Source organism: Lactuca sativa, chromosome 6 (assembly GCF_002870075.4).
Source record: "Lactuca sativa cultivar Salinas chromosome 6, Lsat_Salinas_v11, whole genome shotgun sequence".
In the NCBI taxonomy this organism is placed as follows: domain Eukaryota; kingdom Viridiplantae; phylum Streptophyta; class Magnoliopsida; order Asterales; family Asteraceae; genus Lactuca; species Lactuca sativa.
Window position 1 is genome coordinate 191,705,715 of NC_056628.2, and position 72,089 is coordinate 191,777,803.

The following is a 72,089-nucleotide window of genomic DNA, read 5'->3' on the forward strand; positions in this document are numbered from 1 at the left end:
TCAAGCTTCTCTGCATTGGAGCCAACGGCTCCCTGTAAAGACTGCAAAAGAGAATTAGCATCAACGAATAGTTTTTCGACTTTTTCGGTCGCAGCAGCACACGCCTTGGTAGAAGCGTCGAAAGCGGCATTGGCAGAGTTGAGGGAGGCTTCATGAGCCTTGGTGAACGTATCAACGAGCCCCTGAATGGCAGCCTCTGAGAGAGTGGACCGAGAAGAAGAGGAGGAGGAAGCAATGAGATTATCGATTTTCTCATGAAGCTCCTTGAGATGCTTCTTGGTGACTGGAGCATCATCGTCATCATCACTTTGCACTTGATACAGACTGTAGTAGACCAAGTCAAACGTCATGTCCTCTCCTCCAAGAAAAGGTTCCTCATCTTCTGATGTTTGATCGGGAGATGAAGGCGAGGGTGGAGGCTCGGTTGTGGTAGTAGGTTCGGGTGCGGATGTATGTTCGGTAGTGGGAGTAGGTTCGGGTACTGAAGTAGGATCCCCCGTATCAGATACGTTGGTTCGAACGCCAGTGGTGGTTGTTGTGGTAGCTTCGGTGAAAATAGGAGGTGGTACAGGGATAGAGGTGGGTGGTATTTGAGTAGTGGAGGTTATGGGGGAATGGAAATAGAGATGGAGATTGGTGGAGGAGATACAGGTTTATAGGAAATAGGTACCTCAGGAGAAGGCGAACGAGGATGAGTATTACCTCGAAGTGACTCTTCTGAGTCTGAACTCTCTTCCTCAGATTCACTGGAGGAGGAGGCAAGAATAAGCTTACGCCTGGGTTGAGTCTTCCTCTTCTTTGCTGGAGGTGATTGAGCTGGCTTGGAAGGTTTGCGCTTCTTTGGAGAAGGACCCTTCGCTCCTTTGACAACATTCTTGTCCTTTCCCCTGTCTTGTTTCTTTCCCCTGGGAGTAGGTCGGTTAGCGTCATGAATGGATGGAATCATCTCAGGAGTGAGCTCTCTGGGACCTGAGCGCCGAAACTCCTTGTAAGTTCTGATGATACGACTGTCCTTTGGAACACATGCATACATTGACTCTGGGATTGAGCCAACGAACTGAAATTTGGAGGAATCAGACACTATGATCTTCGTAGTGTGAAACGTGCCTATCGAGGTGAGGGGAGAATCAGCAAAAACAGGGACATGATACTTGTCCATCGCCCATTTTGTGACCAGCGTCCAAAATCTGGCATAGGAGATTTCAGAATGACGAGAAGTGGTCGCAAGGCTCTGAATCTGCTGCTGCCATAGAACCGATCCATAATCGAGATTGATGCCGTGGTACAACCCATAGAAAATTTTCATAAACAGTCGGCTCGCCCCATCTGAAGTTGCACTTCATTCCGATAGCCCTTTGAACAACAGAGTGAAGAAGCCATTCCACTGAGGAGGTAAACATGATTTCTTGAACTTTGTAACGGTTGTCAGAATCTCAGTGTAACCTATGTTGTAAAACATGGAGAACAACTGACCCACGAGAATAGATTCAGGGTTAACCCTAGACTCATCAGGTTCAAACCCTAAAAGCGAACATAATCGTTGTTTGGAGATGGAGGACTTGATTTCAAGAATGTCGAAAAAGATTCGATCGATAGACTTGTCATAGTGGGCCGTTGAGAATATCTGTGACAAACACTCCATTGAAACGATTTCGACCTTGGTAAGTGCTGGAACCAGTGGAGAGTACTTGAGGCACTCCACGATTGGGAACATGAAAGCATCGTAGACTTGAGGAGTGAGATCAATGATCAGACTTTGTTGAGGACGGATGGGCAGAATGTGGGAGGTAGCATGAACTAAAGAGGAGTCCTCCATTGACGAGAAGCCTTTTGGGAAGATGATGAACAGTAGGAGAAAGTAATCTTTTCTTGCTCTCTGAATATTTGGTGCAGTAAAGAGGGAAAGGACTGTAGAATTTACCTTTTATACCGTGGTTAGAAGAGAGAGAAGAATCTGTTCCCAAATCTTCAAAGAAAAACCGAAGCGTTTCCTTAGGTGATTGACGCGTGACAATTTAGAACCCCGATGATTACGCAGGAAAGAGAAAGACTGTCCCGTTTCACACGCCTTCCCATCAAGCGCCGTTTGAAATACCAAAAATGATTCCGCTTCACACGCCTTCCCATCAAGCGCCGTTTGAAATACCAAAAACGATTCCGCTTCACACGCCTTCCCATCAAGCGCCGTTTGAAATAATAAAGTGATTAGACTTTCGGCTGAGTCAGCAACTTATCCTTTTAGTATGAGCTGTCATCATAGATCAAAAGAAGCACGTGTAACATTGCTAACGACATCCCGTTTATAACATTAAATCCCATAGCTAAAAATAACTTATAATTAACGAAACCAGATTTATGGAAATTCAAAAAGATTTTCGTGCATAGAGTGTCAAAGAAAAAGAAATAAAGCAACACATATGTGGGAAATTGTGATGTCAATAAAGACACGAAACAGTGGATCCCGGGAACGAATCTCTTCCTTCAAAGTCAAGAGAGACCTTAAAGTGTTTGTGTGGTTTCCCGTTAAATTACGATTAGACACTAATTAAGAAGTGTTGAAAGGCATCTTTTAATAAGGCTAATTTGGGAGGCTTTCGCTTCAGTTCAGAATTTCTGATCTTGACATAAGACAAAAATCGACTGAAGTACTTGTGAGACCAATGTGGTCTGTTGAACAAGTAGGTCTGGAGAATATTTAAGTGACATGTCGAAAATACTTGTGGGTGAAATCTCAAAAAAAAAATTGGATTCTAAGGGTAGAAATGTTATGGTAGTTAACAATTTCATAAGAATCACACAAAAAGAAAAATTAGAGATTTCAAGGTACAACCACTTGGGTGAATTCGTTAATTCATGAGTGAAAACTAGAGCAAACTTAATTGTTCACCGTCAATGCATAGTAGGTATTGGATTGTGGGTATCACTTAGCACGTAGTGACACGAAGCTAAGATCATAAACACAAAAATTGTGTAACCATAAACCTCAGTGGTAATTTCTGAGAGTCTCAAGGGTTACGTGTATGAAACGAATATGATGGAGAAAAATATTGGAGATGGTGTAAAGAAACCAAAGTACCTCTGCTATAAAATTAATGACTAAGCAGAAAACACTTATCTCATATGAGAAGAGAGTAAGGTAGCTCATGGTTAGAATAAATATAATAGCCTGATTGGGAAGACAAGGTTTGTGTATACCAAGTCAGTAAGGCTTTATTCAGAATCAATTGAGGCTTTGGACAACATGCAACAACATGCTTCTAGGGACACTTAGCTATTAAAAAAAATGTGAGAACAATACCTGCCCCATCGACCATTCACAAATGATAAAAACAAACAGAAGAAAAAATATTTTTGGAGTTTATGAAGTTTTGATTCAAAGAGAAAAACAAAAATAAAACAAAAAAAATTTGGAACTGAACCCGAAATAGACCGAACGTTCGGTTCATTTCGGTTTAAAAAAATGTTTGAAAAAGAAAAATAATTGGAAATAAGTGTACAAAAAAGTTTACAACCAAAGAAACTACCTTTTAGTGATAAGCGAAGACAAGTGCAATAGGACCGAACCCGAGCGCTCGGTTCATTTCGGTACCTACGTGAACCGAACCCGAAATAGACCGAACGTTCGGTTCATTTCGCTTCCAACTTTTAGTTTTGAGAAGAAGTTTTTGGTACTGACTCCGATTCCATCATACCTAGTCCTTGTAGAATTTTATTAAAACTTGCTTCAGGAAGGGCTTTGGTGAAGATGTCAGCCAGTTGATCAGTAGTTCGAACAAAGTGAATCTCTACGTTTCCGTCTTCCACGTGATCTTTAATAAAGTGATACCTTAATGCAATGTGTTTGGTTTTGGAATGTTGCACGGGGTTATGGCAGATCCTAATTGCACTTTCTGAGTCACAATATAGTGGGATCTTTTTCATGTTGAGTCCATAATCCCGGAGTTGGCTTTGGATCCAAATCACTTGAGATGTGCAAGAAGCGGCTGCAATATACTCTGCTTCGGCTGTAAACAGAGAAACACATGTTTGTTTCTTGGATTGCCAGCTCACCAGCTTCCCATCGAGGAATTGACAGCCTCCTGTAGTGCTTTTCCTGTCTAAACCACATCCTCCAAGGTCTGCATCTGAGTAGACTTGAACAAAGAAACCTGAGTTTGAGGGATACCAGAGACCGAGAGAGGTCGTTCGCTTTAGATATCGGAGTATGTTTTTCACTGCTAGCATGTGTGGTTCACGAGGATTCGCTTGAAACCTAGCACAATAGCACACAGAAAACATTATATCAGGCCTGCTAGCTATGAGGTACATCAGAGAACCAATCATTTGGCGGTATAGCGCTATGTCGATTGCCGGTTTTTCCAAGGATGGTGTGAGCTTGGTGCCGAACGCTATAGGAACTTTGACCTTTGAATCTCCCATCATGCCGAATTTAGCAAGAAGAGTCTTGGTATATGCTTCCTGGTTGATAAAGATGCCTTCGGGTCCCTGTCTAATGTTTAAACCAAGGAAAAAGTTAATCGAACCCATTGAGCTCATTTCGAATTTTGTCTCCATCAGCTTTCTGAATTCAGCTGTTAAGCTAGGATTCGTTGAGCCAAAGATGATATCATCGACATAGATTTGAACTATCATAAGGTGGTTACCTTCCTTTTTACGAAAGAAGGTTGGGTCAACCGAACCTTGTTTGAATTTAGACATCTTTAAGAACTTAGTTAGTGTTTCATAACATGCCCTAGGTGCTTGTTTTCAGACCATAAACTGCCTTATCCAGAATGTAGCAGTGATTTGGATGTTTTTCATTCACGAAACCAGGAGGTTGCTCCACGTAAACTGTTTCTTCAAGTTCCCCATTTAGAAAAGCGCACTTCACATCCATTTGGTAGACCTCGAAGTTCTTGTGTGCAGCATAGGCAAGAAATATTCGAACAGATTCTAGCCTAGCTACCGGAGCAAATGTTTCTTTGTAATCAATTCCTTCTTCCTGGCAGTATCCTTTCACCACAATACGAGCTTTATTTCGAATCACATTACCTTCCTTATCCATTTTGTTTCTGAATACCCATTTGAGGCCAACGACTGAGGCATGTTTCGGTGTTGGAATGAGATGCCAGACCTTATTTCTTTCGAACTCATTGAGTTCATCCTGCATTACTTGAACCCAATCAGAATGATCAAGAGCAATATTGACGGTCTTTGGCTCAATTTTGGACACGAAAGAATTAAACATGCAGAACTCTACTTTGGAGAATAGGGAAGTTTGCTTTGCCTTCACTTGAGATCGAGTAAGGACATTTTCAGATATATTACCCACTATCTGAGATACAGGATAATCTCTAGTCCATTTGGTGAGTGGAGGAAAGTTTGGATCATAGGATGGATCCAATTCAGCATTGACCATTTCTTCCAACTCTGATTGAATATCATCATCATAGAACATATCATAATTCTCCCCCTCGATAAATGATGAATCATTTGGATCTTTAGATTGATTTGGACCTTCGGGTGCTACTGAACTTTCGGGTGTAGCCGGGCTTTCGGGTGCTACAGGACTTTCGGGTGTAGCCGGGCTTTCGGGTGCTGCAAAGATTGGATTCTCCCCTGAATTTGTGAGTCCTGTTGTTTCGAAGATAATTGATTCTCCCCCTCAACCGAGGTGTCATGCTGAGGTTCTTCTTCTCCCATTTGTTTGGCAGCATCTTCAACAATCTGCTTCAGATGATCGATTTTGTTATCTGCTGCTTTGGCTTCCGAGAGAGTGGCTTTCTCAGGTTCATCAAATAAGTCTACGAACTGATCAAATAAATTAGCAATCGTGGCTGTGACTTGACCTGTTTGAGAGAAAATCTCTCCAATTGCTTCTTCGGTAGTCTTTAGTTTCTTGACGTAATTGTCATCAAACGTCACATAATATGTTTCTTCAATTCTTCTAGAACGTTTATTTAAAACCCTGAATGCCTTTGAAGTAAGAGAATATCCCAGAAAGATTCCTTCATCAGCTTTAACATCAAACTTGTTGCGATGCTCTTTGGAGTTGAAAATGAAGCACCTGGAACCGAACACATGGAAGAATTTGACATTCGACTTCCTGTTTTTGATGATCTCATAAGGAGTGAGAGAGAAACGCTTGTTGAGATAAGACCTATTCTGCGTAAAACATGCTGCAGAAATAGCATCAGCCCAGAAATATAAGGGAAGAGAAGCAAAACTTAGCATGGTTCGGGCCGCCTCACACAAGGATTGGTTTCGCCTTTCGACAATTCCATTCTGTTGAGGTGTATAAGGGGCTGAGAAGTTGTGACTAGTCCCTTTTTCTGCCAAGAAGTCTTCGAATTCTTTGTTCTTGAATTCCAGTCCATTGTCGCTCCTAATGTTTTGAACGACTTTCCTCAGTTGCACTTCGACCTGCTTGATAAAGATTTTCAGTTTGGGAGTCGCTTCAGATTTATGCTTTAGAAAAAAATACCCAAGTAAAACGTGAGAAGTCATCAACAAAAAAAAGAATGTACTTGTTACCGCCAATGCTCTCGATTGATGATGGTCCACATAAGTCAATGTGAAGCAACTCAAGTGGTTCAACAACTTTTGTGTTTATAATCGATGGGTGACTTTGACGACTCTGTTTCCCCATTTCGCATACAACGCACAAGTGTTCACGATCAAACTTGAGCAATGGAAGACCTCAAACATGACCGCCGGTGACAAGCTTGTTGATGTCTTTGAAGTTGAGATGTGAAAGCCTTCGGTGCCACAACCAACTTTCGTCTGAATGAGATTTGGACAAAAGACACATGGCTGGATTCCCTTTGATTGGTCTAAGATTCAGAGGAAACATTTCGCCTTTTCGATTTGATTTGAGAATGACCTTGTTGGATTTCTTCTCTATAATTTCTGAACCCTCGTCATCGAATGAGAACTTGAGACCGGTACCTCCTACCAGTTGAGATACACTGATGAGATTATGCTGCAACCCTTCTACATACGCCACCTTCCTTATTGTGAAATCTCCATTGGTTATCATCCCATAACCCTTTATTGTTCCATAGGAGTTGTTACCGAACTTGACATTGCCACCATTTTGAAGTGATCGAAACTCCCTTAGCTCTTCCTTCCTTCCTGTCATGTGACGTGAGCAGCCACTGTCAATGTACCATTCTTCGTCAAACTGCTCGTCACTGATAACCTGCAAAAATTAAGCATATTTAGGAACCCAAAGTTTCTTGGGTCCACGTGAGCCTTTCACAGAAACAGGAATGGTAAGAGAAACATCAACGAGATATGTTCGTTTTATTAAGGTTGTTTCATCTTTTCTTTTAATAGTAAACACTTTGATTTTATTAGAATTAGTTGTAGGTGTTTTGGATTCAGATTCTGGTGTTTGGACTTTAGCCTGCTTTCGGTCTTCCTTAGCTGAGGAAATCACCCTTTTTCCTTTCAAATCCCTTGACGATCTTGAATTTTGTGTAGGAACAGAATTGGACTTAGAAGAAGATTGAGAATGAGAAGAATTAGAGGAAAAGAAATTAGAATGAGAATCTTTCCTGACTTGAGGTTCGGAATGACCCTGTCGGTTGTGGTCATTTGGGGGACCGAACCTGGACCTTCGGTAGCCGTTTGATGATGAACCGAAGTTGGATTTTTGGGTGTTGTTGGTTGGTAGTCCAAAACTGGGTCTTTTATTGTAAAATCTTGATGGACTGAAATCAGGTCTTTGCCTGTTGTTATTTGGCGGACCGAAACTAGCCTTTCGGTTGCTGTTGCTTTCGGGACCGAACCTTTCCTTTCGGTTATGTTCTTCGCGTGGACCGAAAGTCTTTCTCTGGTTCTTCTGACTTTTGTTTTCTTCTCCTTTTGACTTAGAATCTTTGTCATGGTAAGTGTAGTGAGGATTTTAAGAACGCCAAAACTGCTTTCGCTTTGAGAGATTTTTCTTGTATCTCAGATTTCTCTGTTGTTTTTGATTTCTCATCTGTTTCGGTTGTTTGTGGATATTTGCCTTTTGTTTTAGCTTCTTAGTAACCGATTCGCTCTTCATGGATGAGGTTTCGCTTGTGGAGGTGACTTCTTCCACTGGAATCTCTTTTGTGCCACTGGTACATGGTACGTCAAAGTTGTTAGGCTTATTCAGCGGTTCGAGCACATATCTACCTTTGGCCTTCCAGGATGTTCGCTCCGACAGACCAACTGTTTCGTCTGCGTTGTCTATAGGCGCTGACCAGAAAAAATCATCATAGCCATCTGCATTATCTTCGTTCACTATGGCAGTGAGTTCGACTGTTTGATGTTCGGTTACTCTTGTGACCTTATACACCTGATTGGGAGTAGTTCTAACCTTCTGAAACACAACGTCCTTTTCTTTAAGGACCGGGGACTTAGTTTTGGACAAACGAGCGAATTCCACTGAATTTTTAGAAATCAGGTTTTTGTGGTTTTCGGGTTCGCTCCTGACGAACTCGGAACAGTCGACTTCGTCCTCTACAGAAATTTCACTCATATCATCGTCCTCATTAAGTTCAGATGCGTTTTCAACATCAATTTTGTTTTCTGAACTCAAATTGGTACTCAATGAGTCAAATTTTTGTATGGTTTCGGTCCTGAGTTTCAACTTATCATTTTCATCCAAAAGATTTTTAAGCATGTCCTTATGGTCTTTGGACTTTATAAAATATTCTATTTTGTCCAGACCATACATGTAAGTAGGATTAACATCATTGGAAGATACAACACTTTCACAGTTGTATGCTTCGGCATTAATTTCATCCTCCTTAAACTCAAGGAAGGGTAGAATCATGCGATGTATCTTCTGCCCTATTTCACAATTTAGATGCAGTTGAGTAATGTTAGCATAAAGCCTTTTGGCAATCAAACAAAAAACATTCCTTTGTTTTAACAATTTAAGATTGTCTCTTTGCAAATAAATGTTTTCATCCCTAGACTTAATCAGCTCCAACTCTTTCTGCTCTATCAACATCCTTCGCTCCCCACTCTTGGATGACACCCTGCTTATTTGGTCAGTTAGATTAGAATTCGTGACCCGTGTTTGCATTAAACAACTATTTAGATTTGAAATTCTTGAATTCAAGTTATTTAATTCCTTTTCATATGATTTTTGTGGAATTTTAAATGAAACAAAAACAGATTGTACCTTCTTGATCAGTTCATCAAGTTCACTGATCTGCACACTGAGAGGTTTTGCTGTAAAGCATAAGTCCTCTCACTCCTTGGCCTCTTCATTTCCACCATCAGTGTTGTATCCCCTCATCTGAGATACATCGGTCACCATAAGACATCTTCCATCAGTTTCACCACCTTTTGCAACATAAGCCTTTCCATGAGAAGGCTTTCTCACTTCATCGTCTTCTGAGTCAGTTGACCACACCTGCACGCCACCAAACTCATCATCATCTACCGAACCCTGCACAATAAGAGCATTCATAGAGAGATTAGTAGCAGCTTTCTTCCTTTTTATCTCTTCCAGTCTTTTCATCGGACTTGCTTCTTCATCTTTCTCTTCATCTTTCTCTGCCATTTTCTTTAGCACGCAATCTTTTACATAGTCATTCTTCCCACCACAGTAAAAGCAACTGACACCAGAGTCAGCTTCACCCTTTGCTTCCTTTTTCGATTCCTCAACCTTTGGTTCATCTTTCACCTTTTCAGAACTATAGCTCCCCTGCCAATTACGATTTTTGTTGGAAGGGAACTTTTTCTTGATGAATCTTCTAGGATTTGACACCATCATGGCATAGTCTTCGGCTGTCAGATCGTGATCTCCCAGATTTAGATCCTCTTCGTCTTCTTCTACACTTTTACCCTTGGACAGAAGCGCCAGAGACCCCAGATTTGAAACCATGCTTTTCTCTTGCAGCACTGTCTTTTCTTGAGATTTCAGAATCCCTACCAGTTTCGCCAGCGAGTACGATTTGAACTGCTCGTGTGCTTTAACCGTTGACACAACAGCTCTCCATTCGGATCTTAGACCATTAAGAAAAGTAACCTTCTGTTCGATGAGCTTCCTTTCAATATCATGTTTGATCATCTTGCTGAGAAGATGATTGAAGCGATCAAATGTCTGTGTAACAGACTCATCAGGATTTTGCTTGAACTCTCCAAATTTAGATAGGAGTAATGTCTAAATTGAGTGCTCCAGATCTTCATCTGTGGAATACAGCTCTCGCAGCCGATCCCAGATTTCCTTTTCTGTACTGCAAGAACTCACCAGTCTAAACGTGTCAGATTGAAGAGCGAATCGAATTAGTCTCAATGCCTTAATGTTGCACTGAAACTTCTCCTTTTCGTCTTGAGCAACATCTTTCACATCTTTCAACAAATCATTATACTCTTTTTGAGTTTTGATGATTATGGATGTTCCTGAATGAGCAAATGGGCCAGATATAATAGCTTCCCATATCAGATACCCATTATCTTCAGATCCAATGACGTAGTCTTCAAAGTGGTGCGTCCAAACCTCGTAATCTTGAGTGTAGAGAATTGGAATCTTGGTTGTAGATCCTATACTGTTTGAGATGTTGATGGGATTAGATTGAGAATCGTCCATGCTTGATCGTATAACATGTTATAAGATCAGACTTTGTAATACGTAATATTAGGGCAAGATGAATAAATAATGAGATACGTCAATTATGGAGTGACGGCTCAATAAATATCAATAAATGCGGAATAAACCCTAATCACTTCTTTCACATAAGAGATGTGTATGAATTACACAGTCTCCTACTCTGATACCAATTGATGAGTTAAGAAACTATTTGATCGTTTAGATCTTTGAACAGGTTAATCACAGAAACGTTAAACAATAATATAAAGCACAAGAATGAATCAAAATATGTCGAATGATTCAATAGCTTCAAGCCTCAACAGAGCTCGATAAAGAACTTCCGCTGTAGAGACTATTAGGGTTACAAACGATAAAGATAATATGCTTGAAATAATCGACTTCTAAATCTTACGTACTAAGATGCATGCAAGCATCTATAAATACTAAACCCTAGAAATAACTCACGGATGGACAGGCCCAATCTGGAGACAAAACGGACTAAATAACGAGCCCAAGACGCAACACCTTTCAGACCCTACAATATTTAAAATAATTTTTTTGATAAAAATAGCTTTCTAAAAAATAAAAAAAAAAACTTTTTTTTTTCTTTTTTTGTATATTTAGGTAATGATTAATATAGTTTAAGGAAACATGTTTTGTTAGAAAAACATGTGTATCTGTTATCTATTTCCGCCGATACACCTAAGTATATATATATATATATATATATATATATATATATATATATATATATGTATGTATATATATAGATAGATAGAGAGAGAGAAAGAGAGAGAGAGGGAGCATCATTTGAGAACCTATAGTTTCTCGAGAACCCGATAACTAATTTTAGACCTTTAGATAAAAAAAATAGAGGGCTTAGATTTCTTATGGCAATTCTGTAAATAAGTGGTAAAAAAGAGATGCGGGGGTATCTAGATTTTTGGATCTAGGGGTGTTATTGGCATTAGAATATGTCGAATCTATTTCTTACTTCAAATTCAATTTCTCAATTGCATATCACCGATGATTACTTACCTTCTCCCACTATTAATTCGTTTCCCCCAAAAGCACCACTGTCCGAAATCCATGCCACCTCCGACCATCAACTCTTTGTTCTCTAGATTGTCGGCTACAAATTAAAGAGTCAACAAATCTCTAACGCCCTCACAAAACCTCACGAATCAGGTTTTTGACGACTGTTAATGGCGGTCCCTGTAGATGTCGCTATCAAGTAGTCGCTGCCATCTCTGAGTCTGCGTTTCGTTTTGAAAATTTCTTCGCCTTCTTCATTCTCATGGTAATTACTTCATCAATTTTGAGATAAACGAGTTTGTATGGTTAGATAAGAAATGTATACCTGCTCAAATCAGTTCGTGTACTCGATTCAGGTACGCCTCTGTTTTATCTTCTCTCTCTTCTCTCTGCTGATTCTAGGTTAATAGTTTTGTTTCTTTACTAGCCTGCATTTCTTTCTCTGGTTCGTTTCATTTTCAATACAATTGATTCTCCATCATTCGATTTTGGTATCAATCAATCTCGTATATGTTTAATGTATCTCTTTGTTTTGAGCTAGGTATGTTTTATAAATTTTGTTTGAAATCATTTACGCCTTCCATGTGTTCGACAAAATGCCCCAATCAATTATGCCTTTCACATATGTCAATCGATGTCAATTGTCAGGGATGAAAGACCAATATTTATGCGTTATTATGGAGGAGAATAAGAAATTTAGGGTATGTTTTTCAGAAATATGTTATGGTTGATGTTAGATTTGTGTGTTTGGCAAAAATCTTAGTTCTTATTCAACAACGTGATGTCGTGACTTTTAAGGGACTTAAAGTCATGTGATTTTCCTAAAATCCAAACACCTTAGCAACTTTTTTGCATGTAATTTTGTTTACATTTCAAACTACTTATGTTTATCCAATTTCACAAAAAAATGGCATTATCTTTTTGCAAAATGACAAAATTATGTTGTGTTCAAAAGGCTTCAAATGGGAGTACATGAGGAACCTTCAGGCTTACTTAGAAGAATAGATGAACTTTAGGTCCATCGTTTACAAGAAAAAATTTAGTTTAGCAATTATGATGATAATTATGGACTTATAATAATACCTTTAATTAAGTTATATCTCTCTCTTGAAATGTTAATTGTGCATTGAACATAAATAAACTAGGATTAGTGTGATTTTTTTTGTTCATTTGCTTTCCTGTCATGGCAGGTACCAATTAACAAGTCTTTGCTAGATTCATTTGATATCTACACACTATAATCTATTTATATGTTCAATAATTCTGTCAGATAGTAATTTTATAGATATTTTTGATGTTAAATCTATACACCATGAATAAATTAATCATGTAAGTATCAATGTGCAGGAGGATATTATGTTGTTAGTTCCTTATACTAAAGGACCAAACAAGAAGCCATATATGGCTATAATCAAGGTATTTTGGTTTGGTCTATTTTTTCTAAATCAAAACTTGCCTGGATACTTGATGTCTTGATCCATAAATTACATATTATTCACATACGAATCACATGTGATTCACATGTAAATCACATGTAACTCACATATGAATAACCTATAATTCACATGTAAATCACAAGTTGGTCACATATGATTCACATGTAAATCACAATTACACGTGATTCACATGTAATTCACATATGAATCACACGTAAATCACATTTGATTCACATATGATTCACATGTAAATCACATGTGATTTACATGTAAATCATATGTGATTCATATGTAAATCGCATGTGATTCATATGATAATCGCATGAAAATCACATATGTATTTTTGTGAGTGTTATTGTATCAATCATTTTTTCAATTTTCTTGTAGTTTTGGAAGAAAATCTGGTGAATATTGAAGATGTGAAAAATGATAAATTAAAATAAGGAAATATTGACACGAAGACATGAAAACGCTTTGAAATTTGTATCATTTATATATATATATATATATATATATATATATATATATATATATATATATATATATATTTTGTATCGAATAAAATACTTGTACTATTATGTTTATAGATTAATTAATAAAAATGAGATTTTTTGGGATTTACTTACGAATATTATAGTATAAGAAATATACATATATACATTTGAAAAAATATGCATATATGCACCTAAAATTTTACTTTTTTTTAAAAAAAATGTAGTGTTTTTTAAATGCAGTTCTTTTTTTTTTTTTTTTTGAAGAAAATGTAAATTTCTTTAAAAAAACTTGCAGTTTTTTTATTTAAAAATGCATTTTTTTAAAAAAAAATTGTAGTTTTTTTTTTGAAAAAAAATACAGTTTTCAATAGAAAAATTGCATATTTTTTTTGAAAAAAAATGCAGTTTTTTTTTTTTTTTTTTTTTTTTTTTTTTTTAATAAATTTGCAATATTTTGAAAAAATTGCAGTTTTTTTTAAAAAAATATTTTTTTTCAAAAATTCGTGTTTCTAAAAAAAAATTAAAAAATCTGCATTTAAAAAAAACGAAAAATACTATATTTATAAAAATATGAAAATTTGATTTATGATGTAAATTTTTAGACATTTACATTAATATATTAAATAACATAAAAAATTAAACATTAAATGAGATTAGTAAGATGAAGATCATGTCCTTAATAAATTACTTTTGATCTAACACTTCACTTTTAGTTTTCGGGAAAATATGAGTTCTCAACCGATCTCAACCCTATATATATATATATATATATATATATATATATATATATATATATATATATATATATATATATATATATATATATATATATATATATATATATATAAGTAACATTAATTAAAAAAATATTGTTTTGCTCGCTAATAAAATAAGTAAAGTTAACAAGTTACATAATTTTTGAGCTATACTAAAAAAATGTACTTAGAGTAAACCGTAAAAAACTCTTCAAACATAAGAGTTTATTTATTTATATATTTTAGAGTTTCACTTTAAGAAACAAAAAAACCAATGAAAAGAAAAATCTAAAGATAGTAATATTAAGAAGTTGTGTGAAAACTATAGGATAAATCTGAAAAGATAGTACAAATGATATAAAACCGTAAGAACTCGATATAAACTTATTATGGATTTTCTCAAGTTGGTAGAGCAATATGTCATTTGTTTCCCTTGCCTCTGACACCTTAGAAGAAATTTGATTAGAAGGACGATTTTCTTGCAATATCCAATAATTTAATCAATTGAAAAAAAAGTCCACAAAAGAAATGGTAAAAAAGTAATTCATAAAAATACTTTTAACTGTTATTTCGAAGATGGCCGCTGTCACTATAAAGGGCCGCCATTGATTAAAAGAAGGGTACTATCATTTTATCATTTTGACACCATTAGTGGAGTCATACCAATACTAAGGTTTCAATGCCCATGTGTGTAGGGACGAGGGGGAGTGAGGTACGACTCAAAAGTTTCTTTAACCTTCAACACGTGAAAGCGAAGCAATGACTTTTTGTATACTTAAATCCTCAAACACTATATTTTAACAATGATGTAATCACAAGTCAACAACATTTGTCTTCTAGGCATTGTCATGTAATTGGAAGTTTCTATTCAAAATACGAAAATTCAAACTATAATACATTCAATTATAAAGAAAAACGACTTACGCCATCAAAAGTTCTATGATTAAATATTGCAATATTCACTAAAATGACCTTATAAAATGGAATTGACTCACCACACGATTGTCATTTTTAGACATTAACAAAAGTAATCAATAGACAACCGTATTTGCATATTAATAACCGCGAACTAGCAAGTTCGTATTTTTTTTACACAAAGCATCAACGAGAAACATTCGTGACACACTTCATTCTTTGCGTGAAATATTTAAGATGAATATTAATGTGTCTACCTAATAAAAATTGCTAAGTGAGCATGAGCTTTCTATCTTTTCGTGAGTAGGAATAATTTACTCGTTTTCCAAGCGTAACGTTCAACCATGCATACAACAATCATAATTTCTCATTGGTGAACAATCGCTAGGTCAAGTAATTCTATCTATTTACAAGTTTGAAGATTATTCTTATTTAATCATTGCAATGTAATTCTTGCCCTTCTTTCAATTTTCGTTCATTTGTTATCATCTCGATCCTATTGTATTTCAATATAACAACACATGTAGTATGATATTCCCTATTCGACACCCTCTCCCTATTACTCTTTGTATTTAAGATGAATAATAAGGTATGCGAAATCACACATGCATCCAACCTTATAATGAACTAATATCCAAATTTTTGCAAGGATTAAAACATATCTCTTCATGTTTTGGATGTTATAATGCGTCCATGTTTTAACAAAATCAAGTCGGTTTGATCGGGTTGCATTGTAGTGTAAGAAAGATTGAAAAATAATGAACTAGCGATATGACATTTATTTAACTAATTGTACATCCTCAAACGGTTTTGCTCGATTTGCTTTGTAGTTTAAGAAAGATCGAGTAATGACGAAATAGAGGATATGACTTTCATTTAATTCTTTATATATATATATATATATATATATATATATATATATATATATATATATATATATATATATATATATATATATATATATATATATATATATATAGAGAGAGAGAGAGAGAGAGAGAGAGAGAGAGAGAGAGAGAGGTAATGAAAATAAAAAAAAGTTAAGAATGAGGAAATCATTCTCAACCAATCATTTATCTAACATGTAAATCTTAAAAAACGTACGTATCATTTTTTCATTAAAGATATTTTTGTAAATTAGCCACTTTTTTAGATTTACTTATTTGTTCTTCGTCTCCAGTTTTCGATTTCATGAGATCTTTATCTCGTTTGAATCGGATGTAGATGAATTCATTATCAAGATTCTTTTCTTTATATAATTCGTTAGCAATTACACGTATTTTTTTCTGCATTTATTGTAAAGTTTCGCATATGTATTGCAATTTTCTTCTTCGTATTCAGTTTCCGATTTGATCAGATCTTTATCTCGTTTGAATCGGATATAGAGGAATCCATTATCAAGATCATTGTTTTATATAATTCATTAGGAATTATGTGTATTCTTTCCGTTTACCGTGAAGGTTTGCATCTGTATTGCAGTTGTTAGATCGTGTTTTTGTTTTGTAGTTTGAGATCTCTATTTCAATTGCATCATCTCTTCGGAGCTGATTTAATTTTTAATCAGATCGTTTTTACGCTATGAAGTGAGAGAGATTGCAAACTGATCAAATTTTCATATGATCTTTATTGCTATTCCATCATCTAATTGGAGTTGATTTAATTTTCTTTCAGATCGTTTATACGCTCTGAGGTGAGATATATTCGAAATTATTCATTTTTTCATATTTACGACTTCTTTTTTTGTGTTTTTTGTTTTAATTTTGTTGTCGTTCAGTTTCTATTTTATTTTATCATTATTTTCACCGATATTAAGATTCTTTTTGTTGTTTATTACAGGTCAATTTGTTTATTATGTCATATTCTAGTATTATTGATGGTGATTTGTATTCTTCAATGTGTGAGAGTGAAGAAGAAGACGTTGAGAACTTATTTTTTTGAAGGTATCACTTATTGAATTATTATGATGTTATTAATTTTGTTGATGATCATGTATTTACGTATGAATCTGTAAATCTGAATACATGATTGTCTTATTCATATATGAATAAATGTGTGATAATTGTAATTTAGAATTTATTATTATTTTTTATTTTATTAATATATGAATAAGTACTGTTTTTATTTTATATTTTTTGAATCATATGAATTTCATGTATTCATATATGATTGTTTTATTCATTCATTAATAAACATTGTTTTCTGGTTTACTCATATGAATTTCATGTATTCATATTTGATTGTTTTATTTATGTATTAATAGATTGATTTAGATTTTATAATTTTTTATCAGGTGAATCTTTGAGTTCAGTAGATGATGCACAATATTGTAGTAACATAATTGGAGAACATGTCTATAAGCTAGATGTACTTGTTCAATTTATTCCATTTAAAGGTTTAATCTTCAAATCATTAGTATTGGCCATCAAAATGTATTCTGAGTATGCTGAAATTGGTGGTTTTGATGTGAGACTGAGCACACAGTCAATATTGTAGTAATATAATTGGAGAACATGTCTATAAGCTAGATGTACTTGTTCAATTTATTCCATTTAAAGGTTTAATCTTCAAATCATTAGTATTGGCCATCAAAATGTATTCTGAGTATGCTGAAATTGGTGGTTTTGATGTGAGACTGAGCACACAGTCAATGTTTGATAATAAGATTATAAAGAAGAAACATGTTATATGTAATTGTGGTGGCAAACAGAAAAAGAAATCTTGTGACACATTGGGTACAAGTAGTGTTAGGAGGAAACGAAATTCAAAGTCGAGAGTTATTGGTTGTCAAACAAAGATTATATTTGAATATGTGTATGGAACTCTAGAATATAAAGTTTTTTAGTTTGATGAACTTCACAACCATCCATTTAAGAAGAGAAGTGGTTTAAAAAAGCGAGGCAAATGTCATATTTAGAAAAAGAGTTTATAGTGCATGCTTCCATATCAAAATAGGTCCAACTATGGTTCATAAGTTGAGGGCAAGTCTGAGAGGTGGGTATGAGTTTGTAAAGCCCAAAGTAGTTGACTATAAAAATTTAAGGAGATATATCAACAGGGTTATAGGTTATAAAGATGTCTAAATGATAGTAAACACAATGAATGACCGTCGAGCTCACTATCCAAATTATTCATTTGAGTTTAATTGTCAATATGATGTTTTAGACTCTATGTTTTGGGCTGATGAAATGAAGAAGGCATATTATGATGAATTTGGTGATGTTATCTCGTTTGATGCGACTTTCCGAACAAACAAGTAAGTTATTTTGTCTACTTTTTTTATAGCTTATTCATATATGAATATCTTAACTTTATGTTTAATATTGAAATTATTTTAATAATATACTGTAACTGTATTCATACATGAATATTTTTATATTCACTTATGAATACATCAAAAATTGACTTTAATGAACACTTTTCTTTGTGTTATAGGTATCGAATGGTGTTAGGATTAAAACCCTAATTGTGATTTGATTAACAAGATGCGGAAAATAAGAACACACAAAATTAAGAAGATATGTCGAATGATCACTCGATTTATTCAAAACATGAGGAATAAATTACACTTTTAGAATAGACTAAAGAATCTAACTCTACATAAGAAACCTCACAATGTTTGGAGGCTACATTTTGCCTGTCTCTTAACCCTAATTATGAATAATACATGACCATTTATAGGGAAAAGACAAGTCTTGAGATTTTAACCTAAACTTCATCAAGGGGGCCCATTGCCATAATCCATGGAGTACTTTGAAGCCTACATTCTCCCCCTCAAAGTATGGAATGGATGACTAGGCTTTAACTTCCCAAACAAGCATCTAGCAAATAAGAAAAGATCTCGCGACGAGGAATATCAAAAGTGATCCACGAATCTTGATTCTTCAATAGTCTTCAAAAACGGGTTCTAGGATATATAAACCAAGCATTGAAGGAATGTTTTTAAACTTCATTTTCTAATCCCAAAGATCTTCAATAAAGCCAAACCCACCATAACAACCCATTTTAGAATTCAGAAACAAAATCACTTCTTGTATTTGAAGAACCCCCCTCCAAATCACAATGATATTCAAATAAGCTAATGATATAAGCCACCAAAAAATATCATGTAACAAACCAAATATAAGATTCGTAGCGCCACTTGATCGAGAAAATACTAGAAGTCAGAGAAATATCAAGGTTTTAGACGAGCTCGATGAAGAACTACTTCTGTAAAAGCTTTAGATGAGATCGATGAAGAACTTCTTCTATAAAATCTACCTTCATATTACTACCAAAAGTTTCATAAAAAATCTTCAAATTTGAAAAGTCACAATCCAATTTCGAACGGCCATACAAAATTCTCCCCCGATTTAAAGTAAAAATTGTGATTATAAAGCCTTCAAATGGTCATGAGAATGATCTTGAATGGATAAACAAATACTATGCTCCCCTGCAACAAAATGAAATAAACATTTAAATTTGAAATCTGAAAGAGTCGAAAAAATTTGACGTTATCGCGAAAAACGACTTTCCGAACCGCTAAGACTTGATGGAATCCATAATTTTATGTTCACGAAAAAATATGCACATTAAAAAATCTAAAACTGTTCACCAACCCTTACATTTGCAAACTTTTCGAAATGAGGGTTGAAATTGTCACTTTGCTGAAAGACATGGGACTAATTAATAATTCTGCATCATACTCCCCTTTATTTGTAACAATTTCTGGAAATGGACCAAAACTGCCAAGCTGTGAAAATAACAGGGATCAAAATTGAAACTTTGAGTTATCTTCCCCATTTAGCGTCTGATACAGCTCAACTAATAATATTTCTCAAAAACATAATTGTCTCAAGTGTTTAACACAGTCCATATAAAAATGTCACTATCCTAGAATCATCCACAAAATCACGTATAAGTGTGTAGAATTAAGTCGGTGCCTTCCTGTGATCCTAAGAGGTACCTGAAACACATAACATATAACACGGTAACACGAAGCTTAGTGAGTTCCCCAAAATACCACACACATCACATTAGCCACTCGAGGCTAACTTAATACGACCCTCCGGTCAATGTGTCTCAGTGGAGACCCTCCGGTCCCACAACTCGGGTTGACCCTCCGATCCTAACTCAGTAAGATCATAATAATAATACTCAACATAAATCACAAGACATAATGCAACATATCACAATACACAAGTAAGAACATTAGGCACCTCAGTTGCACAAAGATACCACTCATGGTGAGTATAGTGAGAAGACTCACCTCGTAAGGAAGCAAGTAATAACCTCGTACACAAATCTCGAACTAGCCTCCGCCTAACACATAGGATAATTATCTCTAATTAATACTCTATTCACACTCTAAATAAACCAAATGTTATTCTCTCTATCTAACTCTTGGGATGAGTAAAAGACCATTTTACCCCTCCATTGTCCCCATCATCCCTGTCCTGACCAACCCTAAAGTCAACATAAATCAATATTCAAGTCAATAGTCCATGTTGACCTGACTCGTCGAGTGCATGTATGTGACTCGCCAAGTCCCCATTGTTCCTCACAACATCGCGAAAACCCAACTCAACTCGTCGAGTTGTCTCATCAACTCGCCGAGTCACCCATGTCCAAACTCACCAGGGAAAACCCTATCCGACTCGTCGAGTCAGCTCTTTGACTCGCCGAGTCCTTCAAGTCATATTCTTATTCAGACGTTTTAAGGCAGATCTACCACTCCAAAATCTAGATCTATCCTCCCAAGGGTCGAATGTCACGTAAAACTTCGATGTTTACGCTCATGTATGTCATATTTGCTCCATAATGCCAATACAAGCTCTAACTAGGGTGCTTAAGCACAATAACTCTTTTATGGCTGAAGAATGTTGGGACCTTTGGACTATATGGACCTCACAAGGTCCAGATCTGATGTCTCAATGCTTGGCAAGCACAAGTCATACCAAATCTCAAGGAAAAATATGGAACCCCCCCTTCCCAAAAAAAAAGTTCCTCATTAACAAGATCTAATCAACATGATGAGCATGGTGATGACTTTTACCTTCCAACAGGAGCTCAAGTGAATGAATACTGGATCTCCCAGCCTTTCCTCGTTCTTTGCTTGAATCTCACTTGTTTCCTTCCAATGATACACCAAAACACTTAAATATTAGCTCAAACACTCTCTCTTAGCTCAATGGCCGATTAGGGTTTCACATAGGGGAGTTGGGTAGCTGGTGAGGCGAAAATGAGGACATAAGTTCCTTTAAATAGGTCTCCCGAGAATTTAGGGTTTCCTCACATAGCGTCAACTCGGCGATTCAGCTCTCTGAATCGCCGAGTCGATCGTTAACCCACGTGACCAAATCGAACTCTACTCGACGAGTTAGACTCATAACTCGTCGAGTCACTCATGAAATCCCAATAATAAATAAAAGAAATATCTGTGAGTCGGGATGTTACAATATAAACTCAAAATTGACCAAATTATAGTCTAAAATCATGTATAAACTCTAAATTACAGTCTGGAAAAAACCGTATGTCAATCCGACTTTAAACGAATGCGATATGCATGTTTTAATATTTTAAACCTGTACTGCCTTCAATATATATATATATATATATATATATATATATATATAGGTTCAGGTGTTTAAACTAAGTATTGTGTTATTGTATACATAACTGTGGGCCTATCAAAATTAAATAAATATTTAAATAATTAAATAAATAAACAAGGGTATTTTAGTAATTTGATTAATAGCTTCCACAAATAATCCTTGTAATCACCCTAGCATTCAGTTTTAACCTAATTTCTTTTCTTATATACACCTTCATCGATTACCGCCTCATTCAATTACCGGTGTTGGATGACTTCGAAGAGGCGGCGTCGACACCAGTAGTCAGCAGACGCAGCACAACACAACAGGGCGCATGCGGCAGTAAACCTTCAGTTTTCTCACTGTCTTCTCTTCTATTCTTATTTCGATGGGTGCCGGAGGGCTGGCTTCCATCATGTTTGGATTGATTGCCGATGCCTTCGGTGGCGCTAGCTTCAATGCGATCGGTATAATTGCGTTTAGTATCGCCGGTACTGGTGGCGACGATGATACACTCATGTCCACCGCCGTTTGCTTTCCTGCTCAGGTAATTTAACCAAAAATTAATTTTCATAGTCGTGATTTTTGACGAATTAAGTGTTTCCAATTCCCTAAATTGTTAGGTTATAGTTGAAATTACGAAAACAGATCGTTACATTCAACTATGAATAGTGCAAAATTGGATAAGTATTTGTTGATTATTGGTGTTAAACATGTAAAAAAAGTGTTTGGTTTCTGAATTGTTGACAGACGATTGGTGCAGCTGGTGGTGTGATGCCTCTTTTGGAGTTGATGCCATTAGAGTACAAACATCTGCTAGAAGGACCTACTCTAAAAGTAGATTTGCATGCTGGAGCCATTGGTGAAGGAGTTTTGACTTTCGTTATCACTTTTGTTGTTCTCTTGATCATCATCAAGGGTCCTAACAGCTTGTTCTTGAATAATTGGATGCTTTCCATGGCAACTATGGTGGTGATTCTTGTTGGTTCAAGCTACACAGGTCCTTCAATGAATCCTGTAAATGTAAGTATTACAAAACTCTTTCAGTTTATAGTTAACCGAGTTCCTTGATCCCCATATCTGATCTTTGGCAAGATTTATAATTCTTTTCACCACTTGTATTTTGGATTGCAACATGAAAAAAAGAAGAATTCATACATAACTATGATTTGAAGCTGCCCGCAAAATATATTTATAGGTATGTAATCCTTTGGTATGCAGTAATCAACGAGGGAATGGAATTGAGCATTACAACGGAATGGAATGTGATTCTGGACATTTTTTTTTCTTATTGTTACTTTTTGTAAATAATGTAGTGATCATCAAGCTTCGGATTAGGGGGGATGCAACAAAGTGAACAACTCTCTTCCTTCACTTTTTTTAAAAAAATTGAAAATTAATTTACATTTGTTATATTGTTTTATTAGTGTTGATTACCATTATTTTTAATGATCAAGTGTTGAATACTATTATTTTTGTAGGTACGAAACGAGAGATATCAAAGCAAAATATGGTACATATGAAGCTTACAACATTCTACTGGAATAGAATCTTGAATTCTGATTCTGCCAGAATAAAATTGTGAATATGAACATTGTATGGAATGAAGATAAACAATGACCACAAATCTTCCAAAAAGAAGGGATTATTCTACCAGAATAATATACAATATAATGAAAAAAATAAATGTAATAGTATATTCTGGAAGAATGATTTATATATTGTGTTCTTTTTGTTATTAATAAGTGTAACATTCTCATAAAATAGTATATAATTTTGATTTTTCTTTTTCTAAAAATGTAATGAATTTTTTTTTTAACTTGTATCCAAAATTTTGCTATTCTTCAAGAAGTTTATTAAATCAAAATATATATTATGTCAGAATGTGTATTCTTGTATGGTTTAATCATATTTATTATTTTTTAATATGTTGATAAAAATATTTCGTCAGAATTTTCGAATTAGGAGAATTATCATACATACAATCAGATTTAAAAATTAATAGAATCCATTTTCTTTAAAATATGCAATTTTCATTTTTTAAACTTATGTTAATTGACTAAAGTACCCTTAGAATAAAAACAGAAGGTATTTTTTAATTATATTTAATTGAATAATATGTATTATTCACTATCCAAAAATAAATAAAATGATTGGCCCACAGTTATGTATACAATAACACAATAATTAGTTTAAATAGAATAACCTAAGCATATATATATATATATATATATATATATATATATATATATATATATATATATGAGAAATTTATTTATATATTTTTATATCTTTAAATATTTTTAAAGTTCTTTGTTATTTAAATGTATTTATACGTTGTTAAGAAAAGAATTGGATGATGAAATAATATATCAGTATAACGAACATACCAAGTCATGCTTAAGTATGGTGGACTAGAAATGTATGGTTGATAGACGAACATTCTTAGCATGCCTAAGTGTAATGGAAAAACGACATAATTTTCGTATCATCTTCACATAAGCCCACATAGTTTTCGTATCATCAAAAACTTATCTTTACATGCATGTATTCATAGATTTTTCTTTTGGAATCAATATGAATACATGCATGTAAAGATAAGTTTTTGATGATATAGAGATTATGTGGGTTTGTGTGAAGATGGTGATGAAGATTGATGTGAAGACACTCCTGACCTTAAGTGTTTTGAAGATCGATCTCCGATATTCTCTTTACTAAAGAGACATACTTTTAGTTACTTTATTTGATCAAATCTTTTGTATAGATCGTGTCGGCTACGCATGTTGAGTATACTCGTCTGTCCACCATAGTTAAGCAGTCTTAGTATGGCTGTCTGTCCACCATACTTAGGCATGGTGGGTATGGTTGTCTATCTACCATACATTTCTAGTCCAACATACTTAAGCATGACCTAGTCTGTTCGTTGTGTATATATATATATATATATATATATATATATATATATATATATATATATATATATATATATATATATATACTCTATCATAATTCAGTTCTTTTCTTAATAATGCATAAATACATTTCAATGAAAAAAGAATTTTAAATACGTTTTTAAGGTATAAAAGTATATAAATACATGTTTTATATGTATATATTATACTTATACGTATTTTTTATGTATAAATACACATATATATATATATATATAATATTTATACGTATTTATTTAATAATATTAATAATAACAAATTTAAAAATAATATATTTGTTTGAGTTTTCAATAAAATAATAAAATTAATAATAAAAATAAAAATAAAGGTTTTTACAGACTAGTTTTAGTATTTTGGCTCACTTTGCTAAATAGTCCAAATATTTTGGACCGGTTTACGAAATAGTCTCAAATTAATTTGGTACCGGCTGAAACGGGAAAAAAGTGCCAGAATGCAATCTTTTACTGTTTTTAAGATTTTTTTCGTAAAACAATAATAATCTATGACTATTTCGCAAATTATGCCAAAACATTAGGATTTTTTTTGAAAACTTGTCTTTAAAAATGACTAATTTTTCGATGTTAAGTTTGTGGGGTGATGTTAAAATATCTCAAATAAAAGTGTACAACTTAACATTCTTCTTCTAATAAAGTTGTGATTATTTTTTGTAAGTGTATGGGTTGTTTTGGTAATTACTTAAGATTGTTTTTAGTAGTATTTGGTATATGGGTATGTTTTGTATATGTGCAGATAATTGTGGGCTGCTTCTCACTTTTATGAAAGTATTAAGCAGGGACACGCATATCCAATTGATCTATGGGTTACAACTTGACCCGGCTATATATCTGGGAGCTGTGTTCATTTTTGTCATTCAAGGTCATTATTCACACACACTTCTCAAGAGCTCTCATACTATCTCTCTTGTTTCAACCGTAAACTTTAGGGTTTCAGTTATAGGGTTTTGTTTCATTGCATTGTTCTTGATCGTAAATTATTTATTGAGTGTAGAATAGATTTGAGAGTAGAATAGATTATGTGTAATGAGATTTTATGTTGTAAGTAGGATGAAAACAGTCTGGTTCTTCTATTAATAAAAGAACCGACTATGTTGGGAAAATGTTGTTGAGTTTCTTTATAGAAATAGGAATAAACTTGTAATTTACTCTAATAAAAACAACAAGAACAACAATAAATAGTTTAATAGTTTTAATAATAACCTAAATAATCATTTGTTAGATGGATATTGGATAAACCAATAATTCCTATACCTCATTTGTTAAATGGATAAACTAATAATTCCTTGATTATAAGCTGATATGAAGACTAGATAATCAAGGAGAATCAACAATAAATTCTAAATATTTTAATCAAAATGGAACCTCATGCTGCCATGCATGATGAAGTCAATAATACGATAGAGTATGTTGTGTCTTCTTTTATATATTCTCTATATCAAAAGTAGCATATTATTGTACTAAAAATATGCACGTAAGTACTTGTACTATTAGTCTATTACATATTTTTCGACTTATAGAAGTTGCAATATATTTCAAAGATAGAGAGTCTATGAATTGACACTCATATGATTCGTAAAGTGACAGCATCGTCATGGTGGGAATGAATTGCTTAGACGGCCAGAGTTGACCGGATTCTAAACAAGGTCCCATACACCACTCAGTCACTCCTCGCGCTCTCTTCACATCATCGTTGAGATTTGAAAATAAAAAAATAAAAAAAAAAGATTTAAAATGGTTAAATAAAATTTGAAAACGAAACACACAAATATAAGAAATATCGTTTGCATTGAATGTGAATTTTTATTTTATTTTTAGTTTCTCGTAATATTCAATTGTATTAAGATTTTTTTTTCTGAAAGAGAATCAGGTATGCAATTAATGTTTCTAAAAAAATAAATCACGATTTTATTTATATATATTTTTTCAGAGAATAAAAATAAATATAATAATGCTGGCTATGGGGTTCGAACCCATGCGCACTTATGTGCAGAAGATCTTAAGTCTTCCCCCTTAACCTCTCGGGCAAACCAGCTCTTTTGTTTCTTTTATTAATACTTTATGTTAATATAGTTGAACTAAACATTTTTAGTTTATTCTGACTAAATAAAGATTTTGTCCGCTTTAAGTTTAAAACGACAACAAAATTGAACTGTATAAATAGAACTCACTCAAATAGTCAAATATAAGTCACAATGATTACAAAAGAAAAATCTAAATTGATTAAAAAATAGATGGCTCGTATACGAGGTCAAGCGACGATATTGAGTGATCTATTTCTCAATATAATAGGCTTTTTGCTCATGTATACATGAATGATGTAAAATTTTTTAAAAAATACTAATATTTATATCTATTCATAAGGAATATAAAATTATAAATTTTAATATAAATGGGGTTCACAAATATTAAAATAAAAACAAAAAAACCAAGTTTCACATATATACAACCCATCTAAGCTTTAAAATAAATAAATAAATAAATAAGTAGTTTCACATGATTGAGGTAGTGATTAGTGGTATGATATTCGATTCGGTATAATCGGGTTTTAGTTTATTTGTTTGGTTTAATCGGTTTTTAACATTGCTAAATTAACAGTAACCTAGTCAAATAATTCAGTTTAATCAATTTTTGGTTATTCTATTCAATTTAGCTGTTAAATCGTATAAAAATAAGAATATACTGTAAATTTAATATCTATCGTCTATGAAACCGGTAGATAAAGTTTAAAAAGTTTCTAAATTTGAGATTTTTGTTGATGGTTATGTTGGGGGAGAGAGAGAAAAAAAAAGACTATTGAAAAGTGGAATGTGGTGGGATGGGTTTGAAAAAAAAAATGTTAAAAGGATATCGAATGTATAACTGTTATTTCATATTTGACAAAGATCAAATCTAAGAAAAAAAAATATGATTATGGACTAACGATGTAGATGAAAACTTTTTGAATCTTATATTTTCAGCAAATCACATGGATCAAAGCTAATTTTAGTCCATTTGACCATATTATATAAAATAATTTGATTATTTTTTATTTTGCTCTTCGTATTAATGGTGATAATCAAAATAGTTTAATTTTGAGATTTGGATTTTCCTAAACGATTTAAAGCTTTTAAGTAATTTTTCTTTATAGCAATGTCTTCTTATTGTTATTAATCGCATGTGTAAATTAATAATAAAATAATTAAACTTGTTCTCATAAAATGATATTTTTTACATGTATTATTCTTGCAAAATTTTACTCGTTTTGGTTGTTGAAATTGCTATGGATATTTTTTGGTTGAATATATGTATTTTGGTTGGCCTTTTTGGCGTCTATGCTGTAATAGACATGTTTAACTAACTTATTTTTTTTGTAACGTTATTTTTATTGTAATTGTAAAACTATTGAAATGACAAAAACGGAAAAGACAGATCCCCTAGAAACACTGGCGGATCTATGCCCGGTGTTGCACCGGCAATACCTATTTTTTCTCTACGCATTGAAATTTTTTTTTATTTTTCGATTTTTTTATCTATTTTTTATGCACCGACAACGTCTACTTCAACTCGACAACACCTAGTATGAATTTCTACGTCCGTCCATGCCTAGAAGACATTGGACCAAATGGCATGCCTTTACTACCTCGACCAAATAACATTGATAGCTTCAAAAACCTATTCATCGGCCCAAAGAAGCAACCAAGTCGGGGCAACATGACATACGAGTCCCACCAAGCATCAACCCAACCAGATTAAGCCCATGTGGCACCCTTCCTAGCCCATTCGGTCTAGTAACAACACCCCATCCCTTGTTTTTGGGCATTAGTGTTATGGAGTGGTTGACAGTGATGCCCCGATGACAATGACAACACACAACGGTAGACGACGACAATATAACTATAGATGTCGCGCTTCCACGTGTGTTGTGACAATTATTTTTATTCAATTCTTTTATGGAAAAGTCTATTTTTTTGAAATTTTAATTTTGTCTTAGGTTTGATTAAATTTATTAATCATGGCTTATGGATTCATTTTAGGATTGGGCTCGACATTGTCTTATTTATTCATTATTATAACTATACATTGTTTTAATGTATCTTTTTTATGTGATTGTTTGCAAAATTAGTTAAAGCATCAAGATCGAGTTTTTAACTAAAACACTTTATTTGTTAAAATTTTGCTAAAGTATAAAATTAGTTTTAGATCTTATTCATTTTAAAATTGTTTTCAACGAATTTATATGTTAGATTTTAGGGTCTTAGAATATCAATTAACTTAGATCATTTTTAGGACCGTGATTGCAATCACTATCTAAAATCTATGGTTTCGACTCTTATGTTTGAGGTATCACGAAATCTGGTTTGGGATAATCCAAGAGATGCAATTTAGAAATCAGACTACTTTCAAATTCGAAACAAGGAAAATATATACCTTGTTCTTTTGTTTTCTTTAAAGATAGAGAAATTATAATGTAATTTTGAGTGTATGAATGTTCCAACCCTTTTCTAAAACCAAATAAAAGTTCTTATACCAGAGAGAAAAGTAGTTGGTGGTAGTTACATGTAAATTTGGCACCAAAACAAGTGATTGGATATATGGTTATAAGACATAATCGATTCTGACATCATAGTGATGTCATCACTTTATAATTGGCGGGAAATGCGTGGTTGAAGCTTAACTTGTTATAGAAATCCATTTAGGTTTTGGGGTGTTGTCCCTGGACACCGCCAAGGGGCTGCAGCCCCTTGAAACCCTACACCTAGGGGCACTGCCCCCGGACCCCCGTATTCTCGAGTTCACATTTATCATACCGAGTGTGCACCCCCGCACCTCCAAGTTCGGTTAGTAAATGAAGCTCGACTAATCTCATTATTAATAATAATTACATTAAAATATGTAATAACACTAATATCGCCAACATTATATTTATTTTAAAGTTGATTTTATAAAATTAAAAAAAAACATGGCAACATATATTTTATATGCATGCAATATATTTGTAACACAAATAATATGTAAAATCAGAATAATACAAGTATTATCAACACCTTAAATTTTAATATTATTATCTTGGAATAACCTATGTATAATTTAGATGATGGGAAACCTAACCATATTGTAATTCTAAGGTGAACTTCTCGTCATGGTCAAACTTAAGCAAAAGTTCACACATACGAAATTGTACGATTTAATGGCGGTTCGGATAAGACCTAAGCATGACATAATAATACGACTAAATATGATGTTTTTGACCATAGCTTTGTCCAAAAGTCCCATAAAGATCTAAGGGGATGTTTTCGTAACATTTGAATGGAACCATTCATAAATCACCTAGGAACCAGTCAACATCGAGGGCTTTTGGTACAACCTCTAAACAACATCTGGACGAATTAAAAGCCTTGAAACTGCATATGAACGACTAATCAGCATTACATTCTCTTAACCATTAAGAGGTTGTATCCATTTATCACGATTTACCAAACAACCACTAAGATTTGTATATAGATACCGATAGTACCCACCACCTACTAGTTAAACTTATTAATGTGTATATGATCAATGGAGGGTGAAAATAATCATTGAACGCGAATCTTAGCTTGTCTAATCATGTGGGGTCGATTGACCGTATATTCATTTTTTGCTCTGTGGCCTATGTCATTTTGAGGAAGATTGATGGGTAGTTGGATATTGATATCCCTTAAGCTCTTTCGATTAGAGAATGGCTTCACTTGATGTATTGTTTGGGCCTTGAAGTTGTTCAACATCAATGTTACGATGCATTTGTTCTTACAACTATAAATACTATTTGGACTTTTCACAACCTTGTGTTTTTGGATCTAAAAATCTTCGCATGGGTACAATTTTTGATAGAGTTGTTGCTCAGTCGTATTAGTTATATACTTGTGTCAGAGGAAGTGTAAGCTTAAAACAAATTCAGTTTGTTGGTTACGAAACCCAAATACGACTATTTCCTTGTATAGTTTTTCTTCTAGCCTCTTGCTTATTTAATATAATTATGTTGTTAAAAAATTTATACTTCTTACACAAACTAGATAAACATATATGGTTATGTCCATTAATAGCAAGTCTATGTTAGCATCGGTGTAACGGTTACAACATGGAGTACTGAAACATATCCGCATACAAATCACTTAAAAACAGTAATCGATACTGATCGTTTGGTTTATTATCATGTAAAATTATATGAAACTTTTAACTTTTTAATCTAAAGTTGAAGGATGTGGAATTTTCGTTACCACGCCCTTGCATAAAGTGGTGTCGTCTGTCAAATAGATCTGGAAGTTTCATTTTTGTTCTTATCAGAGAGCTAGTATTGAACTGACCTGCATCAAGATCATCTAATGGATTGCTATCATGAATGATACTTGATTAAAAGGTACTATCTTTGAATCCTAAACATCTGAGATACATAGTGAGACTTAAGTGTAGGGAGTACTATGTTTTGATATGGTCAAATGTTGTTCCTTAATCGAACATTTATAAAAGCCATTTTAAAGTATGATGTGAACTACGCAAGAGGGTTATGTAGTCAAGATGGGATTTGTTCCTCTTATGTGTTGAGAGTTAGACATCTAAGGCGCCTCACCAAAAGTTGAACAACTAATGAGATTGATTGTGATCCGTATCTCATGTTCAACATGATGTCTATAGCAAAGGGATAACTGATAAACTTACCTTATACACCAATTGTAGCCTTGGGCTTCTAGGAATTGGGCATTGATAGAATGGCACTAAGTCGTATGTTTATGGGGGCAGTGAAATGTTGCTAGACATTCACCACCGTTTATATCAGTCTAATATGAATTATGCGCAAGTAGGATATTGAAAGATCTAGTATGATCAAAAATCATATTAACGTGATATTGTTAATTAACATATGATACTAATGAGCCACACTAACAACAATTTGATATAATTGATTATTTATTAGAAATTGATTTTAATAAATATTCCATAAACTCCTATAATTAAATTAGAAATTATTTATTTTTAGGAAATAATAATTTTCATTAGCAAGTAACATTATATATAATTCATATGGTATGAATTAATAAGTTATGCACAACATTTTGGACCAGATAAATTTTTTTTTTACCAAAAAAGTTAAAGTTTATATTTTATAAACTTGGTTAATAAAATATAAAGCTTTTGTCTTCTTCCTTTTGTTATTTTTATAAAAGAAGAGTCAAAAGACAAGAGTATGGCTTTCATGTTAATTTATTCAAAAGTAATAGGTATGGGAGAAAGCATGGGTGGACAAGCTTGTCTAAAGGGATTAATGGTTAAGGACCTTTAGATTAAGTCTTCACTTTAACTAGCTTAGATGCTTTCATGTTGTGTGTCCATTTTTACATGCAAATTTCGAAATTCCTAAGTTCTCCCTCATTCTCTCTTGTTTTGTTAAGAACACTTGAAGATCAGTTGCATTTATACTCTATTGAAGTTCATACTTTGGTTATAAACTTCAATCTTAAGAGTGCAAGAGTTTATGGACTAGCATCTACATCAACTTGGCTTCATGTTGGTGTCTCAAAGGTTCCACATTTTTCATCAACTTCCAAGCCTCCCAAGAGGACCCAAAGAACAAGAAAGGTTGTTATTTCTTCATCCTTTCTTTGGTTGGTGTTTAAATCTTTCTTTAACTTGCAAGAAGATTCATGGTGGGTATAAAATGTTTATGTTATTTCGAAAATCATAAGTCTTCCATTTGCCATATTTTTATTGTTTATGAAAATATTTTTGAACTAAAACCCAACAATGGTTACACGAGGATAGCCATGACCAATCAGGTCGCTGTTAACTCACAAACATTGATCATGCCAGTTCTTTCGAGGATCCCTCTGGTTAACAATAAATGCATGAGTATTCCGCCGCTGAGAGAAAGTATGTATACCAGACTGGGTGGATGAGTTATAGAAAAACCGGAAGGTCGGAGTTGAGGAAGTACACCCAAGGCTCGACAAGACAACTCGAACCCAACAATCTTATTAACAGTATTAGGAGTAAGGTCATCCATAGAGAAGCCATACTCGTGCATAAACTCATCAAAGAAATCCGATATTGGAAGTCGAAGTCCCGCTTCGAAAATCGACACATGGACTCCAACCTTCCCCATCGACGGTTGATAGAAGATATCCCTTTTCTTCAGAAATTACACTCCGTGCTTAGGCATAAACACAAACCATAACTGAAGAGACTCAAACTCTACCGGTGTCCAGCCGCTACCTGATCGCATATATGTCATTATAGATCTTGTATTGAAAATGGTAGGAGAAGAGTAAACACATATTGTTGTCTGGACGGTTGAAACGTAGGAGATATGAGGAACAAAACCGCCCCTAATAAAAGGGAATTTTAAATATAAAGCGGGAGAGTCGAATGGTTACCGTAGTAAAATCTGTCTGTGTAGAACGACTCTATCGCACCAACGGATATCGAAGCCATCTCGACCAAATGTGTGTCTAGATCTAAGCTAAAACAACCCAGCTACCCTAAGCTAACGTTGGTATTTACTAGCCTAAGGGACTTGTTAACATACTCTCTAGGAATACGTCTATAACGTCTGGTTCCTGATACACATTTAATTATAATTTATTCATTTTTATAGAGCAACTCGACGAGTTGGAAGAAGCTAAAGAAGGCAGAGGAAGAAGCGTTGGAGATCGCGAAGGAAGGAATTGAGTCAGCTGAGAAAGGAGTCGAAGCGGAAGAGAGACAGATCGAGGCTACGTCGATGGTTAATGGAATATTAGGGCCTGAAAGATAATTTTGAAATTCTGATCGATTACTATCACAAATTCACAGGTAATCATTAATCAAACTTTGATTTCTGATTGTTGTTTGTTAATCACTTGCTTGAATTGAATTGTATATCTGTTGATTGTGTTTGTTTCTTAAGGTAGTTTGGTGATGAATAGATGATCACATCATCAACAACGTTTGTTTTCATTTTACTATTAAAGAATTTACGATTATGTAGTGAAAGGGTTTGTAAAAATCTTAAAGAACACAAAAATAATTCTATGACAATATTGCACACTAGGTGTTTGTAGAAATGTTTGAAAGAGAACTTGATGTTCAAATTCTTGAAGAACACAAAAATAATTTATAAGTTCGTTATTTGTGTTACTTGATTTTATCATGTTGTATGAGTTCTTCTAGAATTACTAAAATTTGTTTTTATTTTTATCGTATAAAAGCATTCTCACATAGTTTTATTCTTACATAATTCATTTTCATGACAGTTATTCTCATAGAATGAATGAAGTACATGATGATCAATGACCGGAAGGTTGTTTGAATGTGTGTGGGATAGACATGAACAATCCTCAATGGTCACCGATCTTCCAGAAAAATGCACTACTCATTGTCATATTCTGTTATATTAATCTATAATAGAATGATAAGAGTATATGTAATAGTATATTCCAATAGAATAATCTACATATTATATTTGTTTGTTATTAGGGAGTGTTTCATTATTATAGAATAAAATATAAAGTTTTTTTTTTATTTTTTCAAGGATGTGATAGAAAAAATTTAACTTGTATCTAAAAATTTGTTTACTCTGCGAGAAGTAAGTCTCTTTATTAGTTTATGGTTTGCATTTTCATAGAATATCATTATAAAAAGAATGTCATTCTGACAGAATAAAATCGAGTTTAATTATAAAAATTATGATATAATTAAAATTAAAGTAATTAAAAAATTAGAATTTTAAAATCAAGAGAGTTTATTATCCCAAAAAATATGGAATTTTCCTTTTTTAAATTTATCTCAATTATCTAAAATACCCTTATAATGAAATTAGATGATATTTTCCATTTATCTTTAATTTAATAATTATTTTAAAATAAGTAAAATGATTGGCCTACATTTATGCATATAATAACACAATAATGACTTTGAATCGAATAACTTATATATATATATATATATATATATATATATATATATATATATATATATATATAATAAGTAAAATGATTGGCCTACATTTATGCATATAATAACACAATAATGACTTTGAATCGAATAACTTTTATATATATATATATATATATATATATATATATATATATATATATATATATATATATATATATATATAAAACCTAATTAAAAAACTAATATCATGTAGGGTTTTGGGGATGATCTAACAAATGAAATCACTTGTCAAATATGTCAGCTGTGCCAGAAAAATATCTTGATGACCCATATGGAGATTGGCTTTGTGTGATTTATTACGAGATATACCAAAAAAACTTTTTAACAAGAAAATTGTTATTCTGTCAAATGGAGATTGGGCATATCTTCATAGTTCAAACTCTCCCCTACCTCCATTGTCTTACCACTTTTTAGTGCCTTTCCTTTTTTATCATATACATGCACGTTGCTATCCATATCTTCGAACCAAGAAACTAAGAATATATGTGTTTAATAATGACATAGTTGTATGACAACCTTTTTGCCTTTTTTCTTTATTAAAACAGGTAATGTTTTTCATCTTAGTTCATAAAAACGAAACCTTATATTTTCTTAATGAAATAATGTAAACATGTTGGTCTGGTTATCGTTAGTTTTTTGTTGACTTATCAGATATTAAACATAGAAAAAATAAATTATGTCATTAGTTATATATACGTATCATATATTCATATTACGTGATAGGTAACATGATAGATAGATCATAAAGTAATCAAAACTAACATAAATTGATATTATCATGTATTCATGTTTCTAGTTTTAAAGTGATATTGATTTGGTGCTCATATATATATATATATATATATATATATATATATATATATATATATATATATATATATATATATATATATATATATATATATATATATATATATATATATATATATATATATATATATATATATATATATATATGATGACCTAATTCCTGAAGATGGTCTCTTGTTTAGTGACCATGCGATCATTATACAAAACCGGTCCAATAAATATCATTAAGAAATTGAAAGTTAAGCAGATAAAGAACAAGAAAGGGAACAAGATATGCTCAAAACCTACATCGTGAAAGTCACTTTTGGCTTGACCATCACTATCAAATTAATTGAAAAACTAGGTCGAATTCAGAATGCAAAATTTTATTTTTATATTAGTTTTTCAGTTACATAACATAAATGTAATAAGAGTGACACGTTATAGTAGTTTTCTTATATGAAACATAATAAATAATATGATTTTATCAAATTGACTATTATAAACTTAATATCATATTAATTAGAGTTGATTATATAAATGGTCTACGTGGCTTACATAAACAGGTCGGTTACAATACAAAATATTTTTTAAATGATTTCATCCTTAAATATGACAATCGTTATAGTTTTGCTGACCCTTGTGATACAACTAAAATAAACTTTGTTTGAATTTTTATTAGTTTAAATTAACTCTAAGAAAATTATATGCACTGAAACAATACCTCTTTCATTTTCTTCTTACTTACAAACAATTTGACATCTCTCTCTCTCTCTCTCTCTCTCTCTCTCTCTCTCTCATACAGCTCACTAGTATAGTTTTAAAGTTGATTATAAAATATAAAATCATTGATTCTATATAACATTTTTTTTTTTTATTATTATTATCTCAGTTTATGTGGAAAATGTGATCCTGATACGTTTAAAATACTTCAAAGCATTTTTGTACGGAACTATGTCCCAAAATACCAAAGATAATAAGTGTCGAATAAAACGTGATATGATAATCAATTTAATAATTATCACATATTCAAATACAATTATCACATATTCAAATACAATATCACAAGCCCAAACCTTCAAATTATCTTCGGTATCTTCTAAACAACTCACAAGTCTTCAATTTGAACACAATTCATAATAAGTTAGCAATAAAATACTTAGTGAATATTTGATGTTGTATTTTGAGTAAGAGATAACAATTTATTTACTCGAATCAAAACTCTAAAATTAAGAATACATCATAAGTAAACATAAAGTTCAAATGACCCAAAACAACCAAAGGAGTATATACTACTTAGTCTGAAATGGCTGAGCGCAAAGGCTATATATGTATCAGTATTCAATTTTGATGATGTAATATCCATAAACCAAATTCAAGAGTTCAATAATTTAGATGATATTATTTTTATTCAGATTTGAATGTTGGATTATGATTATATGAAGAATGAGTTTTTTTATTTAAAAAAGAAAATTTTATTGTGAAAATTTAGGATGTTACATATCTTGGAAATATTTTGGTTATTGTTTTGCTTACATTTGGTATTCTTAAACTTCAACTGTTTTTGTAACACTTATTCCAGGTAAATAATTCAATTATATTTTTAATGATTAAAAATTTTAAAATGGGGATTTTGTGATGGCCACGTCGTGGTGAAGGATACACTACGACGTGGTCATGACCAACGGGAATGCACATCATATGTGTGCACCACGACGTGACAAGAGTTTGGCCACAACACGGTGGCCACAGTGTGTAAAAACATAATTTTATGGGTTTTGTGCCTTATTTAAGGAATATGATGGCTAGGGTTTCCATAGCCTCAGCCTCCATCACCTCCCTTTCAACTTAGATAAAACCCTACCCTCCATTGTTGACTTATGAGTTTTTTTATGGTGGTTTTAGTCCTTTAAAGAAGAAGAAGGTGTTTTGGTGCATTGTTCCAGCAAGAAAATCTCTTCCTCATCATCTTGTGTAGCTTCTAGACCCTTGTAAATCCTCAAGCTTCTACATTTTGTGTTCAAGCATGCTAGATCCTAGGTTTTGTCCATTTCCTCCATGTTTGAGGTGGTTTGAGTGTTGGGATTCCTTAAAGTTGGCAACTTTATGGGTCCTTGAGGTTCCTTTGTGGCCCATTGTCCCAAATCTAGAGAGTTATTGAGTTATGAGTTCCATACATGAGAGCTAGGGGTGTAAATGAGATGAGACAGCTCACGAGAAACTCGAGCCCGACTCGGAAAATACTCGAAACCGACTCGACTTTAATCGAGTCGAGCTCGAGCTCGAGCTACTCGAGTACCTTATCGAGCCGAGCTCGAGTAGTAAAATACCCGGCTCAGTAAGCTCGCGAGCTTAATTGAGTATTTATAGAATTAAATTTTTACCTTTATATACTTTTAAATTATTAAAATATTTCAACACTTTTAGCTTTCATGTGCCGATTACAGAGTAACAAATTAAGTTGCACTTCAAAACTTTTGAGAATGTTTCATTTTCGTATTTTGGATGTATGAAAACTCCAGTCACATAGATGGTTGATGCTATATTGACATTATATGGTTTATTGTGAATTTTTTTTTGTTATTTTAAAGAAAGTAAAAGCATGTGAAATGTTTTTAATTTGAGATGATTTTAACTTCTTCTTCTTCTTCTTCTTCTTTTTTTTTTTTTTTTTTAATTTTTGTCGAGCCGAACCGAACTCGCGAGCCGAGCTCGATAGTATCGAGTATTTCATGAGCCGAGTCTGAGCTTCAATCCTAGGCTTGAGGCGAGTTCGAGTCGAGCTTCGAGCTCGAGTATTTTTGGCGAGTCGAGCTTCGAGATTAGCAGTACTCGGCTCGACTCGACTCGTTTACACCCCTAATGAGAGCTTAACCTCATTTTCACCCTTTTTTACCTAACTTTAACCATTTACTTAAGACTATTGTTGACTTTGGTCAACTTAAGGGTTTTAGGGTATAGATTGAGAAGGTACTCATATATTGTGTTTAGGTGTCTCGTAGTACCGATCTTCAATGTCAGATAGCTATTGTTTTAGCCTACTATTTGCAAGGTGAGTCTTCTCACTGAATTACCCATGTCAAAGTGGTGTGTATGCTAGACTATCCGAGTCATTTTCTGAATGTTGTTATGTGTATTACTAAGTTGCTGATAACTCACTGCTGATAGTCCGTAGGATTGCTGATAACCCATAGGGATGTTGATAACCCATAGGACTACTGATAGTCCCTAGGGTTGTTGATAACCCCAGGGTTGCTGATAACCTATAGTTGTTTTATATATGTTGTGTTGTATGTGATATTTTTGGGAGCTCACTAAGGTCCGTACTTATAGTTTTGGATTTACATGTGTTTCAGGTACTTTAGATGATCATGAGAAGGCGAAAGCTTGACTTTACACACTTATCAGTAGTTTTGTGATTCTGCATTTTATGATAATTTGATTTTTCGGATGACTGTATTTTGATACTAATGGTTTCTTGACTTGGTTTTACGGAAACATTATTTTTAATTTAAAAATGAAAATTTTGGTGATGAAAATTAGGACATTACAAGTTGGTATCAGATCCATGGTTTGAGGGATTTGAATTAAGACTCATGTGATTACAGGCCGTAAGTCCCAAATTCGCTTGAGGTATCAATCATATCCAATTAATGGTGCAGAATCCCAATCAATTGGATGATGGAAGATCAAAATAAGAAGAAGGAGAAGAAGAATAAGATGAATCTAATGTATTGATGATTAGAATGAAGTTCCTTACAAGAGATTCACACACACTTAAGCACTACTCTCTCTCTCTCTCTCTTCTAGCCGTGTAGACTCTTACACTTTCCTCATCATCTAACACTTATATAAATAAGGCACATGGGCCGTGAACAGGTTCACGGCCGTGAACTAGTTCACAGCCGTAAACACCCATTGGGCCGTGAACACATTTAACTGCACACACCACATGGACCGAAAACCCAATTGCCTAGAAAAGCAAAGTATAAACCATAATTTTAGACCCAACAATCTCCCCCTTGGTTTATAGCTTTCTTTTCTAAATGACCGACCAAACTCCCCTTAAAAATGTAGCTGACTTTTCTTATCAATCTTCATTGGGAGATTGGCTTCAACATTTATCTTTGATTTCTTCACAGCTTCAAGATGAACTTGATAAATCATCAACAAATGAATTCATCTTAAGCAGTTGGGCTTTTCTTCAAAATTTGACTATGAATGCACATTAAGTGAGGAGGCTTGATGTACTGATTCTTGAAAGATAGAGCTTTCAGCTTGAGAATCTGCAGAGAGAATAACAGAGAGAATGAATCTTCTGGATCACTTCTGCAGGTTCATGAATAACAGCAAATTATTTGAGGAGGCTTCAATGTAATCTTTCACATAATCTTCAAGTCAGCTTCACCTTGCTTCTAGGGTTGAAAGATTGAATGTTAATAGAATAGTCTTCATTTCTTGTTCCTTTGAATGAGAATTCTTCGATGATCACGGACGAAGCCTTGGCTCAAAAAATCTCGATACAGTCTCCATGAGTCTCATCTACATCTGAATTCACTTTTAAAGACAAAACAAAACTAAAAGAAAACTTAGCACACAATATTTTTGTATTTTTTGGTTTTTGCTGAACAAGAAATAAAACAGAAATAACACTATTTTTGGATTTTTAATTTTCTGATTTTTTTTTGATTTTTTTTAATTTGTGGCACGGAATCCCAATCAATTGGATGGTGCAAGATGAAAATAAGAAGAAGGAGAAGAAGAATAAGACGAATCTAATGTATTGATGATTATAATGAAGTTCCTTACAAGAGATTCACACACATTTAAGCACCACTCTCTCTCTCTCTCTCTCTCTCTCTCTCTCTCTCTCTCTCGCTCTCTTCTAGCCGTGTAGACTCTTACACTTTCCTCATCATCTAACACACACACACACACACACACACACACACACACATATATATATATATATATATATATATATATATATATATATATATATATATATATATATATATATATATAAGGCATATGGGTCGTGAACAGGTTCACGGCCGTAAACACCCACTGGGCTGTGAACACATTTAAAAGCACACACCACATGGACTGAAAATCCAATTGCCTAGAAAAGTAAAGTATAAACCATAATTTTAGACCCAACAATCTCCCCCTTGGTTTATAGATTTATTTTCTAAATGACCCAACACACTCCCCCTAAAAATGTAGCTGACTTTTCTTGTCAATCTTCATTGGGAGCTTGGCTTCAGCGTTTATATCCGATTTCTTCATAGCTTCAAGATGAACATGATGAATCTTTAAGAAATGACTTCATCTTGAGCAGTTGGGCTTTTCTTCAAAATTTGACTCTGAACGCACATTGGGTGATGACGCTTGATGAACTAATTCTTGAAAGATAGCGCTTTCAGCTTGAGAATCTTCAGAGAGAATATTAGAGAGAACGAATCTTCTGGATCACTTCAGCAGGTTCATGAATAGCAGCAAATTGATTGAGGAGGCTTCAATGCAATCTGTCACATAATCTTCAAGTCATCTTCACCTTGCTTCTAGGGTTGAAAGATTGAATGTTGAAAGAATAGTCTTCATTTCTTGTTCATTCGAATGAGAATTCTTCGATGATCACGGACGAAGCCTTGGCTCAGAAAATATCGATATATTCTCCATGAGTCTCATCTACATTTGAATTCACTTTTCAAGAAAAAACAAAACTAAAAGAAAACTTAGCACACAATATTGTTGTATTTTTTAATTTTTCTAAACAAGAAATAAAACAGAAATAACACTATTTTTGGATTTTTATTTTTCTGAAATTTTTTTGATTAAATTTTTTTAATTCTCCCCCTAAATTTGTGCATAGAAGAAAACTGTGAACAAATTTAACAAAAACAAAAATATTTGGGATCAAAGTTTTTAGATAGCCTCAATCTGTTTATGGGTACCTCTCCCTTCATGAATAAATATGGTCAATCGTCGGTATTGTGGTGTACTTAAGCACGAAAGATTGTGAAAAATTTTGGACACGCTATAAGTGACAAGACATTTGACCCTATGTTCCTAGATAATATTCCTAAACGACCATTTAACTGAGGACGACCAAAGATATTGTTGTCCACCTAAATTGAGCAGTGAGATCTACAGACAACCTATTAATTGTTCAGTTTTAGATGTACTAGAACATGTTCCCCACTTCCTGATATACCCCAATAATCAGGGACTTCCAAAATACTCCTTACTTTAGATGAGCAGACAATTATTATGGGAGAAGACAAATGTAGAATGCATATGTTGTACACCCAGGTCGGATCCCTTCCAATCACGTAGAGGGTAAAACATATGACTAACAAGATTTAGAGGGATTGAGAAGTAGAATAGTGCATATCATGTGTACCAGGTCGAATATGTTTCAATCACGCAGAGGAGACAACATATGGCTAACAGACAGAAAGAATTGCATAGATAGAAGATGCAGAGAGATAGAGTTGCATATGTTGCAGTATAGGTCGGATGTATTTCAATCATGCAGAGGAGACAACATATGGCTAACAGAAAGAAAGCAAGAAAATAACCTTCTACAGACCTAATTTATCGGAATTCCCCGGCCGCCCCATCAATACCGGAATTAAGGACATAATCCGTACATCGAGGAAAAGTTAAACCACGATTCTAGATACAGATTAATTAGTGTAATCCGCAGATTACCTTGTATATCTACTTGCTCAACCTACCCGAGCATCGTATTGTCAAGCTAAACGGATCTATCTAGGTCAAGATTTGTCAAGTCATTTGATTCCTTAAGTTCATCTATGCCTAGTCAAGTCCATTTTAAATCTTTTGTGCCTACAAGTGCATTGAACACAGAGCCTAGACAATTCAGATTCAGTCCCTTACACATGTTTAGACTGACTGTTATCACTCTCTTAATATCACTTCCCAACACACATATAAGAAAAAAAGAAAAAAAATTGTCTTCAAAACGAATCAGCTTAAGATAAATTGAGGAGTATCGAGAAGAAAACTCAAACCGTAAGTTACCGATTGAATTTGCATCTAGAAGGTCTCAAAATGGCATGCATAATCTCAAAATAGATCCGAAAATTCTTCACATCGTTAAGTACAAACCCCATGTGTGATCCCTTCCTTTCTTCCTTTCCCACAAAGGACACATACTCTCAAACAAAGTTCTGAGTGTTGCATAGTTGAGAGATGCCTCCTATCATGTGCCTGGAAAAGCCACTATCAGCAAACCGAAGTCTGATGATATGCCTCCATAGCTATATCGACATAGAGCGGGATTAGTTGGTCTTTAGAACCCAGTCCATTTTTAAAGTGGGTTGACCTTTGTCATCTTTGCAAGGAACTCTCTACCACAACATGTCCTGCTTATCACAAACAAAAGATGAAGAAATATTATAGTCATTAGGTGATTTGGGAGATTGAACCTTTGGTAGCCATCTGTAGTTGGGTTTAACCCATTTATTTTTCGATCCGATGGGTGCCTCGGTACTTGCTTTTGAGCTTGATGTCGACCGTTGAGATGACTTTGACCTAGCCGGTCTTGGTTTCGTTGGAGCATCTCTTGAATTGACCTTTTTGGCTGACATTCCCTTCTTGACCTTGGGATTTTGATTCTTGGCCTTGGAAATTGGGATCTTTCCCTTCTGCGCGTTCCAATTACCATTGAGAGAATGTGACTTCGAATGATTTCCTTTGGAGAATCTCCCTCTTGGTGCGTTCTGCCATCCTTGTGCGTAGTAGGGAACATATGCACGATTTTGATAGTTTAGGGCAATGTGTCCAGGTGTTCCACAGTGAAAACATGTCTTTTTCTTTACTGGGAAGTTGTTTCTTCCTGCCCCCGGTGGCGTGCCTTTGCCTCGCTTCTAGTTGTTCCCACATGAACACATACAACAAGCCGTAGGTTTCACTTGTTTTGGTGGCATGTATTTCTTATCAGTAAGTTTGTTAGGAGTAACTGAGTTAGAAGCAACAGATTCAGAGTTCAAGGAGACATTGGTTTGTTCAATAGTGTCCTTGTTCTCATCTTCCACTACTTTACCTGCACACGAAGTAGAAGCATCAGTAATCTTCACCTCCACACCCTCAGTTGGCCCTAATTGTTTAGTCTTAACTGAAGCTATAGCTGGTTCAGGGAGTGGGCCAAACTGAGCAAGTGTCTCTTCCTCATTGGTCTCAAGGGGTGGGTTATAGTTGTCATTAAAGGGAGATGGTACACTGTGATACCCTAGACCCTTGGTTTGATTATCTTTAAATGTTAATTGTTTTTCAATCATCGATGCAACTACCTCACTTGACACGTCATATTTCTTAAAGTTGAATTCAACATCTTTATATTTGGCTTTTAATGCATCAAGTTCGACAGTCAAAGTGGCAAGGTCTTTCTGAAGATATCTATAATTGACACACTTGTTAATGTATTCTTCTTGTAGTTTTCAGAAGTCCTTGGTCTTGGCCTCTAGTTGTTCTTTCAATGGTTTCTGGCTTTTCCTAAGTTGGTACCCCTCCCATTTAAGGTCCTCGTTCTCCTTTTTAGTAAATCCATTTGTTCACGAAGAAACTTAATCATAGTTTCACAAGATTGAGAGCATGAAACCTCATTGACCGGAATGTTTGTGGAACTCACTGTTTACCAAAAATTCCCTTTGACTAAAAACTCAAAAGTCAACCTTAAAAGTCAAATTTAAAAAGTCAAAATTAAAAGTCAAACCGAATAGATAAATTTGAAAATTTGAAAGTTAAACGAGAAAGTTAAAGTTTAAAGTCACAGGTCAAACTTGAAAGTCAAAGTCAAAAGTCAATTTATAAAGTCAAAACTTAAAAAGTTAAAAGCTTTGGGTTGAAAGTGAAATTTTAAAATTTTAAAAATTGATTTTTGGGCTAAAAGTGTTAAAAATGCGAAATTTGAACCCAAATAAGGAGCCCTTTTGAATTTAATGGGAAGGAGAGTAACACCAGGGAACTTAGCCCAACTAGTAAGGCGGTGGACTTAGATGCAGGGGACCCGGGTTCGATTCTTGGCCACCCCAAATTTTTTTTTGAATAAACGCTGGCCGAGAACAATACGAGAACCGAACACGCTGGCCGAGAACGTCGTTGGCCAAAATGATTAGTACAGACCAAGCTCTGATACCAACTGTAAGTCCCAAATTCGCTTGACGTATCAATCAGATCCAACTGATGGTGCAGAATCCCAATCAATTGGATGATGCAAGATCAAAATAAGAAGAAGGAGAAGAAGAATAAGATGAATCTAATGTATTGATGATTAGAATGAAGTTCCTTACAAGAGATCCACACACACACACACTTAAGCACCTTTCTCTCTCTCTCTCTCTCTCTCTCTCTCTCTCTCTCTCTTCTAGCCGTGTAGACTCTTACACTTTCCTCATCATCTAACATCTATATATATAAGGCACATGGTCTGTGAACAGGTTCACGACCATAAACACTCACTGGGCCGTGAAAACATTTAACCGCACACACCACATGGACCGAAAACCCAATTGCCTAGAAAAGCTAAGTATATACCATAATTTTAGACCCAACACAGAATCAAACTAAGGATATGAGAGTTTTCATAAACCTTTTTGAAAAAGACCAATTATTAAAGAAGGAAAGAGAAGACGCATTGTGTACAGTCAGCCAGAGCTCGAAAAAAGTGATTACCCAAAATATTTATACCTGTTTTATATGTTGTAATTGAGTCGCTATTATATGAGTTGTTAGAGATATATCCTAGTTGAGTGGATAAGGATCCATTCAGGAAATGCATGATAGAGTTTCTTGACTTTGTGATGCCTTGTAGCCTAGGGAATACTTGTGATGCTTTGCAAGGGAGTTGAAATTAATATTGTTAATTTCAATGTGTATACTATATAGTCGTATATAATTAGGATTTTTGAAATATCCCAAAAATACGGTCCAAAAATTTCGTTTTGATTATTTATAAAAACCATAAATACCATTTGTCATTTCATAAAAAGAACATAAGTAATGTATCTAAAATCATCATAATAAAATAATGTATCCAAAATCATGTGTCAAATATCAGAGTCTAAACATCACAGGCTGAATCAATGGTGGGTGTACTGCAATCATCCCGAGCTCTTCCCCTTGCTACCAGAAGTACCTATAACCAAAATTGAAAATTGTAAGCATGAAGCTTAGTGAGTCTCCCCAAACTACCACATACCACACACATACATGCAACTATGAGATACGGTCCCCGCCCACTCTCATGGAGAATTAGGACCCACCCACATTCCGCTGTCTAGGAGATTCGGGCCCTGACCACACTCCGCTGTCTTGGAGATTCGGGCCCCACCCACACTCTGCTATCTAGGAGATTCGGGCCCCGCCCATACTCTGTTGTCTAACATGCATACAAGTATCACATAGACAACAAGTATATCTATTCCTATCAATATTCACATAACTATACTCAATAATACTACGAGATTTGGGCCCCACCCATACTCGGCTACTATGAGATTCGGGCCCCGCGTACACTCGGCTACTAACATATCATATATACAGGCCATCCTTGGTGCGTTAGACCCATTCCTACTGAAGGAAACTAACCTCACAAAGCTGTCTGCTGAAATTTCGAGTGAGGAATCTCTAACGGCTGCTCCCATGACTCCTCGACTACTATTATCGCAGTAACACTTAGTCAAAACCTGATAATTCTCCTTAGGGTAGAATGGCCATTTTACCCCTGGTCAAAGTCATCGCTTTGGTCAAAGTAAACCTTTTGGTTGACACAACTCATCGTGTTGCTCCATTGACTAGAACCTGAAATCACGATCTAACTCGTCGAGTTTCCAGGATACTATTAGTTGTGATTTACCGAATCAACTCGTCGAGTCACTTCACAGACTCGTCGAGTTCTACCTTAACCTAAAACGGGACAAACCAACTCAACTCTTTGAGTCCCTTTATGGACTCGTCGAGTTCCCCTTTCTGATTGAGCCATCTCAATGGATTAAGCTCCTACCCTTCATATCCAAACTCCACACTTCATCTACACACTGGGAATATACTTTTAAGGGTAAAGTTTCCAACTTTACCTGCTATTAGTCCCTCCTAATGGGTTTAGCTCAAACCCTAACTCTCTCGAACATAGACCTTGGTCCACAAGCCATAGAACTCTAAATCAAAGCAAAATATAATAGATCGAGGCCTTAGACATCGGTTGGACACGTAAAGTTCCTAGCTTTCCGTCCATACATGGCCTTTTACGGGCTAAAAAGGCCTTAATAACATTTTTAAGCTTGCATGGGGCTTCCATGGTCATAAAGTTTGCACCCTTATGCCATGGAACCCCTTCTAGATCCCAAATCTGAAATGTAAGTCACTTGGGACATCAAAATCCCAAAGACTAAGGTTCTTGAACAAAAACCCTCATAAAAATGGAAGCAATTAGATCTAATGAATGAATGATCAAGTTAGAGTCTTCATTACCAGAAAGTGATGATGATGGAAGGAAATCCCTGGATCTACTATCTTCTCCTTGAAACTTCTAGCTCCTTCTTATTCTTATAGCTTCAAGAACACACAAAATCACTCAAGAAAGGCTCACACACTCACAAAATGCTAAAGGATTTCATAGAATAGGGTTTATGACTTGGAGGATGGAGATGAGGCCAAAAGGTGGAAATTAAGATGCTTAAATAGGGTGCAAAACCCCTAAATTAGGGTTGCAGTCTGAAAGACCAACTCGTCGAGTCGAGGGCTCTCGACTCACCGAGTCGAGGGCTGAAAACCCGCGTGCAAGACTCTATTCTACTCGAAGTGTCTGGGGCTTCCAACTCGTCGAGTAGCTCTATGAAAATGAATAAATATTAAATAAATGTGTACCAGAAACCGGGCGTTACAGTTCTCCCCTACTTGTCTTAGACTTCGTCCTCGAAGTTAGTTGTGTCTGGATAGAACTCCGGATAATGCTCCCTCATATCCTCCTCGGGCTCCCAAGTCCACTCAGAACCCTTGCGGTGCTGCCACTGCACCTTCACTATCTGAATAACCTTGTTCCTTATGGTTTTCGTCTTGCGATCCAGAATCGCCACCGGTCTCTCAATGTAGTTCAGGCTGTCGTCAACCTGAATATCCTCTAAGGGTACAATCGCTGAATTATCTACTAGGCACTTTCGTAACTGAGATACATGAAAAGTGTTGTGGATCTGGCTAAGCTCTGCTGGAAGATCCAATTGGTACGCCACCTTGCCCACCCGGGCTATAACCCGGAAAGGACCGATGTACCTGGGGCCTAGCATGCCCTGCTTTCGGGAATCGGCTAACACCTTTCCAAGGGTACACCTTCAGGAGGACCATATCGCCCACCTGAAACTTCAAGTCTGAACGCCGCTTGTCGGCGTAGCTCTTCTGTCGACTCTGAGCAGTCTGGAGCCTGCTCCGGACTTGCTGGATCCGCTCTGTAGTCTTGAGTACTGTCTCAGTAATTCCCATGACTCTCTGACTGACCTCGCCCCAACAGATTGGGGTCCTACACTTCCTCCCGTAGAGCATCTTGAAGGGAGGTCGGTCTATGCTGGCATGGTAGCTACTGTTATACAAAAATTCTGCTAACGGAATATATGTATCCCAACTGCCACTGAATTCCAAAACACATGCAAGAAGCATATCCTAGAGAGTCAGAACCATCCTCTCACTCTGTTCATCCGTCTGGGGGTGGAAAGCGGTGCTGAAGTGAAGACGATTACCCATCTCTTAGTGAAACCGCTTCCAAAATCTAGAAGTGAAACAAACATGTTGGTCTAACACCACCGAGACAGGCACTCCATGTCGTGTCACTATCTCCCGCACGTAAATCTCAGCCAGCTTCTCGGCCGATATACCCTCCTGGATCAGGATAAAATGAGCACTATTGGTCAACCGATCGACGATGAACCATATCAAATCTACTCCACGTGCGGTCCTGGGAAGCTTGGTTATGAAATCCATGGTGATATCTTCCCACTTCCACACAGGAATGTCTAGAGACTGCATCTTGCCATGGGGCCTCTAGTGCTTTGCCTTGACCTTCCTATAGGTCAACATCTTTCCATGTACCAGGCAACATTCCGCTTCATGCAGGGCCACCAGTAATCAGGACCAAGATCTCTATACGTCTTCGTTGCCCTGGGATGGATGGAGAGTCTAGACTTGTGGGCCTTATCCATTAGAATCTATCATACTCCACCCTATTATGGTATCCAGACCCTCCCATGCAAGGTCAGCAGGCCACGACCGTCGTAATCTAAGGAGGCCACCTGAACTGTGATTTGCTCACACTTCCGAAGTTCCCCTTTCAGGCCCTCAACCCGCACCTCTCGGATCTTCTCCAACAATGGAGTAATCACTGTCATCCTCAGATAGATGTCTCGAATCGGGGACACTACCACCTTGATGCTTAGGGCATCGATCACCAAGTTAGCCTTTCCAGGGTGGTAAAGGATCTTACAATCGTAGTCCTTCACCACATCTAACCACCAACGCTACCTCATGTTCAAATTCAGCTGATCCATGAGGTACCTTAAACTCTTGTGGTCCATGTAAATGGTACAACGAACCCCATAGAAGTAATGCCACCAAATCTTGAGGGCGAAAACCACAGGTCCCAACTCTGAATCATGCGTCAGATAGTTAATCTCATGAGGCTTCAGCTGCCTCGATGCATAAGCTATCACGTGACCTCGCTGCATCAATACCGCACCCATACCCATGATGGACACGCCACAGTAAACCACGAAGTCATCACCGCCTTCCAGCAAAGTCAGAATCGATGCCTTGCATAACCGTTGTCTGAGAGTCTCGAAGGCTGCCTGCTGCCCAGGCCCCCAACAAAAGGTCACCGACTACTTGGTCAATCGGGTCAAGGGAACATCAATGTTGGAGAAGTCTTGAATAAATCTCTGGTAGTAACCTGCTAGACCAAAGAAACTTTGAATTTTAGTTGGAGACCTTGAAATCTCCCACAACATCACTGCCTCTATCTTGGTCGGATCGACCAGAATACCCTTCTGGGTGACAAGGTGCCCAAGAAATTGCACCTCGTGCAACCAAAACTCGCACTTAGAGAACTTTTCAAAAAGTCTCTCCCTCCTCAGTGTCCCCAGCACCTCCCTCTGGTGCTCCTCATGCTGCTCCTAAGTCTTGGAATAGACCAAGATTTCATTGATGAAGAATATCACAGACCGATCCAACATCGGTCTGCATACGTGGTTCATGAGGTCTATGAACGCGGTTGGAGCATTGGTGAGCCCAAACGGCATCACCACAAACTCACAGTGACCATAACAAGTCATAAAAGTTGTCTTCTGCCCGTCCTCATCCGTGAATGGCATATGGTGATAAATCGATTGCAGATCAATCTTGGAGAACCAAGATGTACCCTGTAGTTGGCCAAACAAATCATCAATCCTGGAGAGGGGATAACGATTCTTCACTGTTACCTTATTCAACTCCCTGTAGTCTATGCACATCCGATGCAACCTGTCCTTCTTCTTAACAAACATGATCGGGGCTCCCCATGGTGAACTATTCGACCTGATAAATCCCTTATCTAGCAGCTCTTGTAGCTGTGTAGACAACTCATGCATCTCGGGAGGATCCAACCGATATGGTGCCTTGGCTATTAGAGCCATACCAGGGACTAGGTCAATCCTAAACTCAACCTATCTCTCTGGAGTTACCCCTAGTAAATCCTCCGAGAATATGTCCGAGTACTCTCGCACTACTGGTACATCATCAACTGTCGCCTTACCCTTATCCCGGGTATCCATGACATAGGCGACATAACCCATGCAACCCTATTGAAGATAGCGCCTTGCCCTCGCTGCTGAGCATAGAGTCAATCCACCCTATGGTCTCTCGACCTGAATCACTAGTCCTCCCCCACTAGGAGTCCGAACCCTCACTAGTTGTTGCTCGCAGTCGATCACTGCCCCATTGGAGCTACGATGACCTTGCTCCCTCGTAAGAGAATAGGAACCAAATTTACTAAAAACTGCTCACCGGATAACTGTAGTGTACATCCCCTGTGAACCCTCGCAACCCTAACGGTCCTGTCATCTGCTATCTCCACATCAAGTGGGCAATTCAACTCCCCTGGGGCTCCTACAAATCGCTTGCTGAGTGCGAGCGACACAAAAGATCGGGTAGCCCCCGAATCAAACAATACCCGAGCAGATATACCGTTCACAAGGAACGATCATATAACAAAACACAAAAACATAAGCAATAATCAATATAAATAAATAGATAAGGAGAAGGTACATACCCGTCACGACATCAGGAGTCACACATGCCTCATCTGCTGTCAACTGGAAGGCTTTAATCTTCGCCATTGGCGCCTCTGCACGACCCTGTCGGCCATCTGTAATCCTCAATGTAGCAGGAGTGGGTACCGCCACCTGTCCTGTTGCTGCCAAACTCGGACATTGGGACCGCTTGTGGCCACTCTAATTGCACTGGAAGAAAATCAGATCAGATGTTGTGGTGGTGGTGGTGGTAGTTGTACAGTCCCTGCTCACATGACCAGTTCGGCCGCACTTAAAGCAGCCCGAACTACCCGCCCTACACAACCCAACGTGTCCCCGACCACACTTGATGCAGCCGCCACAACCCTGTTTTCCCTTCCTTCAGGAATCTGTCTTGGGCTTCTTTCCCGAGCCCTCCATACCAGATGCTGCATCTGGTTTCCTTTTCCTCTCCATCTCTAAATCGAGCTCTCTCTCTAGCTTTGGTAATCAAATCCTCCAGCGTCTTGTAGCTGGAGCGACTCACAAACTATCGAATGTCACTCCTCAACATCTCATGATATCAGGCCTTTTTCATCTCCTCGTCTGCCACATACTGCGGAAAGAGAAGGGCCCTCTCCCTAAACTTAGCGGTGATCTCCATCACCGTCTTAGTGGTCTGCTGTAGATCCTGGAACTTCCTAGCAAGCTACTGCACCTCTATCAAAAGTGCAAACTCGGCCCTGAACCTGGCCGAAAGTCACTCCAAGTCATAGCATCAAGAGCTACATCATCACCAAAGGCATGTCCGACCTCCTCCCACCAGTTACGTGCCCTGTCCTTCAGAAGATAGGACACAAGTCGAACCTTGTCCCCCTTGGGACATCTGCCTGTGCGGAATGCATTGGCGACATCCGCTAACCATGTAGTGGTCGCGATGGGATCCCGAGCCCCTTGGTAGTTGGGAGCTCCACAAGCTCTAAACTCCTTGAATTTCAGTGTGCACAAACCCATCATGGCCGCCACCTCGGTGCAAAAAGCACTCAATCTCTCATCTAGAAGCTCCAAAATACTCTCCTTGATCGTGCCGAAGATCACAACAAACATCTGAATACTCATCATAACTCAAGGGATCATATATACCACACGTTTCCTTGTTTCATCTTAGGCTTCCTTGATTCGAGTACAAATCCTCTGCATTTAGTATTATGGGCCCATAATACCTTCCACATTTATGTGTACTTTCCTGAAGAACTGCCTTGACTTCACCAAGTCCCTTCTAATACTAATATTTCACGCGTTAATCTCATCCTAGGCTTGCCCTAGGGTAATTACCATCCTACTCTTCGTCATCAGCTGCATAAGACGTCCCAGCCATCTCCCCCTAACTAGCTCGCAAATACCATTACATATCACTAAGACTAGATAATTCTTCGAATGAGAGATCCTACCCTACAATGGTTGGACCCAAACAAGAGCTGTGAAATAGAGATACACCTAAACTTGTGAATTTATTTAGTCCTCACAATATGTAACTTAACATATTCGTTTACTAGTTAGAAAAAGACAACTAGAACTCCTAAAAGCACAAAGTAAGCAACATTCAAGCATTAAGTTAACATAATCAAGCATATAATAATAAGGCCATCATACCGTCTAATTTGTACTAGCATGCAGTTCATAAAGCTGATACACATATAATAGGCACATAAGGCATCCTTCCTATATCTTCAGTCCGAATCTAGCATACAGTTCTCATAAAGATGATACATATATAATAACATAAACTTGTATCAGTAATTTGGGAGTACTTAGTTGAGCTCGGCTGATTGCATGCACCACACCCTTTTCTCTTTTTAAAATTCTTTTTTTCTTTTGAAAGTTCTTATTATCAAAATGATTTTCTTTTGAAAATTTCATACCTAGTCCTCAGTTTGAGTTCAGACACACTCGAGTGTGTGCCCGAATCCCTCAAACCATGGCTCTGATACCAAATTGAAACATCCCAAAAATACGGTCCAAAAATTTAATTTTGATTATTTATAAAAACCATATATACCATTTTTCATTACATAAAAACAACATAAGTAATGTATCTAAAATCATCATAATAAAATACTGTATCCAAAATAATGTGTCAAATATCAGATTCTAAACATCCCAGGCTGAATCAATGGTGTGTGCACTGTAATCATCCCGAGCTCTTCCCCTTGCTACCGGAAGTACCTAAAACCAAAATTGAAAACTATAAGCACGAAGCTTAGTGAGTCTCCCCAAACTACCACATACTATACACAAACATGCAACTATGAGATACGGGCCCCACCCACTCTCATGGAGATGTGGGCCCCTCCCACACTCCGATGTCTAGGAGATTTGGGCCCTGCCCACACTCCGCTGTCTAACATGCATACAAGTACCACACAGAGAACAAGTATATCTATTCCTATCAACATTCACATAACTATACTTAATAATACTACAAGATTCGGGCCCCGCCCACACTCGGCTACTATTAGATTCGGGCCACGCCCACACTCGGCTACTAACATATCAGATATACGGGCCGACCTTGGTGACTTAGACCTGTTCCTACTGAAGGAAACTCACCTCGCAAAGTTGTATGCTGAAATCTCGAGTTAGGAATCTCTGACGGCTGCTCCCACGACTCCCCGACTATTATCATCACAATAACACTTAGTCAAAACCTAATAAATCACCTTAGGGTAGAATGACTGTTTTACACCCGATCAAAGTCAATGCTTTGGTCAAATTCAACCTTCTGGTTGAACCAACTCATCGAGTTACTCCATCAACTCGTCGAGTCATAGAACCTGAAATCGCGATCTAACTTGTCGAGTTTCCCCCGACTTGTTGAGTTCCCAGGCTACTCTTAGTCGCGAATTACCGAATCTACTCATCGAGTCGCTTCACAGACTCGTCGAGTTCTACCTTAACCTAAAAAGGGACAAACCATCTCAACTCTTGGAGTCCCTTTATGGACTCGCCGAGTTCCCATGTCTAATTGAGCCATCTTAATGGTTAAGCTCCTACCCTTCATATCCAAACTCCATACTTCATCTACACACCGGGAATACACTTTTAAGGGTGAAGTTTCCCACTTTACCCACTATTAGTCCCTCCTAATGGGTTTAGTTCAAACCCTAACTCTCTAGAACATAGACCTTGGGCCACAAGCCATAAATCTCTAAACAAAAGAAAAATATAATAGATCTAGGCCTTGGACATCGGTTGGACACGTAAAGTTCCTAGCTTTTCGTCCATGCATTGCCTTTTAGGGCTAAAAAGGCCATCATAACGTTTTTAAGCATGCATGGGGCTTCAATGATCATAAAGTTTTCACCTTTATGCCATGGAGCCCCTTCTAGATCCCAGATCTAAAATGTAAGTCACTTGGGACGTCCAAATCCCAAAGACCAAGGTTCTTGAACCAAAACCCTCATAGAAAATGGAAGTAAGTAGATCTAATGAATGAATGATCAAGTTAGTCACTTGATTACCAGAAAGTGATGAGGATGGAAGGAAATCCCTGGATCTATTATGTTCTCCTTGAAACTTCTAGCTCCTTCTTCTTCTTCTAGCTTCAAGAACACACAAAAACACTCAAGAATGGCTCACACACTCACAAAATGCTCTAGGGTTTCATGGATTAGGATTTATGACTTGGAGGCTAGAAATGTGGCCAAAATATGGGAATTAAGATTCTTAAATAGGGTGCAAAAACCCGAAATTACGGTTTCACTCTGGAAGACAAACTCGCCGAGGCGAGGGATCTCGACTCGTCGAGTATATAGTTGAAAACCCGCATCCGAAAATCGATTCTACTCGCGAGTCTGGGGCTTCCAACTCGTCGCGTAGCTCTATAAAAATGAATAAGTAATAAATAAATGTGTACTAGAAACCAGACGTAACAATTTTATAGCCCTAGAATGCATGGCTAAGCATTATTTCTTATTCCTTGTTTGGATGTGGACTTCGGGTAGAATCATTTATTCAACCATCTATATGATCATAGATTATGTATGATTGGTATACGTAGAACAGTTAACAAGATTAGTGGATACTTATAGCAATGTGAGTGGTGGTCTAAGAGAACCTAGGACGGGTAGCTAAGAGTTATATGTGGCTCTTTGGAGCACATAGATGTGTGTGCTAATGCACTTACTGTGGACTATCTTAGTAACTTGGGGCCTTGGAAGGAATTAGAAGTCAATTACAGATAGGTGTGAAAGGTAGTATGGGCCCAAACTATTGAAAACACATGATTCACACGAGATTCATGGATATTCCTAATACTACTAGGAAGATAGTAGGAGCGTGTATCGTGTATGTATATGATCTGTCCTGATTTTTGAACTTTTTCCTCACATGTTTTAGTATGGTGGTGACTACCCAAGGTTCAGAACACCACAACAAAATGGTGTTGCTGAGCGGAGAAATCGAACATTGCAAGACGCTGCAAGGACGATGTTATGTGAATCCAAGCTATCAGTTTTCTTTTGGGTTGAGGCGATCAACACAGCTTTTTATGTTCAAAATTGTGTTTAAATAAACAAAGCCCAAATGAAGACATCATACGAAATTCTATACGGTCACAAGCCTTCTGTCAGTCATTTCCGCATTTTTGGCTGTCCTTGCACTCTTCTTTACCTGGAATCCAACCCAAAATTCAATGCCAAAGCCGATGATTGTTAGTTTGTGGGCTATGCTGCACACACAGCGTATGGGGTCTACAATAAGAAGAGAAAACAAATCGTATAATTCTTCGACGTGCGCTGGTTGGAGGAGAACGAGACGGACGCTAGAGTGGGTCTAGATTGGCTGTTTGATTACATATCTTTATTCAAATCCTTTAATATGTTTTCAAATGATTTACCTGGTTCCACTTCTGGTTCGAAGACTATGATTGAAGATGAAGACGATGAAGTTGTTTACAAACCACCTGTGGTGTGCTCTACGACTCCTACAGTGGATGCATCTGTTCCAATTACTTGTTCAGAATCTCCGAGTCAACAAAATAATCTAGATGCTGATGCCAATCCTCTTACTCCCAATGAAAGAGATTTTATGTCCAGAGATGCTTCTCCTGCAACTCAAACTTTTATGGAACTTCTCTTTCCCGAACCAATTGCTAATGAGTTCGTGGCAAACGCTTCTGATGAGTTAGGGTCGTCTGAAGTGGACCATTCAGAAGATGACGGATTTGTCAATATTCACAACCTTCCCGCGTCACTCAATAACATTAGGTAGGAGCTTCCTTCTAGAATTCAACGCGATCACCCGATCGAAAACGTCATTGGTCAGCTGGGCGATGGTGTTCGAACGCGAAGTCAGAGTGGAGATGTCAATACATGTCTCTACTCTTGATTTATTTCTCAAATAGAGCCAAAGAATGTTGAAACGACTTTGAATGAGCCCAACTGGGTGGATGTTAGGCATGATGAATTGAATCAATTTGAAAAACTTGGGGTTTGGAAGTTGGTTGAATTACCTAAGGGAAAGAAGTCCCTTGATAAGCGTTGGGTTTATCGCAACAAGAAAGATGATTCCGGGGTCATTGTGCGGAATAAGGCCCGATTGGTAGTCCATGGATTTAGATCAATCGAGGTTCTAGACTACACTGAAGTTTATGATCTGGTGGTTTGCTTGGAGGCTATTCGTATTTTCCTCGAATATGCCTCCTACATGAACTTCATGGTTTACCAGATGGATGTCAAGACTGCCTTCTTGTACAACGCGGTGAAGGAAGAAATATATATTGATCAACCTCCTGGGTTTGTTAACTCGAATTTTACCAATCACGTCTACAAGTTGGACAAGGATTTGTATGGGCTACATCAAGCTCCTTGAGCGTGGTATGAAACTCTTATAAAGCACTTGCTCGAGCGTGGTATGCAACTCTTACGAAGCACTTGCTCGAGCGTGGCTATTCACGGGGCACAATCGATCAAATCCTTTTCATCAAGCATGTTAGTGTTGATCAAATTCTGGTTCATATCTACGTTGATGACAGTATTTTCGGGTCCACAAGTCCTCAGCTATGCAAGGAGGTTGAAATCGTAATGAAGAAGAGGTTCGAGATGAGTTCGCTGGGAGAGATGACCATGTTTTTGGGGCTTTAGGTCCAACAAAAGTCAACCAGTATCCTGCTACATCAAGCCAAGTATGTTGAAGATATGTTGGAGAATTTTGGGTTTCGAGACGCAAAACCTGCACTGACGCCAATGGCCGAGAGACCCCTGTTGACTCCAGATATTGACGACGAATCCGTAGATCATATTGACTACAGATCGATGATCGGATCGTTGATGTATCTAACTGCAAGCAGGCCATATATTATGTTTGCAATTTTTCAATGCGCATGATATCAGGCTAATACTAAACTTTCACATCTTATTGCTGTCAAAAGAATTTTTCGGTATCTCAAAGGCAGCCCAAATGAACCATGCGTGATTGAAATACATAGAAATTATAAATTAGGTTTAAAGAATTTTCTTTCTTTCTTCCTCGGCGTGATTGAAATACATCCGACCTGGACTGCCACATATGCAATTCAATCTCTATGCATCCTCTATATGTGCAATTCATTCTGTCTGTTAGCCATATGCTATCTCCTTTGAGTGATCGAAAGATTCGACCTGGTAGACAACATATGCACCATTCTACTTCTCAATCCCTCTAAATATAGTTAGTCATATGTTTCACCCTCTACATGATTGGAAGAGATCCGACCTGGGTGTATAACATATGCATTCTAAGTCTGTCTTCTCCCATAATAATTGTCTGCTCATCTAAAGTAAGGAGTATTTTGGAAGTCTCTGATTATTGGGGTATATAAGGAAGCGGGAAACATGTTCTAGTACATCTAAAATTGAACAATTAATAGGCTGTCTGTAAATCTCGCTACTCAATTTAGGTGGAAAACAATATTCTTGGTCGTCGTCAGATGAATGGTCGTTAGGAATTTTATCTAGGAACATAAGGTCTCAATGTCTTGTCACTTGTAGTAGGTCCTAATTTTGTCACAATCTTTCGTGCTTAAGTGGACCACAATACCGGCGATTGAACAGATCTATTCATGAAAAGGAGATGTACTGATACGACTTCAAGGATTCCTCTATTTCCAGTTGTCACTCCAACTCCAGTGTTGTCTGAAAGTGATCTTGAATTGACACATGATTCCCAGCCTCCGTTGAAAAGAAGGCGAGCAACCCCGGGGTCGGGAATGCTTATTAGATACCAAGTCCAGCCAACGTAGCCAACTGATGGGTTTTGAGCATTCTAACACTCCTATGGTGTACATGCAACCCTATAAACCTTGGATCTATGTTTTCTCTATTATACATGAAAATTATAACTTTCCAAGGATTTAATCCTAACTAGCATACTATGAGGCAACTATACTACAAAGACTAGTTAGATGACATACCTTTTGGTGTAGCTTGATGTCTTGAAGCTTTAAGAGCTTAACCCCAATAATGTGGAAGCCTCAAGTCGAATCACAAATCACCAAAAACACCTTGGATGACTTTGATAATAAGGATACTTTGGTTCTCTCTAGTGAAATCGGCTAGCCTTCTTGGTGTACCCACACTAGTGCCAATTTCACCAACCAAGGACATCTTTATATAGTTTCGAGACTAGGGTTAAACCCATGACCTTTCATTTCATATGATCCATGGGTTAAACACTCCATGGACTATCCATGAAAGCTTAACCCACCCTAAATGAACTTGGCCCATCACACACATATATCTAAGAGTCCATATTTAATTAGTTCATTTTGATCACTTAATTAATTATAAATTAATTCTTGATCAATACTAATTAAATAATATGATTATATATTAATATATTAGAACTTATAATATATTAATATAAATCATAAATATACTATTCTCAAAAGACTATCCATATAAATTGTGTCGGTGAAGTGCTACCCAAATGAACCATGCCGGGTCGGGTCAAGTACATACCAAATATAGGTATAGACTTAGACATTAATCCAACAGTCTCCCACTTGGATAAGTCTAAAACTATTATTGAGTATGTCTTCAAAACCTAACTGGCAATCGTAGCTCTTAAATCTGTTGTCGAACTCTGATCTTTGTCAATGACTTGTCCATTAGATAAGGGATCATATATTCCTCCATTCTAGATATCATATGGACTGAGACATGGATTATAATCATTCTCTCTGTCCATTTGTTGTTTCCCGATTTCTGATTCATGACGACTGACTGATTGAACAAATCAAATCAGTCCTGGCTTGGCCAAGCACTCACATGTGTCATCATTAAATCATCGAGGGGCCCATAGATACCGCTTTTGTCCCGAAGGTAAATGGAATGGATAAACTTCGACTCATATGGCTTGTTCTGCTACTTGTTGAATCATACACAAAGGCACATTTTATAACATCGAGTTACCAATGCGTTTTCGTGCAATCAATGTACTATCAACTCATAGTAACAAATCATATCTCTAGGTTTGAAGAATATAAGATATTATCGTCTCATGATCACTCATGATAAAATCCATGAAGTGATTCAAATGAGCGCGGGTTAAATCCAATACCCAGAACTTATGAGCACTCATGAGTGTTGTAGCACAACTTTTTCCACCAACTTGGACCTCTACAAGCCAACCCATGACAATCTTGATTCATATCTACTTCCAACATATGACCGAATGTGGATGGATTGAATAACTTAGTCATTCCGGAAGAATAACCTAGTTATTATGGAAGTCAAAACATGCAAAGTGAAACACAAGAATAAATGAATCTAATATGGTATCAAAACCTATGAATATAAATAAAACACTTTCTATTTATCACCATACTGATTACTCATTATTCATTGTTTCGATTTTATCAACTTAATACTTGAATTAAAACACTAGGTGTCCCATGCTCCAAGCATGTACACTATGTTTTCCTAAACAATAGTTTTGCCATACACCAAGTATGCACTATATGTTTGTCTATGATCGTTACTTTTGTGAAATAAACCAATTAAGCAAACTTTCAATGATTCTAATTTCACAATCCCAAATCGAAATCTATTAGATTTTAAACTTAACTGTACTACCCTCTTGTAAAGAATGTGTACAAAGTCACAAAGACTTGTCAACAACCATTACAGGGTATTCCAATGAAGACCTACTCCATGGACACAAAGCCTTATGTTCAAAGTATGCATTGCTTTGAACATGCTTCTTGCACTAAGTTTTTTCTAATCTTACACAGATTGCTTCCATCTATGGAGACAACTCTATATTCCCATTTTGACTGCCACTTCTAAACAAGAGTTGCCTCTTTTCAGACTATGTCAATATGGTCCTTCCAATATTAACAATATACTTCCAACTATCCTTGAGCAACCAATCTTCGGTAAACCTTAGATTGTCCTCGACAATTGCTTAATCACTTTAGTCATATCTAATTCTAGACATTTTCCTCCTTAATGCCCCAAGGCATTTGGAAAATTTAGAAAGAATAAATATTATAGCACATGTAATCGATCTTGTACCCAAAGTAAATGGGACACGATTCATGATGTTTCACATAAAGACATGGTTCTAGACCAGTCTTTTGCCATAATAATTTTTGTTTGCCATATTCTCAAAATTTGACTATGAAAAGGGATGCCGTAATCATAATCGAATTTTGAGAACGCAATATATAGAATTTCCTTAAGTTGAACCAATCCAACATGAAATTCATATATATATATATATATATATATATATATATATATATATATATATATTCTTGACTAAAGATGATTAAAATCTCAATCTAAGCTTAAAATCTCACTTTAAACCTTTTAGAATTGAAATGAAGTATAATTTCCTCTCCCTTAATTATAGCAAAACAACTTTTTCAACCCCTGCAACCTTACGAATTGAAACTTTTGTTTTCTATAATTAACATTGCTAACTTGCAATACTTACCATAATTATCATGCTCCCACTAACATGATGATTATTAGCATAACACTTATGCTCCCACTAGCTTTGACATGTATCCAGAAAACAACTGGACCTCTAGAAGTCAATACTTTATTAACATTCTTACCAAAGTTCAGATTTCTGGTACTAGATTGCTTTGATCAGACTTTATCAAAATCATAAACCTTATCTTAGATAGATCACAGGTGTGTCTAAATAATTTCAGAACTATGAAAAGGGATGCCGTAATCATAGTCTCAATTGTTTAGATCTTTGCCATTTCTCATAAGTCCATGTTAGTGTGCCGGTTAACCACGCACGCTCCACTAACGACTTTGAGAACTGCAAATATCACAATTTCTATCTAATTAAAATCTACTTAGTGAAAGAATTTCCTCACCATCATTTTCATGAATCTAAGAGAAACCTTATGACCCTTAGATTTTATGGTGTATGTGTTCTTATCCACGTGAATTTGTCAAACCATAATCACAAGACTAGGTTAGTGACAAATCCTAACTCATATGGATTTTCCAAGTAGCTATGCAAGCAATTGAGAACATGTAGACCTCAAATGTACAGCCAACTTAACTGGAATGGGCACATAAATGTCAACATGATAGGTTATAAACCTCTAGTTGTGTGCTAGTGATGAAATACATGTTTTTATTCTTGATTACTTCTTGAAACCGTTTTAGGATCTTTTAAACTCCCACTGTCTCCTTGACCAGAAGACTTTCTTGCTAAATATTCAAGAGATAGTGTGGATTCTACTGAAGACAGACACTTAACACAATTGGCCTTAGTTGATCTTTGTTTTATCCAAAACATCACAAATTACCAATTTCAAATGTACAAGAGTAGCTATGCAAGCAATTGAGAACATGTAGACCTCAAATGTACAGCCAACTTAACTGGAATGGGCACATAAATGTCAACATGATAGATTATAAACCTCTAGTTGTGTGCTAGTGATGAAATACATGTTTTTATTCTTGATTACTTCTTGAAACCGTTTTAGGATCTTTTAAACTCCCACTGTCTCCTTGACCAGAAGACTTTCTTGCCAAATATTCAAGAGATAGTGTGGATTCTACTCAAGACAGACACTTAACACAATTGGCCTTAGTTGATCTTTGTTTTATCCAAAACATCACAAATTACCAATTTCAAATGTACAAGAGTAGAAAACTTTTACTCTTACATTTGACAAGTGTTTTTAAACATCTTTTAAGACATGTCACTCAAGTTACAATCTTAGAGTATAACTCTAAGAATTGTTTTTGGAACGATTTATGAATCATCTTCTTGATTTAACCACTACAACAATTCATAACTCCTCTTCTTAACTATCATAATGCACTTAGACGATGAATTGTGATAAGGACTTAAAATCATTAAGATGATCTTAAAACATGATACTAAAGTACTCTCCCATCTTTTCAGATTTGTGAAACTTTTATCCTTCTGCCTAATTTGATTCTTCTTATTCGTTCTGTCATACATTGAAAATTTTCCAATGTTTCAGAATCATAGTTAAGCTTGTAAATATAATCATATTTACTAAACCTTAGTAAATCATGATGAATAGTCTTATCCATCTTTTGTGGTGGAATTTGACAAGTGCAAAAGAAAGTGTACTTGATCCCTTAGTCCTTCTCTTGAGTCACATATACATGTGAACAAGGAACTAGTCTTAATTTTTCCAAAGCCGAAAGTTCTCATTCATCATACAACTTGCATGATTCCAAGTTTCTATCCAACTGAAACTTGGGTGATGAGAATCTTTCCTTGTTTGGTAAATTTAGACACTACCATAAATGAAAGAATCAAATTCATATTTCCACTCTTGCTCTTAATGGAATCTTATAAGCAACAAAGATTTTCACAAATGCCATTGTAAGGATATTTTAAAATAAATAAAATCAAAAATTTTCCTTTTATTTTAAAAACTTTGCGGAAAAAACAATCCTTACAGCGCAAAAGCACATGAAAACTTTGTTGTTATCTATTCCTAAGCAATATATCATAACTCCTAAGAAGTAGCTCAAGAATCCGATCTTCAAACTATGCGATAGAAATCCATCTACACGATCAGATTCAACATATTCTTTCTGTAAGTTTCTTCTCTTTTCTTTGATTCTTCAAACATCAACATGTGAGCCAATCACATCATGTAATAAGAATCTCCAAGTAGGAACTTAATAGAGTTAGACAATGGATTTTACCTGAAGTAGAGTCAAACTTATCGACTTTAACATCCTTAGGTAAATTTGGCAGCTTCGCAACCATGCCCCTTCCTTTGGCAATGGACCCTTGATAATGGGACTATCTAAGACTTCGAATCTCTCTTTACCATTTGGTGAACCGAGTTGACTATGGTCGATCGCTTTCCATTGGGAAGAGAATGCTTTTTCTGGATTTCCAGTGTCACCATTTTCATTGTCCATAAAGTTTTGGGAAGTAGATCTTCTAATCAAATTTGCTTTACTAGCCTTCCAAATCATTGCTGATTCAGCAGCACCAAGCAAATAGGTATTATCATTAAGGGTCTTGTCATAGTCTGTTTCATAGGTGTCCCAAAGGAACTCACTATGTGACATAGAAAGTGATTGAACCACCAACTTTCTCAAGACTTTGACACCCAACTCTCCCAGCTTGTCATTATGTGACTTCATCTCCAAGATGTGATCACACATAGACCTTGCTTGCCAATAGGGCTTGAGTGACCTTGAACTTGTGGGTTAGGGAGAATAATTGGAGTAGGTGGAGGAAGTGAAGTTCCAAGAGATTTGGGAAGATCATAGATGTCTGGACTAGACATCTTTTGGGAGATATTCAAGATAGTTGACCTAAGGTCCTTAATATAACACCCAATATGAAATATTAAGGCTAGGACCCAACACAATATTTTGTAACTTGGAAGAGGGATGCCTTAATCCAAGCTATAGAATATTTGAAGGTATGTGAATGATGATTTACCAATTTCCACCATGAAAAACGAAATAAATTATTAGGTTTTTAATTGGATTTGAAACTCCTAGATCTTTTGAGATTCATTGAACTTTTCAAAGGTCTGTTTCCATCTTGAGTGTGCCCTTCAGGTTTTGTGACTAGGATGCCAAGGATCACAAAACAAGGTGTGAAGTAACCATGCAAATTACTTGGTACCCTTAAGTGTTTAACCCTCAATCGATGTGCCGGTTAACCCACACGCTCCATCGATACTATGATAAACATTAAGTTACCATTTGCCTACCTTGTTAAATACGAGTTAGTGTGACAGTTAACCACACACACTCCAATAAACCGACGTAAACAAAGTGCAAAGTGTAATTTCATGGATTAGCACCTTATTAACATTTTCCTAAGTAACTAAGATTGGGTATTTATAAAAGGTTTAGTTACTTAGTATTTATCATTAATACTTTTAATGAAGGGAGAATTTATAGTCTTTGTCCTACCCGTTCGACTAACGACCCTCCACCAGTCAAGGAAGTGGTGGGTGAGAGTGGACACCCATTAAATTGCCATTTTATAGGCAGTAACCTTATACCCCCTTACAGACCGGCTTCGTGAATGAGGCGTACTAGCGGTAAGACAACTTGATCTTATACATACATACATATATATATATATATATATATATATATATATATTGTGACAACCCGAAATTTCTATTATGTACAACATTTCAATTCAATAGAAGTCAGTACTGTTGCTGCTAATTTTGAAGCTTTTTGGAATAAGTTTGAGTATTTTAGGATTTGCACTTTAGGAGATATCAGGAGAGAGGATGCTCTAGGGTTTATTGCGCAACAATAATACCCCAAAGATCCAAGATTTTGGAGTTTACGGCCTAAAAAAGGTGTTTACGGTCATAAACCCTAAATTGGGGGTATATAAGTGACACTTAGTCGTTATTTACCACTTTTTCACTTTTCAAGATCCAAAACCCAATTCTCTCTCAAGTATCTTCGACTTTTCTTCTTAATCTTCAACATTGTAAATGTTTCTAACCATTTGAAGTTGAGATATTACTTAATCTAGTGTTTTAACACACTTCCATCTGTGAAATCATTCCAAAAGGTTAGATCTTCAAGTTTCACCAAGAACACCAAGAACACACACTAGGGTTCTCGGACTTTTAGCACCTTTTCAAGCCTCTATCCTTTAAGTAATTCTATCCTAGAGTATCTTAAGGCTTGTTACACTTCCATATATCAAGAAATCATCCAAGAAATCATCCAAGAAACACCAAGATGTTCTTGAGCCGTAAACTCTAAAAAGGGTGCCAAAGTGTGCCCTAGTCCCTCCTAAGCCTTGGAAACGTGCATCGATCCCTTCCTTGATGAGTTAAGGGCTTGAAGACATCAAAAGACCATAAACCATATGCGTTTACGGTCGTAAACCCAAAGGAAAATGGTCTAAGGACCGTAAACTCCATTTAGGAGTGAAATGGTGCCCTAATCACTTCCATAGGCTTATACTTCAAGTAGAAATGCTTCTAAGGACTTGTAGAGCTTCAAAACAACACATGGTCAAAGAATCATGAGTTTACAACCGTAAACTCAATGGGTTATGGTCATAAAATCGTAAACTCAAATAAGAGGTGTTTAACATGTCCTAGGATGTCTTAACCTTGTTGATTAGTTGTTTAAAGACTAATTAGGTACATGTATGTGATATTATATGTTAACTAGGATCCTTGTGTGTGTGCAAGTCTTCACTTGACACCTAGCAATCCTATATCGTCAGTTCATCCAAAACCACTCACTACAGGTGAGTTCATACCCCTTATTTAACCTTTTAAATGTTTTTAAATACTTTTATGGGGCGGGGGGGGGGGGGGGGGGGGGGAATACAAGTTGAACAATTATAGTTATTATATCAATCATGTGATTAATAAGTACCAAACAAGTGGTTTTCTTACTTTTCAAACTGTGTTATCAAACTGTTTTGCTTCAAACTATTTTACATACTCTTTTGCTTGTCAAATACTTTTACTTAAACTCTTTTACACTTTTATATTGTCAAATGCATGCCTATATATGTATAGTTATATAAGTAATGTTTAAAGGACTTAGAACGACTAGCTCGCCTTATTTCCTTTTCCTCGTTGGGATGTGGCCTTAGGGTATCAGTTATTCGTCCGAATGTCGTCTAAATATCAGTTATATATCATGTATACCTATATAGACATAAAAGTTCCTAATTTCATTCAGTTCATTACCTTTGGGTATCAAAGGCATACATACATGTTTATACATTCAAATCATATTACTAGTAAGCTACTATAGGTGTAGCTTAGGGAGTTACTAATGTTAGAACAATGAATCATACAATGAGCCAGTTCATACATGAGTCAATGCTTGATAAATAGGAAGAGAACACACATTACAACTAGTACACATAGTACATTAAAATACTTGCTAGACAGGAAGAGAACACACAACACAACTAGCACGCACAATACATTACAATACATGCTAGACAGAGGGAGAACATACATTACAGCTAGCACATTCATTACATATAAAGTTTTGCAGTTATGTGAGCCACGTTCCGAGGCATGGCACTACCTTCCATGGTCGTTCATGTATCCAGAATCTCCTTAATTGGGGAGCGTATGAGTTTGCGTATAGCTATACTGGATTGACTATCCTACACCTCGTTGCTAGATACAATAAGACTTACAAGTTCTATGGGGGCCAAATGTCATTTTTCTCCAACATCTTACATTCTCGCGTACTATAGTCGGTAGCAGGATACAGGCCAATCACATGGTACGTTAAATTATAATTAATTTAAGGTAGTTAGTACAGTAGTGGTTACCCATTACAATACTACAGTACTATTTCATTTTCCCATTGCATTCACCTTGTGAGTTTCGCACAATATACAAAAATGCAAAAACTATATATTTGATAAATGATAGTAAGATTTGGGAAAATACACACTCTTACAAGAGACACACACATATACTAGATGCCTTGGTAGAAGGCTACTTTTAGTAGGAAACATAGGGTTTTCTACGAGGTTCAAAACTTTTACATACTTATACTTCACATACTTACAAATACATTCTTACAAATACAGACACTAAAATACTTATGAGCTCACCAGCTTTAAAGCTGATAAATTCTTTCAAAATAACTTGTATTCTCAGGTCACCAGTAGACAGGTACCCGTGCCAGGTTTTTGAGAAGATGGAGCTCGTTCAAGACTCATCTTTTATTTTGATATGTATTTTTGGTGTCTATATAACTTGATAGAACACACTTGTATGAAATTATATTATTAATGCAATGGATGATGTTGTTGCTTGTTTACTACTTTGCATTGTTGTGATACTGAACATGACCTCCTCCACCCCAGAACGTTTCTGCCGTTCCGGTTTTGGGGTGTGACAGATTGGTATCAGAGCATTGTTTATAGTAAATTGAGTATATCAACCCATAAAAGATATACAGACTATAAATACAATGGGATTAAAATACTCTGACCAAGAGTTTATACTTTAAATAATAAAATATTTAATTAAGTATGCGTGCCTACATTCATACTAAAATCAGTGTCACTAGGATAGTACAAAAGTATTATGATTGTTGGGCAGCACAAGTAGACTTAGAGACATATAGTCAAAACTGGGAAGATATAGCCTGATCAACTATATTAGCCAGGGGTTGACTAGCATGTGCCTAAGTGTGGTGGTGAAGTTGCAACAAGTCTAAAAGCTTACCCACAATACCACAACGAAAACAATAAAACCTAAACCTAAAATACTATAGGAGTATTTTGTGTTACTATAAGCTACTTATGTGCTAGATTCTTATACCTCTCTTCTCGCGTAGATATAATGGTTGGATTCCATCTTCCCGAAGACCTGTACTACCCCAACCACGACAATGCAGGATGGCTGGAAGAAGAACCAGAAGATGATCACCCAATCCCTTTGGATGATCATGAAGCTGAAGGCTTTTTTGATGGTTCTGACTCAAAGCCAGAAGTCAACAACCTACCCCTAGCTGTTCAAAACCCAAACCCTCATCCAACATTTCAAGGACCCACACCCCTATAGGCCATAAACTTGAATAGATGGAGTCAGGAACAAGGTCAACCCATTCCCTACAACGGAGACAAACCTTCTACAACCTCACTGAGGGAGGTTCCGCTGATAGAGTCCTACCCATCATAGTTCGTAGGATTTCTCAAAACACAGAGCAGGGTCGAGCAACTATCAACCGAGTCATGGAGATTGATGCCAACTCAGGCGTTAACACAGTCCGGATTCGCCAGCTAGATTCTGCTCATGAAAGGACTCTGGTCCGCAATGCAGCTCTTTAGATGGAACTCACTAAAACCCAAGTTGAAGTCAGGGAACTTCGAGCTCAGCAAGCAAGATCTAATAGGCGCGTGAGGGACATAGAACTTCTTCTGTCGGGTTCAAGAACTCACTCTGGTAGTTCTTGTCGCCGATAGATTCTCATCAACTTTCTTTTGGATATAACTTAGTGGGTGTAAAAACTCTAGACTAATTTCCTATCCTTGTAAATCTTAGACCTGTTAAGGTCTTGATTGGGTCGTATTTATGTCGAAAATTTCCTATCTTGGTTGATGTAAGACCTACTTCTAGGTCATTTTTCCTGAACTCGTTACATCTGTAATTCCAGTATTATTGACAGATATCTAAATCTCATGGAAATTATGTCCAAATGATTTCATTTACAATTAATTGTGTTATTCATTTGTACTGTTGGACTACGGCGAGTTAGTCCATTAGTCATTCTCATCAATTCTTCTATCAAATTCTTATCAATGTCTTCATATTCATAAACTTGTAGTTCAAAGATGCCTCCACATAAATCACCAAGACACAATCCTCCCGCACCAACACCACCTACTCCTCAGTTCGACGCGGCAGCCCTAAATGCTGCAGTAGCTGCAGCTGTGGCTACAACCATGGCTCAATATCATTCATCGGGTTCTACTGGAGGAGGAACCCCTATCCTATTTACTCATGGTGAAATCCCTGTGTGCTTGAAAGAGTGCTCCTACAAGGACTTCACCAACTGCAAGCCATTATCCTTCAAAGGGACCGGCGGGGTGATTTCTGTTTCGCAATGGTTCGAGAAAACCGATTCAGTTTTCAAAATCTGCTCCTGTCCAGAGGGGAGAAAGGTCAAGTTCGCCGCTTGTACCTTTGAAGGAAAAGCCCTGACATGCTGGATTATCCATTTCATGACACTATCTCTCGTAGTGGCTAATGCTATGGGCTGGGGGACTCTGAGAGATTTAATGATTGAAGAGTACTGCCCGAGGGGCGAGATCCAAAAGCTGGAGGAGAAACTATGGAGCCTAACCATGAAGGGCTCTAACATAGTATCTTATACCGCCAGATACTGTGAGCTAGTGGCCCTATGTCCCAACATGGTTCATACCGAGGGAAAGAAGATGTAACGTCCCAAAAATACGAGCCAAAAATTTCATTTTTAAAACATATACTTAGTAAACATTAGAAATAAAACGTTCACCGATCATATCATTTCATAAAAGTTATCGCATGTCTTGAAAAACATTTTATAAAACATAATAATGTCAGAGTACAAATTCCTAGGAGGATCTCATAGTGCGGAATACAAGGCATGCGTGTGATGGGCCGCTACCGCACCAGCTCCTTCCCCTTCAAAGAAGAGGTACCTGAAACCAAAACTGAAAACTGTAAGCACGAAGCTTAGTAAGTTCCCCCAAACATACCACATACCATACAATCACATAACATACATATATTGTCAGGCATATCTGGGTGCCCGACCTACCCCTTCGGTCCTCTTGAACGGATACTATCTAGTATATCTGGGAGCTGGCCTCCCCTTCGGTCCTCTCGACCGGATACTGACCAGTATATCTAGGAGCTTGCCTCCCTTCGGTCCTCGCAACCGGATACTGACTAGCATTTCTGGGTGTAGGTCTCCCCTTCGGTCCTCTCGACCGGGTACTAGGGACTATTTCACCCCATACTACTACCACCACATAACACATATATCACGTAATCTATCTAGCATGGTTGGGCATGACCACCCCTTCGGCCCTGTCGACCGATAATCTGGGGGATTATCTCCCCCCTACTATCACTAGCACATAACATCATATCATACCAGCACAAAAACATATCACAGGTAGTAGCAATCCTAGATGAATATCACAGAGACAATCATCTATCATACAACTCCTACTGGTGGGCCGGCATTGTGGCCGTAGACCCACCGCTACTGGAAGGTAACTCACCTCAAAGTAGCTGCTGATCTGCGTGGGAACTGACTGTCTTCTGCTGCTGCTGCTGCTCCAAAAATCCTCCAGCTATAATCCCCACAAAACTCTCAGTCAAATACTACTAATCGACCTCAGGGTAAAATGACCATTTACCCCTAACCAAGCCAAGAGTCAAAGGCAAAGTCAACTTCCAGTTGACCCGACTCGTCGAGTTGGCCTGCCAACTCGACGAGTCCCTATCCCTTTGTCTGACCATAATCCTGTCTCTACTCGTCGAGTTAGGCATTGACTCAACGAGTTTTCCTTCTAAACCAAAGTCCAATAGTCCTTCATCCTACTCGCCGAGTTGTATGAACAGCTCGTCGAGTTCATCTTCATCCGAAGAACACTCCATGCTGAGACTCCCCGAGTTGTATGAACAACTCGCCGAGTCTGTTCTTGAGGCAAGAAGATTGCCTTGGAGTCGCCGAGTCAGGGCATTGACTCGCCGAGTTCCTTCATGGGTGAGTTTGGCTTCCGACTCATTGAGTCACACCCCATGACTCACTACTCCACTCCGCAAACACGAAAAAGGGGGAAAACTCGAGGACTCGCGACTCGACTCGCCGAGTCCGATGAACGACTCGCCGAGTCTTTCACATGCAAATACTATATACTCGATTTTGCTCGAATCCAACTCATGCCATACATAGATCTGGGTTTCTAGGGCTTGATTAACACGTAAATTTTCCAACTTTACGTGTAAATAAACACCTATGAAGGTTTTAGGGCTCAAAATGCACTACTCTAGGGTTTTCATGCAATATGGGTCCATAAAGGCAGTAGATACGAACTCCTGGAGCTCAATTACGCCTAGATCTAAGGGTTAATCAACTTATTACAAACCCTAATTCATAATCAAGCTTGGAAATGGCTCAAGAAGGTTTTTAATGGAGCTATAAAGGACTATAAGCATGAAAACAGAGGGAAACTGAGTTATACCTCAAGGAAATCACTGAAATAACACCAAGATGTCTGGCCTCCTTCTTCTCTTCTTGATCTACTCTCCTTTCCTCTCAAAATCGTCAAGAAAACACACCAAAGCACTTCAATATCACAAGGAACAAGGGTTGGACGATATAGGGAGCTCTGAGGGTGAAGGGGGCGAGCTTGGGGGCGCATAAGATGACTTAAATAGGGTGCAAACCCTTGAAATTTAGGGTTTCAACAGACAGCAGGGCCTCGCCGAGTCCAGAATATGGACTCGCCGAGTCGCCAACTTAAACGTGTTCCAAATCCCGTCTCTACTCTGCGAGTCGGGCCTACAACTCGCCGAGTCCAAGGCTGAAAATGCAAAACACTTAGATAAATTTTACATACCAGGAACCAGGTGATACAAATCTCCCCCACTTATTTTAGACTTCGTCCTCGAAGTCTGCTGCTCGATCCTGAAACAGCTCGGGGTAATGCTCCATCATTTCTTCCACCGGCTCCCAAGTCCATTCCGAACCCTTTCGGTGCTGCCATTGCACCTTCACTAATTCCACCCTCTTGTTCATCGCATCCTTCGGCTTCCGATCAAGGATTGCAAATGGGCGCTCAATGTAATTCAGGCTGTCATCAACCTGTATATCCTCTAGCGGCACCACCGCTGAATCATCCACTAGGCACTTCCACAGCTGGGAGACATGGAAGGTGTTGTGGATCTGACTAAGCTCGGTTGGCAGATCCAACCTATATGCCACCTTGCCCACCCGGGCTACAACCCTGAACGAACCAATGTATCTCGGGCCCAACTTGCCTCGCTTCCTGAATCGAATGACGCCTTTCCAAGGCGACACTTTCAGAGAACCATATCCCCGACCTGGAACTCCAGGTTTGATCGACGCTTGTCGGCGTAACTTTTCTGTCGACTCTGCGCAGTCTGAAGCCTGCTTCGAACTTGCTGGATTCTCTCAGTCGTCTTGAGCACCACCTCGGTACTCCCCATGACCCTCTGGCTAACTTCACCCCAACATATCGGGGTCCTGCACCTCCGTCCGTACAACATCTCGAATGGGGGACGGTCAATACTCGTATGGTAGCTCTTGTTGTACGAGAACTCAGCCAAGGGAGGATAGGTATCC

At 36.5% G+C, this 72,089-nt stretch overlaps 1 protein-coding gene and 1 non-coding gene across 2 annotated transcripts; one reads left to right on the top strand and one right to left on the bottom strand.

The window, feature by feature from the left end:
• The first annotated feature begins 22,054 nt into the window (after nucleotides 1-22,054).
• LOC111879646 (aquaporin SIP1-1) lies at nucleotides 22,055-33,491 on the top strand. The gene is made up of 3 exons (XM_023876106.2): nucleotides 22,055-22,306; nucleotides 22,510-22,782; nucleotides 33,333-33,491. The coding sequence occupies exons 1-3, from the start codon at nucleotides 22,148-22,150 to the stop codon at nucleotides 33,489-33,491; spliced, it is 591 nt and encodes a 196-aa protein (XP_023731874.1). The 5' UTR covers nucleotides 22,055-22,147.
• Nucleotides 26,677-26,759, bottom strand: TRNAL-UAA (transfer RNA leucine (anticodon UAA)). Its single transcript has one exon. It is a non-coding gene; the product is annotated as a tRNA-Leu (tRNA).
• Nucleotides 33,492-72,089: the final 38,598 nt, after the last annotated feature.

Excerpts from the sequence above, each read along its gene's own strand:
- LOC111879646 (XM_023876106.2), top strand. The coding sequence starts at position 22,148 with ATGGGTGCCGGAGGGCTGGCTTCCATCATGTTTGGATTGATTGCCGAT. Across the intron at positions 22,307-22,509 it reads CCGTTTGCTTTCCTGCTCAG|ACGATTGGTGCAGCTGGTGG; the intron begins GTAATTTAACCA and ends AATTGTTGACAG. Across the intron at positions 22,783-33,332 it reads CTTCAATGAATCCTGTAAAT|AGCAACTCGACGAGTTGGAA; the intron begins GTAAGTATTACA and ends TCATTTTTATAG.